The sequence below is a fragment of the Pogoniulus pusillus genome, chromosome 10, assembly GCF_015220805.1.
Source record: "Pogoniulus pusillus isolate bPogPus1 chromosome 10, bPogPus1.pri, whole genome shotgun sequence".
In the NCBI taxonomy this organism is placed as follows: domain Eukaryota; kingdom Metazoa; phylum Chordata; class Aves; order Piciformes; family Lybiidae; genus Pogoniulus; species Pogoniulus pusillus.
In genome coordinates, this window is record NC_087273.1 from 14,358,682 (window position 1) to 14,430,770 (window position 72,089).

The 72,089-nt window shown below is 43.3% G+C and overlaps 1 long non-coding RNA gene across 2 annotated transcripts; it reads right to left on the minus strand.

Moving 5' to 3' along the window:
• Positions 1 to 36,977: 36,977 nt before the first annotated feature.
• LOC135178759 (uncharacterized) lies at positions 36,978 to 51,760 on the minus strand. Of its 2 annotated transcripts, none has more exons than XR_010303737.1 (4): positions 51,731 to 51,760; positions 51,065 to 51,243; positions 40,442 to 40,554; positions 36,978 to 37,464 (listed from the first exon to the last, which is right to left on the minus strand). It is a non-coding gene; the product is annotated as an uncharacterized LOC135178759 (long non-coding RNA). The 2 variants fall into 2 exon arrangements; XR_010303736.1 differs by having other exon boundaries at positions 51,655 to 51,752.
• Between the last annotated feature and the right edge of the window lie 20,329 nt (positions 51,761 to 72,089).

Consider the following 72,089-nt stretch of genomic DNA (forward strand, 5'->3'; position numbering starts at 1 on the left):
CTACTCAATGTTTGCAAATATCTGAGGGCTGGGGGTCAAGAGGGAGAGGACAAACTCTTCTCACTTGCACCCTGTGATAGGACAAGGGGATGGCTATAAACTACAGCATAGGAAGTTCCACCTCCACACAAGGGAGAACTTCTTGACTGTAAGGGTCACAGAGCCTTGGCACAGGCTGCCCAGAGAGGCTGTGGAAACTCCTCTCTGGAGGCATTCAACCCCTATCTGTATATGTTCTTGTGTGACCTGAGCTAGATTGGATGGTCCTGCTCGGCAGGGCTGTTGGACTCAGGGATCTATGGCAGCCTCTTCCAATCCCTAACATCCTGTGATCTTGTGATCTTCAGATTTAACCAGAACAAGGAAGAATTAAAACATTTCTGAAATGCACCTGCACTTCATAGTTTCCTTTGAATAATCTCTATATCCTCTACCTGAGCTATCTCCTAGTGCTGCATCTTTAGGATCTTTCACGACACCACAGACAAGGGAACACTGCTAACAAACAATGAATGAGCAACAAACTTAAGGATATACTGAAAATATCTTGAAAGCATTTCCCGCCATCTTTCCTTCTTCGGGAGCTCTTCTTATTCATTAGTTGTTGCTGTATGAAAATCAAAGCAGCACTTCTCACTTAAGTGAGAGAGCTTTGTAAAAATACACCTCTTGAAATAAAACTCTGAACTTTAGCTCTCACATTTAGCACTGGGAGAACTCAGATAAAGTTGTGGCACAACAGGCTGCAAGCAGCCTACTCACAGGTACATTTCATTTTTCAGAGCATTTATCATCAGCCACACCACACTAGACAGATGTGTTTTGCCTACCAGTAGTCTTTCTCTTTAATTTAACGCAGTATGAATTACTTTGGCAAGTATTCAATCCATCAAGATAGCAGACATCCATCAGCTGGCCACTAGAGCAGAATTCACCTGACCTGGTGCTCATAGCTTAGAACCACAGAACTTCAGAGGTTAGAAGCGACCTCCAGAGATCCCAATCTCCCTGCCAAGGCAGGATCACCCAGGGTAGTTCACACAGGAACACATCCAGGTAGGTTTTGAAAGTCTCCAGAGGAGACTTCGCAGCCTCTCTGAGCAGCCTGTTCCAGGGCTCTCACCCTCACTGTAAAGAAGTTTCTCCTCATGTTGAGCTGAAACCTTCTCTGTTCCAGTTGGTATCTGTTGCTCCTTGTCTTATTGCTGCTGACCACCAAAAAGAGAGTAGCCTCATCCTCTCGACACCCACCTCTCAGATATTTGCACATATTGATCAGATCTCCTCTCAGTCGTCTCTTCTCCAGACTAAACAGCCTCAGGGCTCTCAATCTCTCTTCACAGGGGAGATGCTCACGTCCCCAAATCATCCTCATCACTCTCCACCAGACTCTTTCCCGTATGCCCGTCTCTCTTACTCTTAGATGAGCATTACATAGTAGAAATGACCATGTAACCCGGACTAACATTTATGCTGAGGGACTAGTGCAGGTTTTGCCAAATTTAAGATATGTAGGTTTGATCTATATAAGACATCCCTCTTCAGACTGATTCTTTATTGTTTCTGATTTAGGCTTTGCTTTTTTTTTCCCCTCCAAGACTTTAGAATTTAGGCAATGGAAAAGGCAACTGCATTTATGTACTCCATTGTACTGCAAACTTGTTAACCAAAGAGCAGCAGCAGAGCTGTTACTCATCACTGACAACTCATACAATCAGTTCAGCATGACTTGCTTCAAAGGCGTGGCAAGCTTGTTGTGTGTTCATCTGGAACAATTCTTAAGATAACAGAAATATTCTCACTTTTTTCATCAACAATACACCATGTTTTGCCCGAGGCAAACAGCTACTCAGTAGTCAGCCAGAGGAATGCCACACACCATAAACGTTTTAAGTGTTAAATCCTGAAAACTGCTGATGGCTCAAGAGTGTTGAAGATATACAGAGGAGGAAGTGAATAGTGCCATAAACACCACAACCTCGTTTAAACCGTCCCACTGCCCAAACATTATCAAACACCATCATTCTCATCTGTCAGCAGGTATTTTTCCATCTACTAAACCAGATGCTGCAATTGCTATATTTCAAAAACCCCTCTGTAATGTCAAAATAAATCTCGTTAAGGATTGTGTCTGTGTAAAGAAACCATACAGTGTCTCCATTTTCATTAGCTGCTCACCTTCCAGTGAGCTATCTGCATAGAACTGCAAAACCAAAATGACAATATAGCAATGTACTATTTAACTACACTGTAAAGCACCAGCAGAAGGTCGTTTGACGGTAATCACTGTAAAATTTGCATTTCTGATAGCCCTTCAGTCATTCCTACCAGCTCTTCAGCAGTCACATCACAAATCTGTGTTCCACTAAACCACAGTTACCACACAGCCAGGTAGGGAAAGTAATTTCTGAGTCTGGTCCACAATGATTTATGGGCCAACATCAAAATATCTCAATTGTGAGGAGGTAATGAAAGTTGAAACTTTTCAAGGGGAAAAAAAATATATGCTTAGCATTTGAGTGGACTAATGATATTGGCTATTCAGAATTTTTATGGTTCAATTGTTAAGTAAGCAGTGAGCAGATGCACTCTCTCACACATATCAGACTACATCACAACCTGTCTTATCCAAGCACTACAGAAGTAGAAGAGGAATTTTTCAGTGCTGCCAGGATAAAAGCTGTCAACAGTTGTTAAAGAGCGGTTTGAATCTGGATTAGAAGTGAATTGGGTTGAAGTAATCTGGGTCGAGGCAATCCCAAGCACAAATCCAGCCTGGGCAGTGACTGGCAGGAGTGCAGCCCTGAGGAGAGGGACTTGGGGGTGCTGGTGGACGAGAAGCTCAACATGAGCCAGCTGTGAGCACTTGCAGACCAGAAAGACAACAAGATCCTGGGCTGCATCAGGAGAAGTGTGACCAGCAGGTCGAGGGAAGTGATTCTCCCCCTCTACTCTACACTGGTGAGATCCCACCTGGAGTACTGCATCCATTTCTGGAGCCCCTATTACAAGAGGGATGTGGACATGCTGGAGCATGTCCAGAGAAGAGCCACTGGGATGATCAGCGGGCTGGAGCTCCTCTCCTACAAAAACAGACTGAAACAGTTGGGGCTGTTCAGTCTAGACAAGAGGAGACTCTGAGGTGACCTTCTTGTGGCCTTTCAGCATCTGAAGGGGGCATACCAAAAAGCTGGGGAAGGACTTTTTTAGGCTATCAGGTAGTGACAGGACCAGGGGGAATGGAACAAATCTGGAGGTAGGGAGATTCAGACTGGACATGATGAGGAAGTTCTTCACCATGAGGGTGGTGAGACCCTGGAATGAGTTGCCCAGGGAGATGGTTGAGGCCCCATCCCTGGAGGTGTTTAAGGCCAGGCTGGATGAGGCTGTGGCCAGCCTGATCTAGGGTAGGGTGTCCCTGCCCATGGCAGGGGGTTCGGAACTAGATGATCCTTGTGGTCCCTTCCTACCCTAACTGATTCTATGAATTGTAATAAGGCTGATAAATAAATTATTACATGGTTTATTAAATATATATAGAAAATTTCCCCAAACTTATTTACAATGAACACACACAGATTCCATTATGTGCTTGGTAAAACTAACATTGCAGAACGTATCCATACAGTCAGATTAAAGTTAAATGATTTAGGAAAGGTTCGTAGAAAATATTTCTAACTGGAGAGTCTTGCAGCACAAACTGCCCCTTAAAGGTCAGGCACAAACGTTCACAGACTTCAGAAAAGAGAGTTACTCACTGGTTAGAGTCTCAATATCTGAGATCCAAAAGCATAAACAGGGGAAAATATAGTCCCAGGCACGTGGTGGTCTCCCATGTAGTGATGGTGCGGCAGGGCATTGCTGCTTGTTTAGCTCACATTGAGCTCATTGTCAGAGGAAATCCACGGACGTGAAGCAAATCCTCTGTGGCTCTCAGGAAGTCATTGGAATGGCCAGCCATCTGGGCAAAGCAGGATCCAGGTCTGCAGGCTGGAGCAGGCTGATCGGGTGCTGTGTACAGCAAGGAGTCAGCCCTCGGCCTGGAGTGGCAGCTGGCAGGTCCTGATGTCCAGCTCATTGCTAGGCCATTCCCTAGACTTGGCCATAGTAAAATGGACTCGGATTCGGCGGAGCTCAAGTTATGAGCTGTATGCCAGTGTGGGGCAAGCCATTTCAGTCCCTTGGCTCAGTGTGGGAGACAGGCAGGGTCAGGGCTGCCAGTTGTAGAGGAGGCAAGTGCCCAGCTACACGCGGTGCAAAGTGTGGTGGCACACAAAGGCATGCAAGGCGAACGGGTAGCGAACAAAACAAAAGCAGCAGCAGCAAACAAACAACTCTGCCAGGTTTTTAAGCATTTTGACGAGGGTCTTTGACCAATAGCAACAGATAAAACACCCCTAGAACCAGTCCTGAGTAATTTCTCAAAGAAAGGGAGATCATAGAGACACTTCAGAAACTGTCCAGTCCAGCCTTTGATCCAGCACTGAAGAATCAGCACTAAACTATGTCATAGAATCATAGAATCAACCAGGTTGGAAGAGACCTCCAAGATCATCCAGTCCAACCTAGCACCCAGCCCTAGCCAGTCAACCAGACCATGGCACTAAGTGCCTCATCCAGTCTTTTCTTGAAGACCCCCAGGGACGGTGCCTCCACCACCTACCTGGGCAGCCCATTCCAATGGCAATCACTCTCTCTGTGAAGAACTTCTTCCTAATATCCAGCCTATACCTACCCTGGCACAACTTGAGACTGTGTCCCCTTGTTCTGTTGCTGGTTGTCTGGCAGAAGAGACCAACTCCTACCTGGCTACAATGCCCCTTCAGGTAGTTGTAGACAGTAATAAGATCACCCTGAGCCTCCTCTTCTCCAGGCTAAACAGGCCCAGCTCCCTCAACCTCTCCTCACAGGGTTTGTGCTCCAGGCCCCTCACCAGCTTTGTTGCCCTTCTCTGGACATGTTCCAGCACCTCAACATCCTTCTTGAATTGAGGAGCCCAGAACTGGACACAGTACTCAAGGTGTGGCCTTAATGCACATCCCTGACCTGTGTTTACCAAAAACCAAAGCAGGCTGCAAAACAAGGCCAAATACGGTGTCTGTGATAGACTGAGAGGCACCAAAGCTTTTGTCTACTCTCCCATGCTTCTTCCGCACGAGAAGAAGCCAGGGGGTGCACCAAGGTGGGTATTAGAGTAGATGTTCAGGACATGTCATGGATATGTATCCTAGGTATAATTTGGACCTTCCAGCACAACAGTATGGCTCTGTTTTCCCTGGACCTTTTGCCTACTTCTCCCTCACATTTCCACACAATGCACACAGTGAGTATACAGGAGGAAATCTGCAGCATAAACACAAGAGGACTCAGTGTTTATGTTGTTCGGTCATTTAAATGTCTCCTGCCACTGGGCTCTGCTGAACATTCCTCTCATTCTTGAATACCAACAAAACATTCCTGTTCATATTGCTTTACATAATGAGCTTACACAACCTTGTTGGGGACAGTCAGGAATCATTGCCAGAAAAGCAATGACAATAGATGATGATCTCCAAAAAGGTTTTAGGCATGCTGTGACATCCTCAGAGTGGTTTCCTCTACCCTGCTTAGCAGACAACGGAGCACACATTCTCCAAAAGGCACATAGCACACCAGGTTCAGAGACTCAGGTACTCCAAGAGTTCCTGGAATGACTTTTCTGAACAAAGCAGCAGACCATGGTCTGCATAAAAGAGAGCTTAAAATTCAATCAAACATAGTAAACCAAGAAATAATAATAAACTACCAGTACTATTCATTATAGTGGATTACCTAAGCTTGGTGAAAGAAAATCATAGAATTACAGAATGGTTTAAGTTGGAAGGGACTTCAAGGATCACCCAGTTCCAAACCCCACCATAGGCAGGGACACCTCCCACTAGAACAGGTTGCTCAAGGCCTCATCCAACCTGGCCTTGAACACCTCCAGGGAGGGAGCAGCCACAACCTCCCTGGGCAACCTGTTCCAGTGTTTCACCACCCTCACTGTAAAGAACTCCTTCCTAGCATCTAGTTTAAATCTCCCCTCTGCCAGGTTAAACTCATTACCCCTTGTTTTGTCGTTACAAGACTTTGTAAATAGTCCCTCCCTTGCCTTCTCATAGGTCCCCTTCACGTACTGGAAGGCCACTATAAGGTCTCCTCAAAGCCTTCTCTTTTCCAGGCTGAAGAGAACTCTTGTAGCCTCTCCTCATAACAGAGCTGCTGCAGACCTCTGGTCATCTTTGTGGCCCTCGTCTGGACTCCCTCCAACAGTTTCATGTCCTTCTTGTGTTGGGGGCTCCACAACTGCATGCAGTACTCCAGGTGGAGTCTGACAAGAGCAGAGTATACCAACAGCATAGTACTGTCCAAAATCAGTGCTGACCTACACCTTTAACTGGCTACCTGGGATTATGTGGGGATGGACCTAAAATCTGGCTGTATCTGCCCACATGATTTTCCATGTTAGGTTCTCATCTAGAACGCTTGGGATACAGTCTGGACAGCAAGGGCAGCCACATTTCACTTGTCAAAGCAGAAGCCATAAAGAGGAATGAATAGCAGTCAAGTACACAAAAGTGCTAGGTACAAAGTCCCTCACCACCTTTATTTTAGCCCAATCCACTGCACAGCTCTATCATCTGGACAAGAGCTGTGAGAAAACAGCAGTGAAAAATGAATATTTTTTATGTCTTTAACACATCAAAATATTTTTACTAATTTAACTCTCCCTATAGGAATCAACAAACAGGCTTCAGGAAGAGCTTGGAGACTGGAAATAACACATCCCTTTCCTGCCTGTGGATCTCACCATTCTATAAAGAGATTATATGGACCAACTGACATATTCAGCTCTTCATAAGACCCTGGTATTTAATCAATCAAGTTTGAACAGATGGTTTTCTGGTCTTCTCAGTTATTGTCTTCTCAGTTTTCTAGTATTCTATTCAGTCATAGTACCCATAATCTGTAAAATGATCCCCATATACCAATAAACTTGTTCCAATAGTAGAACAATGAAGTCAAATGGTTCGGGTATCTAAAATTACTTCAGTTGTCTAAAAGACTTCATGGTAAGAGTACTTCTTCCAAGTACATTCAAGGCCAGCCCCTTGCTTCCAAGTCTAATAGACTACTTTGCAATAATCATATGAGACTCATGTACAAACTCAGTGACCACCACATTTGATGAGGAAGCCATTTATGAATCTGAGAGTCAAAAAGTTATCTCTCCTTTATTGCAAAAGATGTGCTGATTAAGTCAATCTGGGAGTTAATCAGACAAAAAAGCAACATCTACCAAAACCCCAGATTCAAAGGGCATGCCCTTCATTTGCCCCTTTCCACTTGTCCAAGGACTGTATCATTGCAGAAATACCTCATGATCTGCATATTTTTTTAAGGAAGCTAATGTTTGGAGACAGGTAAGTTCTTTTCAAGGAAGATGTTGTGCTGGTTTGAGGCTAACTGGACTATTTTAATGACAGAAGTTAGATCACTGGCAGTGAAAAGAAAATGATACTGACTATATTATCCATTGGACTGCTGAGAGATATAAAAACAGCTAACAATAACAAAGCCTTTCAGTTTGTGTCTAGTTGCAGCTTGTTTCATTAACTCCTTTGCCTGGACCTGTATAACTCAACCTAATCATTCTCCTTCTAACCCCTTATCTGGCATCTCACCCCTGCATGTAAGCTTCCTGAGACATAGGATGGGTGGACATGGAGAGTTAGTTCAGAGCCCTCCTGGGCAGTTCCACTGTTTGGGAGGAGTTTTGAATTTCTATATTACTTCTAACACGTATATAATTGCACATCTCCATCTATATTGTGCATATATGCTTGTGAACATGTGCTGTGCTGTGAATATACAGCTTCACCTTAACTTCCAGCTGTCTGAGCTAGTCTAGTGTGTCTCCAAGTGTGTGGAGGGGAAACTCCCAAACCACCACAGATTCACTACAAGTTAAATCACATCTGGTAGTTTTGCCCCTTGTGTTTAGCTGTCATTTATTAAGGCAGGCAGTAGAGATTAGGTAAACAGGTAATAATAAGCACATGTGATAAAGCAAACAAACATCATGTCTGAGCTGTTCAGATCAGTGCACTGCAATAGCTTCTACAGCCAAATCAACACATTAATCTTCACACATTAACCTGCTTCATCCTATATTGCCACTAAGTACTGCATCTGTTTAAGAAAGACAGGTATATGCCAGCCAAAATGCAATCTTCTAAACACAGAGCACCAGCAGAGTTTGTTGAACAGTTGAAATGTTTCTGCTTTATGGATGTATCATTTGCAACACTGAAAACTGTTGATGAAGCAATAGAAAAAAGCCTCAGTAAATGCAGCTGGGCCTGCAGCAGAGCACTGTTTCACAGCTGCATGAGCTAGATCTTTTACGTTGTTAAGAACTGTGGTTTTGAGGGCAGCCATTCCACAGTGCAACTATTCAAAACAAATCATAAAGACATCTACTCTGACTTATTTTCCCTGTGCTTGTTGACATTTCACCTGCTGTCCCAACACTGACTTTTCAAATTAAGGGAGAGAACTTTATTTATTACACTCACAGGATCTATGTTTTACACTTGCTGCAACAACTCCCTCTAACAGTTCTTGTTGAACTAGACATCTGACAACAGCAAATAGCTTCCCTCAGTTCTTTGTGCTTTAATACTGACCGTGACACCACCTTCTACTCCCAAATCCACCCACTCAAGTTATTCTGTAAAATCAGAATGCATAGGATTTCATACTTGCAGCATCATTCATCCCAAATCTGTAAAGCAAGAAGGCAGGTGATCAATTCTCAAAATAAAAGAAACATAGACCTCTTGAAATTATTTTCTTCAAATTTATCCAAGTGATTTCAAAGTTTTTTTATGTTCTCTATTTTAGATACTTAAAGATATTTAAAATATCTTGAAATTGAAATATTTACAGATGTTTCTGAAGCCTAGCAGCAGAAAAAAAAGTATTCTGAAAACCCAGACTGTTAGTGCATGGAGAGGCATAGAGAAGGTTGAAATTTGCCAAAATAGAAGTTTTTAGAAAGAAAAAAAACCCAAACATTTCACTGTGAGGAAGTCACAGACAAACAGCAAGGTGCACTTCATGACTTATGGGACTGAAGATCCAAAATGAAAGAGGCAATTTATTCAGCATTGATCAAAAGGACTGGAAGGATTTATAGTGCACTTTTGTATTATGTATATTAGAGATGTACTTATTCTAATTATACTGAAAATGTATCTACCCTGTTGTTAAAAAAACAACATCAAAACAAAAAAAAAAAAAAAAAAAAAAAAAAAAAGAAACAGAAAAGGAGGGAGGATGAACGGGCCTATGATAATGGCATGAGCTTCAGTAAGGCCAAATGCCAGGTCCTGCACTAGGGCCACAACAATCCCTTCAGGCTTGGATCAGTGTGGCTGGAAAGCTGCCTAGCTGAAAGGACCCTGGGGGTTGTAATCAACAAACAACTGAATATGAGCCAGCAGTGTGCCCAGGTAGCAAAGAAAGCCAGTGATATCCTGTCTGGTATTAGAAATGCTGTGTCCAGAAGGAGCAGCGAGGTGATTGTCTCCTTGTACTCTGCTCTGGTCATAAGATCATAGGATGTTAGGGGTTGGAAGGGACCCAAAGAGATCATCAAGTCCAAACGCCCTGCCACAGCAGCACAATACTATCTAACACAGATCACAGAGGAACACATCCAGACAGGCACTGAAAGGCTCCAGAGAAGGAGACTCCACAACCTCTCTGGGGAGCCTGTTCCAGTGCTCTGTGACCCTTACAGTAAAGAAGTTCCCCCTTGTGTTGAGGCAGAACCTCTTTTGCTGCAACTTACACCCATCGCTCCTTGTTCTATCCCAGGGAGCAAGTGAGCAGAGCCTGTCCCCCCACTCCTGGCCAGCCTTCAGATACTTATAAACATTTATCAAATCCCCTCTAAGTCTTCTTTTCTCCAGACTAAAAAGTCCCAGGTCCTTCAGCCTCTCCTCATAAGCCATGCCCTCCAGTCCCCTAATCACACTCGTAGCCTCTCCAGCAGATCCCTGTCCCTCTTCAACTGGGGAGCCCAAAATTTAACACAGTATTCAAGATGAGGTTTCACCAGGGCAGAGTAGAGGGGGAGGAGAACCTCCCTTGATCTGCTGGACACAATCCGCCTAATACACCCCAGGTTCCCATTGGCCTTCTTGGCCACAAGGGCACATTGCTGTGCCATGGCTAACTTGTTATCCACCAGCATTCCCAGGTCCCTCTCCACAGGGCTGCTTTCCAGCAGATCACCTCCCAGCCTGTACTGGTGCAGTTTGTTATTCCTCCCCAGATGCAGGACTCTGCACTTGTCCTTGTTGATCTTCATCTGGTTCCTCTGTGCCCAGCTCTCCATTCTGTCCAGGTCTCTCTGGATGGCCACACAGCCTTCAGCTGTCTCAGCCAAGCCTTCCAGCTTGGTGTTGTCATCAAACTTGCTGAGCAGACACTCTGTGCCCTCATCAATGTCATTGATGAAGATGTTGAACAGGACTGGACCCAGCACTGATCCCTGGGGGACACCACTAGTCACAGCTCTCCAGCTGGACCTGGCACCATTGATCACCACCCTCTGAACTCTGTCTTGCAACCAGTTCCTAACCCACCTCACTGTCTGCTCTTCTATCCCACACTTCCTCAGCTTGCTCACTAAAATGCCCAGGGAGGTGTTGGAGTCACCAATCCTGGATGTGTTTAAAAGTCATTTGCATGTGGTACTTGAGGATATGATTTAAGGGTGAGCTTTGTAGAGTAAGGATATCAGTTGGACTAGATGATCCTGGGGGCCTTTTCCAAACAGAATGTTTCTGTGATTCTGTGAGGCAATATGCTTCAGCTCAGTCTACATACAGCAATTGACTACTGCCTGTACATAAAAAGTCCTTGTGTGAGGAAAACTTTCCAGATAGCCCCTGAATACTACCTTCCTCCTACTGTTCATTATCTTTCTACATGGAGTTACAGATCTCTTGACTCAAGTTGTCTGCAAAACAGATTTGTGTGACTCTCCAGTGTATGGTACAAAGCTCAAAGCACCTTCATTTTTCAACAGGGGGAAAAAAATTACTATTGCTTGCAAGTAGTTTAACACTTCATTTTAGCCTGTACATCTGAAACAGATCACACTTTTGTTTCAGAGACATAAAAACATTTGTGCTGATGCTCTTCTATTAGACAAGGCTGCACCTGGAATGTGTTTGAGGACCTCCTATGCTTGGAATATGCCTGCGATCATTAACAGGGGAATCAAAAAGGTCAGCATTAAATGATCATATACATATGCACACACCCATGTGTATGACCTCCATAAGGTATAAGACATAATTTCAGTACTACATTGTGTAAAAACTTCAATATGTGTCTCTACTAATAAAGACACTTAGCATGAAATCAAACTTTTGGAGGCTGAAGGGTTTATGGCTACCGGAATTTTCTTTTGATGTTATTTATAAGTTGTTAAATTTAACAGTTCCTTTTATCTGACTTTTCCAAAGGAGACAGAAAGCTGTAGTAACCCATAGAGTAAATCTAACAGGCCTCCTGATATGACTTATCATTTTATGTATGATAAATGGAAAATTTCACATTTACTGTTAATGGGTCTTCCATCTTCTCATCCTCCCTGTCTTTCTGAAGTTGATCTCTTTCCAAAACCAAAAATGTGCAGATCATTGTGAATACCAAGTCAGAAAAACTGGCAGTAAAAAAAGACATTTGTTTCCTCGTGTAATTCAAAAAATTACCCTATAAAATGGTTTCATTCTACCAAGTCACCCCAACACAGACTCTGAAGTAAACAGCACTAAACAATAGTCGGCATTTACTGTGTTGTGAATGAAGAGTCATTATATCTGTTCTGCTCATAGCTGCAGTAATTGTGCGTGTTAGGATACCCTAAGGAAGCCTGTCATTAGCATGCTGAGCCCCTTCAGTAGCTTGGCATTTCTTTTTGTTTTCAGTTTGTTATTTGGCATGTCATTTGCATCTCTATAAACCTCTAGGAACTAAAGCCTGCCAGGCTAGCAAGCTCCTGCTCTGCTTCTGGGGCAAACTTGAGGGTATACTGCAGCTCACACTGTCACCTCTCAGATTAGATACTACAAACCTCGCAAATGTGAAGAATTTAAATAAGTCATACAAGGAAAAAGTTTATCTCTGAACTTCACTAATTATGAAAAGAGCTTTTCAACACAATTTTAGTAGCCTCTGGGAGAATGTAACACTCAGTGACCAAAGACTTTCATTTTGGATTCCTACAGAACATTCACCTTTCTCTTAATTTACCCCAACTGAGCCTCACAAGAATGATTTTATATACTTCAAGTATAAACATCTCAGTGGTGATTGACTAGTGCTGCAAAGGGGAAAAAATGACAAAGACTCTTATTTCACATTAATTATAATATTCCACAGGCTATTGAAAAGTGCTTTGGGAAAATCAAAGCCTTGCTAGCCATTGTTTTCCTCTACACTGGTATTTCCACATATGACATATGCTACCTTCCACCCCACACACATACCCTTCCCCAAGACCTCAGCACACAGCAGCACCTCTGGACAAGTGAGCGCAATGAACACAACCTTTCCATTCAAACTGAATGCCAATGATCAAATCACTGCTGGAACTCATCTAAAGGAGTCACAGCTACATCTGATGGGCTGTGTGTGGGCAAGTTTGTCCTCTCCTGGGTAAACAAGGCATTGTGTTCCAGCTTTGGCTTTATTTTATGCCTAGGCATTACAGTGTGTCACATACATCAATATTAGTGTCATAGAATCATAGAATAAATCAGGGTTGGAAGGGACCACAAGGATCATCTAGGACCAACCCTCCTGCCATGGGCAGGGACACCTCACATTAGATCAGGCTGTCTAGAGCCTCTTTCAGCCTGGCTTTAAACATCTCCAGGGATGGGTCTTCCACCACCTCCCTGGGCAACCCATTCCAGGGTCTCGACACCATCATGGTGGAGAACTTCTTCCTAACATCCAGTCTAAATCTACCCATTTCCAGCTTTGTTCCATTGCCCCCAGTCCTATCACTACCTGACATTCTAAACAGTCCCTCCCCAGTTTTCTTGTAGGCCCCCTTCAGATACTGAAAGGCCATAATAAGGTCATCTCAGAGCCTTCTCCTCTCCCCTACTCCCTCAGTCTCTCCTCATAGCAGAGCAGCTCCACCCCTCTGATCATCCTCATGGCCCTTCTCTGGACACCTTCCAGAACATCCATATCCCTCTTGTAATAGGGGCTCCAGAACTGGACCCAGTACTTCAGGCGGGGTCTCAGCACTGCAGAGTAGAGGGAGAGGATGACTTCCCTTGATCTGCTGGCCACACTTCCCTTGACCTGCTGTAGCCACAATTCCCTTGATGCAGCACAGGATCTGGTATTCTCTCCAGCAAGATAGGAAAATCCAAATTATTTATTTTAAGTAGTACTTTCTACCTCTAGAACAACACAGATTCACAATTCAGATCTGTTTGTCATGTTGAAATTGAAAATTTTCCTGGGAATAGAATTAGGCAACCAATCAGCTCAGAAGAGATTTTAAAAAGACAATGCCTAATGCATGGGTTGCTGCAGAATACTACCTACAGCTGCTAGCATCTATTCAGCAGGGCTTTGAGAGAGAAGGAAATTTAAGGAACATCAAAACCAGACAATGACACTGGTACTTTGAGATGCAACTGCTTTTCCTCTGCAAGCATCTGAAGGACAGCTTTGAGTTCATGTGGATCTACATAATTACAAATGCATCTAAGATTTAGTCTTGTTAATCTAAGTAGAAAGAATGTCCAAACACATCCTGTGAACTGCCAGCTGGGCTTGTTTAACTTGCACTTTATTAAAAGATGCTGAGCACTCTCAAACAGCACTTGAAGGACACTGTGATCCTGATTCTGGATTTATAATCCAGGAAGAGCAAACTAAGACTATGTTAAAGCAAACATGTTTATGAACTAACTGAAAATAAAAGCTAAAGATGTGCCCATGAGACAGCATCTGAAATCCTGCACATGTTGACTATCTGAGGATCATCAGAGATGACAGATAGAAGATGGCATACGTGGAAATTAAAGCAACTTTGATTTAAAGCAGATGGCTGGAAGGGCTGCCCCTAACGCCTTTTTTAAATAAGAAAAGAAATATCAAGAGAACAACCAGAACACCACGATTAAAAATAATAGGGGCACTCAAACAGCAAGAGGAGATGGAATAGCGTATGAAAGGTTAATGGGTTTATGGGGAAACGCCTCTGCTTTCCAACAGACAGCACATGCATATCTATAGACACCTCACCCTATCTATAGACACCTCACCTACACACACAAACAAAACCTTGTGTATTATTGTGAAAGCTGTTCAAAACCACCACAGAAAAAGAGCAGCAACACTGCAGGTACCCAAAGGCTACCACACCACAGATAAAGCACAATTTAAAAAGCATTATCTTCAGCTCTTTCCATGTATTCCAAAATTGATTTTGAAATGTTAATGCTATTTGGAATCAAATTTTCTCAGTGCTCGCACAAACGACTAGAACAGACTCAGAAAGTGCTCAGTCGTAAAATGCAACTCAGTCTTTGGCCAAAATATTTTGGTTTTCATAATTCCTGTTAAAGTAATTAAGACATCTTACACTCAAAATGCTTTAAACACTGTGTTCCTGAGAACTATTTATCAAAATTGCTCTTCTCTCCTCTGTTGGAAAGATACCACACTGAAAAGCTAAGGACACACATGTGTCTGTACACAGAAAAACAAAACTTATCCATAAAATTCTTACAAGTACACATGGAAAACTGCAGAACTATGTAATAACATTAATTTTATTATGCACCTTTGACCAGCATTTTGTTTGCCCACTAATTCGGCTATTGGGATTACTTTTAACTTTCCAGCTCCTGAAGTAACACTGAACTGCAGCCATTTGGTTCTTACATCACATTCTGAAATGATTCTTCAGTCTCCCTTCACTTTTGGAGTTTCCATTAGGATAGCACCTGTCTGATCCAGAGAGGAAAAGTTGTCCCAGCCAGCATTTATTTCTTGTCGAGGTTGTTATGTTTTATGGTTCATTATTATTTGTATGACTGCGTCTCTAAAACCCAGGTAAATGTCTCGTTCTGCTGGATACTACATCAGTATCTTTAGAGTTATGAAGCAGAAACAGTTATGGGTGAAGGAACAATTCCAGAGGCATTGTAGGGAAGGCAGCCACTTCCAACAACAACCTATCCATACTCACATTAATCACATGAGCCTCATATCCTGCTGCCAATTGGATGTTCACAGGAATCACAGAACACTTTGTGTTGGAGTGAGCCTATAAAAGTAACTTAGTCCAACCCCCAAGCTACTAGAAGGCTATTTCTGAGGGACTTGCAGACACTGCCATACCATCTGCACTATTCTGTAACACATCAAGGGTTGATTCAAGTAGACAGAACATTTCCCCAAAACTATGAAACTGAAAAGATGTGGGTTTGTGTTTCTTGAGCTGCTGGGATGGGACTAAGATAGCTCAACTACCTTCAATAAACCCTTTGAGGGCCAATGGCATTCTGGGGTATATTAGAAGGAGTGTGGCTAGTAGGTCAAGAGAGGTTCTCCTGCCCTTCTGCTCTGCCCTGGTGAGGCCACGTCTGGAGTACTGTGTCCAACTCTGGGGCCCTCAGTTCAAGAGGGACATAGAACTGCTTGAGGGAGTCCAGCACAGAGCCACAAAGCTGACTAAGGGAATGGAACATCTCTCTTATGGGAAGACACTCAAGGAGCTGGGGCTCTGCTGCTTGGAGAAGAGGAGACTGAGAGGTGACCTCATCAATGTTTATCAATATGTAAAGGGTGAGTGCCAGGAGGATGGAGCCAGGCTCTGCTCGGTGAAGCCCAGTGAGAGGACAAGGGCCAATGGGTAGAAGCTGAGGCATAGGAAGTTTCATTTAGACATGAGGAGGAATTTTTCCTCTGTGAGGGTGACAGAACCCTGGAACAGGCTGCCCAGTGGGGTTATGGAGTCTCCCTCTCTGGAGATAGTCAAAACCTGCCTGGATGTGTTCCTGTGTAATCTGGTATAGGTGGTCCTGCTCTGCCAGGGAAGTTGGGTGGGTCAGCTTTCGAGGTCCCTTCCAGCCCCTGACATTTTGTGATTCTGTCATATGCCTGGTACTAGATATATAAGTGATAAAAGGAGCAGTGAAGAGCCTTTGTCTCTCAATGCTCTATGAGAACAAGATGCTGCTGCTGGACTGCTGTAGACCACACAATTCAGAGGAGCCACCCCAGGCAGTTTTCACTCTGCCTTGGTACTTCAGGTATAAGCAGAGTATTACTTTTATTACAAGGGAAAAAAACAAGTCAGTGTGTGAATAAAATTATTATACTTGATGCAAAGGGAAAATTACATACTTTTAAAACTTTCTGAGAACTCAGGTCTTTATTTTAAGTTAATAGCCAAACCATAGTAGAGGGAGCTCCAAATGTTCCTAGATGACAGAATATGTTTAGGAATGGCTACAACAGAAGGAACATGTAACGTATTTAAAACACTAACTTTTCATCAAATGTCAGTTCAGGAGTCTTAAACACCTGAAGAGTCTCCTCACAACTGCAGGTAGCTGTGGTGTCAAAACACTAAGAATAATCTTTTTAAACTGATAAAGTATAGGATGCAAAAAAAACCCCACTAATTACCTACTTTAAATCCAGAACATCCTAGAAGGACCCCTGATTTGCTATTTGGTCACTTTCAGACAAAAAAAAATGATTAACAGATAAAGAATGAAAAGCAACCTCATAGAAATGCAATGAGAAGTCCAAAACTGTATGACTTTATCTTTACAGGAACACGGGAAACAGTCGAGTCCAAATCCGTCCTATAGACTTCAGAGTCCAACTTTATTCTAATTGATATGTATCACATCTACAGCACCCAAAGGGCTTGGCAAAAACATAGGCAACTACACAGGCAGCTTTACCACCTCAATTAAATATGACCATGGTTACATTAAAATAAATCAAGGTCAAGAAAAGGACAGGAAAAGTTGACCATTAAAGCAGTGTGAGGGAAGTTTCCCATTCCGGAAAGCACAGACAACACAGACAGAGCTCTTTTGATCTTTAAACCACTGTTGCAAAGGAAATGCTGGATTACAAGTGTATTAAGTATCTGAGTCTCTAATTTCACATGGAAGCAGTCCACAAGGAAAATCAAGATATGAATCAAAGTCGCTCAGAAGTTTTGAGGGAAGGGCTACAGAGTGAAATGTAGCTATGCAATGCTATCACTTATTGAATTTACACATTAAAACCTTATTTGTTCTAACTGGGAATTGATTTGTACTGGGACTGTCATGCACGCCAAAATGCACCCTCTATATACTTTTATAATGAGCATAAAATGGGGATTACTGGTCAGAAGACAGCCAACATCTGGATGTCCAAGCTTAGCTTGCAAAGCTGATCTAGCAAAAACTTTTTTTTTTCTCAGAAATTAATTAGGGTTTGCCTAAAAATCAATAAATGCAACTCTGCAGTGGAAATTATCCACAGTCACTGCTAGCAGTGGAACAAGAAATGCATTTTGAGGCAGCACAAAGCGTTGAAGGTATTTTATTGGCTTATTTTTGGACTGGCAGAAACAGCTATTTTGGATCTTTCAAATGTTTAATAATGCTCAAAGGGGAGATCATAGCTTGCCATGAGACTGCCCAAAACCCCAAAAAGCACTGTGGACAAGAGCAGTTCATCTCCTCACCACCTCTTAAGACAAGCATCATATATATTTCAGGGAAGAATGAGAGAAAAGAACAGAAAAGGCAAAGAGAAGCAGGCACCACAGCACAGTAAAACTCTACTTTGACAGTCCAAGGCTTAGATGGATCCTTAATTTCATCCATTCTCAAAGACAATCAACATATGTCATTACATATTAAACCATAGAAGCTTAGCACTCAGCATGAGGGACAGAACCTGAGGTATTTTTTGTGACATCTGAAATTGTAGTCTCCCTCCTGAGAAGCGTGGAGACAATTCAAACTGTACTTGGCAAGCTGTAAACTGGTGATTAACTCCACAATAGAGCTGCTGAAAATGTCCATGAATTAATGGCTAAACCCTTCAAACCAGTTCACTACAACCTGAAGCGTTTCAGTCAAAATTAATGGTCACTACAGCAAGCTGGAGATTGCAGTTCACGTTTAAATAGCTTTTAACATTCAAACCAAGCAGAAGTCTAAGCAATTATGCTGAACTGCTCTGGATTACAGCCAGCATGGCCCAGAAGGCTGCACTGCAAGACACCCCCGTTACAGTGTGACATTAGCCAAGGCACCATCTGCCTCTCCAAGTACAAGAGAAGGCTCCATAAGTGCCAAAGGCTGCCAGCACATCTCACACCTTGTTTACCTGACAACCATCAGATGGAACTGAAACAAAACCAGGAGTGATTGGGTATGGCAGATATGCAGGCACACAACTTAACCACTTGGCAGAGATCTTCAGAACTAGCTGGAATAGAGGAAATACCAGTGCAAGTTTCAAACTTGAACTTTATCATCATTCAATAGTTAGGGGGAGCAGAAAACCTGAACACAAAGACACTTTGCTCTATTTCTGTAGCAGAGAGACATAAACAAAATGTCAAACAATAAGAGAGGAAACTGAATATTTGTGGCTTGGCTGCCAGGACAAAGCACAAAAGCTTAACTTTCAGCTCCATCTCCACAGAGGAAGTTCCCTGAAGGATAAAAGAATGGCTTAACAAAGTGAGATGCTGAACCCAGCAGCCCCACTTTGTAACTCTTGTCCCTTGCAGCCCACAGAAAAGTAGAGGCTTCCGCACCAGCCTTTGGCACAGCAACCATGAACCAAAAGCAAAGGAGTCGGACAGGATGAGGACAAAAGTGGGAGCCTTTCAAGGCAGCAGCCAACTTGCAGAAACAAAGCAGCTGGCAGGAGACAGCGACATGGAAGAAGCCTGTGTTTGTCTGCTGAGCTGAATGGCAACAGCCTCATCAGAAGCTGCAAAAGATAAGGAGAGGGATAGCTGTACACAAGGACGAAGAAAAGACTCCTATCACCACTTCTGACAGCCCTATTAATTCTCAGAAGCACTCCCGACAAGATGTCTATTCAGTTTTCACTCCATGTGTTCCATCTAATGGGAGCTGTATTACGTTTCACACTGAGGGTAATTACCTCTTGAAAATTTTTGTGTACAAGGGGAGCAAAGGCTTTAATTTTATACAGGTGTCTTGGACACATTCCTCACAAATGCTTTGGCCAAAAATGAGGTGCACATTCCTGTTTTACAGGGCTGCTCTCAAATTAGGATGGTTTATACTCGCAGGCCAAGCTGAAGCCATTTATCCTATCCATTAACAGAGACACATATAATCCATTCTACCATAACTACAAGATAAACAATAACTGCTCCAGTGAAACCAAATTAATACAAAACACTTCTATTGCTCGTTACCAGAATGCTGTAAATATGAGTGGCTCAGGACTCCACAGCATGAGAACAGAGGGCTGCTTCATCTCTCCATATGGGGCCTTCTTACACAATTCCCTTAGGATCTTTCAGCTCATCAGGATTATTGAAGTTGTTTAGAAAATCAAGTGTGTTGTGCTCTGCCCCATGTCTCGTTTTACTAATTATAGAGTGAAAAGCCTATCTGAATTAAAAATATACATTCAGTGTAGTCTACTGAAAGGCAGCAGTGTTTGTACACATGCAAATCAGTCAAGCTGAGGCTCCCTTCTTTCAGACACAGACAACACCCACAATGTGGCTCAGAGTGGCATCATCTTAGCCAGCAGAAAACTTCATCAGCTCCAGCTAAGAAGAGCTTCAGCTAAGCTATTCACTAAACCCACTGACATATTCATAGTTCTTGAAGGATATATTCCAATGGACTCCAGAAGGAATTTTTTTTCTTAGCATGAGAACAGTCAGACATTGGAATCATCTGCCAAGGCAAGCAGTGGATTCCCCTCCATTGATCAGTTTTCAGATTCATCTTGACAGAGTGCTGGGCCAGCTTATTTAAATTAAACTATTGCCTAGAAAGGTCAGACCAGATGATCCTTGAGGTTCCTTCCAGCCTGGTGTTCTGTGATTCTGTGAAAGTATCACACAAAAAAATCCCAAATGAAAGCACAAAATGCACCCCTCATTGTCAGCACTATTTCTGTGTATGAAGTGAGCAAAGCCTGGCCCCTACAAGTCTAAGCTGTACAAGTAGCAACTCACCATTTTTACCATGACTACCTCGAAGCCAGTTTCACGTACAGCCTTTCTTCAGATATCTCCAGAAAAACTGAGCAGACAAAACTACCTGGGACTATCATGACTTGTGCAGAAATTCCCTCCATTGGAATAAAGAAAGAGAACTTCAGCACAATTTACCAGAAATCAGAAGTTACTCCATAGACATGAATGATTTGCCCTTGAACATAAATGCTAAGGAGCATTTATATTCAACACAATGATGCATCAGTTCAATGTGATGCAGATGCTGCTGTATCATGTAATAGGCACAAATAGAAGTGAAAAAATGATGTTAAAATGGAGACACTCATAAAGGCTTGTCATTGTCACTCTTCAGGGACACAAATTTTCTCTCAATTACATATAGATTCTCAGAGAATATTTATAATTTTGGCAAGTAATGCTGAAATACAGGAAAGATCTTGTAAGCCTACAGGTTCAGGCTATGCACCTCATGTGGTCAGAAAAAACACTCTCCTCCTTGTGGGGTAATCATAGATGCTGTCACTCAGGATGCTAGAGTCCAAGCTGTGGCTAACAGAAAGTTGTAAAAGATTGTTGGATGATGCAAACCACCATTGTTATTGCACAAGGAAGTTGTTCAAACATTTCACTGTGTTGAAACTAAATTCCACAGAATCACAGAATTAACCAGGTTGGAGAAGACCTTCAAGATCATTGAGTCCAACCTATCACCTAACACCTTCTAATTAACTAACCCATGGCACTAAGTGCCTCATGCAGTCTCCTTTAAACACCTCCAGGGACAATGACTCAACCACCTCCCATTCCAATGCAAATCACTCTTTCTGCAAAGAACTTCTTCCTAACATTCAGCCTAAACCTGCCCTGTCCCAGCTTGAGGCTGTATCCTCTTGTTCTGTCACTGGTTGCCTGGGAGAAGAGACCAACCGCCACCTGATTACTACCCCTTTTCAGGTGGTTGTAGACAGCAATAAGGTCTCCCCTGAGCCTCCTCTTCTCCTTCTCTGTTGGAGCTCCTCCACTTACTAGAACAACAATGATGTATTCTTTAGAAAAAGGATTGGAACTGAATCTCTATATACCACAAACCCATGCCCAGATTGGGGCAGGAGGCTGAGGAATCTCATCTGGTTTCCTCCATATGTAATTATTCCTTTAACTGAAACATTTCCAATTGGAATATACATTGACTCCATAGCATTTGAAAAGCTTCTGCTTTGACAATGCTTCATGTTCTGACAAAAAAAAAAAAAAAAAAAAAAAAAAAAAACCACCCTATGTTTATTGTTCCCTGCACCTTTCTTAAGTAATGAATTACTTTGCTGAAGCATGTAACATGAGGAGTATCTCCTTCACCAAGTCGTAGCTTTATGAAAGATTAGGCAAATATCCAGAAAGACTTGGAGCAGTCCTGTTCACTCTCTCTCCACAGGTGCATTTTCCAGGTTTGCCTGGATTTGGCTTATAATTTAACCAGAAATAACCCCCTCTAAATCATACTCAAGCACCTCTTTTCAGGGGAAAATACTTCCTTGTAAAACTCGCTTCCCAACCTTAGTTCTTCTAAACATGGGACTTGGATTTTCCTCACTCTTCTACAAGTGATTGAACTGATTTTGCTCAAGCCTTCCAAAGAGAAAAAGAAGTTTAAAGAAAAAAAAAAAGTATATTCGGCCCCAATCCAAAACATAGAACAATTCATCTGCAAAGCTGAATGTTTCACAAGCCATCTGCAAATAAGGCTTTATAAGAGGAACCATTCTGTTGAGTTAACCATATAGCAAGAGCAACAGTTGTAACATTCAGAAGGAAGGATTACAGCTGTAAAAAAATGTTCACAATGAAGTCATAAACTACACAATGTGCCCCTTTTGACTTTCTTTACGAACACAAAACTTTTCATAAAAGGTTACCAAGATTCATGTGTCTTTAGAGAAATATGGCCCAGTTTATGGCACCAACATAAAACCCTGTGAAATGCTGCTTTTCCTTTTATTTTTTTCTTTCCCTGCTGAACCTGAAACTCAAAGTAAAAATCATGGGGCGCAGACCCACATGGACTGAAAACAAAGTTGTTGCGCACAAAGCCTTGAGAACAAAACACCCCATGTTTTGCACAGCTCATTAGATGACATTACTGGGGCTGGGACCACTTAGGAAAACTCATCTAGAAGCCAAGAACGTTCTTAAACAGGGGATGGGAATATATGCTCCAGTTTGCCTGCGAGCCTAAACCAAGCTTAATTAGAAGTTTCAGAAATGTTAACTAACGTTAATTTGTTGCTCTGGCAAACCGCCTGCTACATCTCCGCAGACTCTATAAATGAGAGTCTGCAGCAACACACTGAAACCCCTTCCTGAGCCAGTTAGAATATTGAAGCCTTCCGTGGCTGTGGAATTTTTTTAGGGTGACTTTTGAAATGCCTGTGAAGTAAAGCTGCAGACAGAGACAGAGCTATCTCAGGTCTGAAAGGAAGAAAGGCCCACAGACTCCTTCCTGACAGTGGTTCTGATACAGCACTTCGTAAAGAAACAAAGCATCCTGCCTCTTCACTGCACTATCAAATCCAGATGGCGTTTATAATAACTACACAAAATCCTGCATGATATGGATGTCTATTCAAGAATTATTTTCAGTTTAATACACATGACAAGAGGGCATACATGAATATTATAAGCAAAAACTCTGATTTGAAGCAGATGTCAGGAAGCCATCTTTGCATGCTAAAAAAACCCCTCATGAATATTTGCAAAAGTCAAGGAAGCAGATCTCTGCAGGTACAAACACTGGAGCCATTCACAATCGGATGGCATATGTAGGGTGGGGTATGGCCAAATAGTCAAGGACTCAAGTCAAGTAGTTTGACTATGTTCAGTGCAGCAGCAAAGGATATTTAAGAGCATGCTGCACTGGATCTCATACCTAGGACCAGCTGGGGATAATAGCACTTTCAAAGATTTCCTTTACCAATGGCTATGGACAGATTTCCAGATCTATATATACAGTTTGTATTAGAGGACAGCCTAGAACACTGCTTTGCTGCAACTGATGTGTATGCATCTTCACTCTCCCTTCCAGTTTATCACCTTCTTAACTGTGCACACAGCCGTATGCTGCAGAAGTACACTGGAGTAAGCACAAGTAGCCTAAAGTTTTTTTATTCAGAGACAAATAGTTTTCACTTAGGTCAGCTTCATTCTGTTTCAGAACAAAGGGATAAGAAAGGATTTGGAAAGTGTAAGGGATCTAATAAGGAACAAGCAATACAGGAAACTGTTTTCAAATCTACATCCAGTAGACCAGAACATATCAACAACTTTGACAGGCACAAATTGTAACTCTTAAGAATTTTTATTTTCCATACCCTGGCTCTGCTGCTTTTTTACATCATTTGGTAGCACACTGTCCCACATGGCACAGCTCCTTAGCAAACCCACAGAACTGGGGACCGTATTCCTCATTTAATTGCCTCAGTAATGTTTCTAGTGGGAACCAATGTGGCCAATCAGTCACTTCAAAGTGATGCTGTGAAGAGTGGCAACAGTTTTTCACAGAATTACCAGGAGTAACATTAGCTTCAAAGTTTCTGGGAAAGCTGCTTTTTGCACACAAAGCACAACATTAACAAGGAACTCTCAAGCTCTCCCTAAAAATGAAATTTTCATATGTTTATAATTGAATGAATTTCCAACAATTAAACTCTAACTGAAAGTCATCCAGAAGGACTTATTTCTCATCTTTTTTTCATTAATAATCTGCCATTCACAATAGAAACCATTCTCTGAGTGTCCTGGTTTGGGCTGAAATAAAGTTCATTTTCTTCCTAGTAGCTGGTGCAGAGCTGTGTTTTGGATTTAGGAGAACACTGACAACACATTGAAGGTTTTATTGCTGCTGAGCAGTGTTCATATTGAGAGACGGACTTAGCTTCTCATCCTGCCCTTTCACCAAAGTCTGGGTGTGCACAAGGAGTTAGAAGGGGACACAGCTAAGACAGCTGACCCAAAGGAGTATTCCAGACCATACAACATCATTCCCAGTATATAAACTGGAGGAAGCTGGCTGTGGTTTGGGAACTGTCAGAGTGATGAGCATCACTTGATTTGCACATTCTGGTACTATTATTAACATTATTGTTACTGTTATTACCAAGCCTTCCTTTTACATCCTATTAAGCTGTCTTTATCTCGACCCATCAGATTTACTTTTTCCCCTCCAATTCACTCCCATATCCCACCAGGGTGGAGGGATGTGCACAAGCTTCTGTGTGGTGCTCAGTTGCCAGGTGGGGTTAAACCACAACACAGTTTTTGGAATTTCAAAGGCTTCATCATTCCAAGAAATGAAGCAGGAATTTAGAGCTTATAATGATTAGCAATTGAATACTTAAATTATCTTGCAATTCTCGCAGCAGATCACTGACATTTAACCAGATTCACCTGCAGCTGTTCATTTATAGTTTGAAGGGAAATCAGAATGAAACCATAATTTGCTAAATGCTACTTGTTCACCCTAGAAAGGGGGAAACAGGCGTATCACAGAGGCAGACAGGCATCCAGAAATGCCTTTCAAAGAGACATTTAATTTCTCTGTGAAACAGAAGTTCTCAAACTACTGATTAGCAAAAAAAGGTTTGGCATCTGCTAGACTTGGATCTCTGCATTTGACATGCCCATGTATCTTTCAGAAACAAAATCCCACAGCATTTTATCTGCTAATAATTCACTTGCACTTTGACAGAATCACCCTGTTCTTTCAGATCTGTCCCATTCTATTTCATTTCTCCATTCTATTTCCTTTCTCCTGAGGCCATGGAGAATGACTAATACTTGTGAAGACCATCTCACAGTCATACAGGTCCAAGTTATTAATGCTTCCTTGATCTCTCTAGGTCACTGAATCTTACATAAGAGTATGAGGAAAGTCTCTGGCATTACATGACTGACTAACACAAAAGGTACACTATCTACATGTAATCAACACTATAGCAAAGTACTTAGGTGGTGTTAGGTTATAGGCTGGACTTGATGATCTCAGGGATCTTTTCCAGCCTCTATGATTCTGTGATTTCACAAGTGTAGTCTCCTGCATAGTGTATGACTAACAGAATGCTTATCACCTCCTGAAAGCAGATCAACTGTAATTGAACAAAACAGAAGCAGGAAAGTTCACAGATGTAGGGACTTAAAAAATATGTTAGTCAGCAGTTTAAGAATTATTCATCCCACTAATTTAAGAATGTGGAATGGCTCCTAAAGACTGAGCTTCCTGATCTATTACTCACATCTCAATAATCTCTCAAAATGATGAGTTCTAGTTCTGCCTTGGAGGTCTGGGTTGGGATGAGATTTAACAAGGCCAAGTGCAGGGTTCTGCACTTTGGCCACAACAACCCCAAGCAGCGCTACAGGCTGGGGACAGAGTGGCTGGAGAGCAACCAGGCAAAAAGGGACCTGGAGGTACTGGTAGATAGTAGGCTGAACATGAGCCAGCAGTGTGCCCAGGTGGCCAAGAGAGCCAATGGCATCCTGGCCTGGATCAGGAACAGTGTGGCCAGTAGGACGAGAGAACATTCTTCCTCTGTACTCAGCACTGGTCAGACCACACCTTGAGCGCTGTGTCCAGTTCTGGGCTACTCAATTCAAGAGAGATTTTGTGATACTGAACATGTTCAGAGAAGGGTGACAGAGCTGGTGAGGGGCCTGGAACACAACCCTGTGAGGATAGGTTGAGGGAGCTGGGGTTCTTTAGCCTGGGGAAGAGGAGGCTCAGGGGTGACCTCATTGCTGTCTATAACTACCTGAAGGGAGGCTGTAGCCAGGTGGGGGTTGGTCTCTTCTCCCAGACAACCAGCAACAGAATGAGAGGACACAGCCTCAAGTTGTGCTGGGGGAAGTATAGGCTGGATGTTAGGAGGAAGTTCTCCTCAGAGAGAGTGATTTGCATTGGAATGGGCTGCCCAGGGAGGTGGTGGAGTCACATTCCTGAAGGTGTTCAAGAAAAGCCTGGATGGGGCACTTAGTGCCATGGTCTAGTTGAGTGGATAGGGCTGGGTGCTAGGTTGGACTGGATAATCTTGGAGGTCTCTTCCAACCCGTCTGATTCTATGAATAGCCACTATACAATATTTAAGACTGCACATCAACCTACAGGACACAAAAAATAAGCATTTGGTTTATTATCTGCTTCCCTAATGAATAGCAACTAAAACACCAATTTCACCAAGTACCTTTGACATGACAAAAATCAGACTTCAGAGCACCCTGTCCCTGATTTCTAATTAGACTTTTTACACTATTAATGAACCACTGAATCCACAAGTCACATTTTTAATCAACCATTCACAAATATTTTGCCCCAGTAACCTACAACTACCTAAGCATAATTTAGTTTATTATTTAGTCACATCATCTTATGGGTTGTGCCTTGTATCAGATTCATTCAAGTACATACATAAAGAGGTGGAATAAAAATAACATCACCTGAGATTTCCTTATTTGTTACTGTTTTTCCACTGACCTGTACTTTCCACTGTGTCTGCAGTTTAAAACATAAGTATAACTTTGGTCAAGCAACCACATTAGGTTTTGTGCTATTTTAGGCCATAATCTTTATGTTCTGACTTTTGCTCATGTTACAAGCTAAATCCTGTGGGTAAGCTAAAGAAGGCCTATCCTGAGTTATGAGTGGTAAGAATCCTGTAACACCATGATGGACCTATCAGAAATACACCTGGCCTACTAACCTAATAAAACTGTTTCAAACCATCCTTTTGTCTGTCTTCATTTACCTGCTTGTCTAGATCAGTGCTTTCTCCTCAATGACCTGCTGCTGTATTTCTCACTCCCTAACACAGTGTGATTTTACTTTCATCCTGTATTTGCCTCTACTTCTTCTTCCATTATACTCTACTTCTCCATTATACTCTGCCTTCAGAAGCAAAACCATTTCTCAACAACAGTGTGGTGCTGTTGCATGGAGGGTTATTTCAGTGTGATGACATGAATAGAGAGTTTTCTGTTTGCCAGAGTTTTTTCCAGAGAAAAATGTGAACACTAAAATGCATTTTGTATGACAACAAGGAAACTCAGCCAAGAACTGAAGAGAGAAATTAGAGTACATTTGAGTAAGGAAGAGACTAGAATGAGGTGCTGTGGCATATAGAATCTTTGGATATGAATAACTTCAACCACAGCAATGTGGTTCCAGCTAACAAACTTCTTACTGGTATGGATCCAGCATTATGTGATCTCCTTCAGCACACTTACACACCTTTATCTTGTCCTAAGATAGGGAACCTGACCAAAAAGATTTTATTTTGTTTTGTTTTGCATGTGTAAGAAGCAGAAATACAGAATCACCAGCTAGGTAATTGTGTACTTCCAGGCTTTAAGTACCTTTTCTGAGGGAGCTTCACACACAATGTCCAGAAGCAAACAGAAACCTCACTGAGCTAATGCATTTCCAAGCTGGCTGGTACACAAGGCTGACCATTGATTCAGAATCTCCCCTATTTAGGAACATTTCTAAGATTCCACGAACTGCATATCCTGAATTTTGTTCATCCCCAGTGTCAGGTTCAAGTTCATTCACATCTGACCCGTGCATGCCCTTCTAACACAACCAGGCTTCTTCAGGAGCATCACCCAGACACCACACTGAAAACTATCTTGACTGCTCCCCATGGAAAAGGAAGATATCTAAGATGTCTTTAAGTCTATGAGACCATGTGTGTTTTCATGCCTTGTAAGCCACCTTCACCATAAAGACTCTCATGAGCTAATTTACATTCTCAATATCAAATCAGCTCATTTGCAAATTGCATTGTGCTATATCATGTGCATGAAATGTTATTGCTAGCCACATCTTTCTATCCTCATGTCCTGGCTGCTTTTCACATACATATCCGATTTGACAAGCATAAGAAGGCCTCAAATTCCTTTCTAGGTTCCAGTGTTGCAAATAAACTGCTAATTTGACCTGCTGATGAACAGTCTGAAAAGCAAGCTTGCCAACTCTAGTATGGCAAACAGAGACATCAGCACAGAGTTGCATTCAAGCTAGAATAATATGGCTGAACCAGGGTTTACACTTCGCAATGCAAATGAAGTACAGTTTGGTAAGGCTTTTTGTTAAAACCAAAAAATGTAAGTGTTTTCCCAAGGCTCTACTGCGACCTTGAACACCTGAAGATAACTGAAATGAAGTTTGAAAAAGAGGAGGCTGAGGGGAGACCTCATGGCTCTCTACAGCCATCTGAAAGGACCTTGTGGAGAGGCTGCTGCTGCTCTCTTCTCACAGGTAAATAGTGATAGAACGTGAGGGAATGGCCTCAAGCTGCCACTGGGTTGATTTAGACTGGACATTAGTAAACATTTTTCTCAGCAGGAGTGATCAGGCATTGAAATGGGCTGCCCAGGGAGGTGGAGTCACCAGTCCAGGATGTGTTTAAAAATAATTTGGATGTGGTGCTTAGGGCTATGATTTAGGACGCACCTTGTAGAGCAGGGATATTGGTTGGACTTGGTGATACTAAGGGGATTTGCCAACCTGAATGTTTCTGTGATTCTGTGAAAAGCAATGAAATACCACTTAGTTCCCACATTCACTAAAACAAGGTAGATGTCACAATGAGAAGTAAACAATATTTCTACCCTTCTTCATAAACGTAGCAATAAACACGTAGGCCCTCAGCACATTTAGAGAAGAAATTGCTACGAATTCATTTAATGACAAGTGTCAAAGCTACTCTGAATTTCCACAAATGCCAATCACACATTGAAAAGTGCAGCCACTGACCAATTACTTGCCTCCTATTGCAACAGACAATGCGTCTGCGGTTCCTGTACAACCGGCAGCCCATCCTGGCATCCCAGCGAGATTCCTACAGAAGGAGGAGTTGAAGGCATACAGCTGTTGTCCCAGGGGGAAAAGTCACTGATTAAGCTTTCAGTGCTCTTTTGTTTTACTCTGTGCTTCCGAAAGGAAATCACTCACGTTTAAAGTAGACCAAAGCATTCACTCCCAAACCACTATCACTGCCACTTCCAAAAGCCACATGTCTTGGGAAATCCAGAGAGCTAAAATAATACTGGATTGCACCTTTGTTCTAATCAAAAGCATCAAATCTTTCAGAGCCATAGCAGCTCATGAACGAGAGAAGTCTGAATTCTGTGCCAAGAGCAGTTATCAGAGATGAAAAAAATATTTGCTTGAATTTGGAAATATAGAGTGATGATTTTTTTTTTTTCCTCTCTGTATTATGTGCTGCAGCTGACTACTCCCATATAATGCTCAAGCATTTTGGTGAATGGAAAGAATAAGTAAACTGGAAAACAGATCAAAACTCCTATTCAGATGGTATTTGTATTTGGAATCCTAACAATTTAAAATATTTGATGAATAGAGAGGAAAAGCACACAAACAGGATAAGCCAGGGAAAATAATTATCTTACCCTTATAACTGTTCATTTGGAACAGAAATTTGGTAATGCAAGCTTTTCCATGGCTCAGTTTTCCCCAACAAATGGAAAAGTAATTCCCTTTTAATCAAAATTAGATCACCTTTTGCATTGCATTTGTATTTGTGATGGAATAATCAGACTTTCAAGTAGGGAAGCAGCAAGAGATAAACTAGTAAGTATAACTCTATGCATCACCTTGACAAAAGGTATTTGGGTCATTTGATTTCATTTCCATGCAAACTTCATGCTCTAAAATACAGTCTTTTCAGAAGTGAAGTTCTCCATCTATTCCTCTCATCAAGAGGGACCTACAGATACATATTTTAAACAGAAGTAGCAGCAACTAACCCTGTTAACAACCAAATTTGTCTCTAACATTCTTTGACCTGAAAAGCCAGAACTCATGTTCCCAGAAACAACAATCTTCAGAGCTTTTACAAGCCTATGGTGTGAAATGTATCTGGTGCAAAACATTCAAATCTTCTAACAAGGAGCCTGCTAAACTTTCCTGAACCGTCAGAGCACTTCTTATCATACACGAGTTCCAAGTAGCTTTGAGCTTTAAGATATGTACATTTCAGACCTAAAGCTCAGGTCAGACTTGTAATAGACAACGGTCATTGCACTGAGCAGCGCCAATCTGTTAGAAGAGGCATTCATGACTTGTTTAAACACATCACAATATTAGTAAGAAAAACAATACTAGTAAGAAAATCATGTTTAGAAGACAACAGCTTTAAGGTTCTAAAGAAGCTTTCCAGGAGATACAGATGTTTTAAAGAACTGTATTCTTCCTCTTTCAAAAAGACTTCCCAAGAAGAATTTGTTTTCTTTGTATTCATAAGATTTCATTTGTTGTGGCCATGAAGTGCCTTCATCTCTGACAGAAGTTGGGAAAGCCTGAAGCCTTAACTGCATTTCACGTAGAGAAACGATTATGAGCACAAACCATGACAAAGAGTAGAATGGATCACGTAGAGACAGACTGCACATTTTTGTGTGAAATGAGAGAAAGATTATGCAGTGTAAGATGGGATGTGCCACAAGCAAGAAATACAATATAGCTCAGCATGCACTGGCTTCAAAAGACACCGAAGGTGCTCAGACCAAATTTTGGAGCACTTTCTGAACTTAATACGTTTGGTGCCTGAGGACAAACATTCAGCTGATTACAAACTGACTTTATGGAATTTAAGCACTGTGATGAGGGCAAAGCCATTTGTAGTGACTTTCTGGAGTAATAAGTTGTTGGGAATCACGTTCGGTGGAGCGCTATGGGAAGATGACTCTTTGTTCACCAATATGGTTAGATGGTCAAATCCACTTTATTTCCGTGATACAGTGACTTATATGCATTCTAACAAGAGGCGTGCTCAGCTTAAGATTGGTTACAGGTGATAATTGAAAGGTTACATGTAATGTGCACATAGGTTAACTTATCACAACATTCCAAGGGTCAACCTCCCAGACCACCCACTCCAGCCCCCTTGGTTATCTAGTCTCTGCCCACTGCAGCTGTGTGTGGGGTGCTCAGTTGTTTACATCTCGATTTCCTAGCCTCGCTGGGAACCAAGGACGTTCTCAGCGCCAGTTACCCATGTTTATGACTTTATGTCCTCGACTGGCGAGAAATTCTTCCACAATTCCCTCTTTTTCTTTTTGAGCAACCCACACCTGGCTAACTACCTTAGTTAAGCTCTTCTTAATGCAAGCAAAGACAATACAAGCGCATAGCAAAATTATTATGAAAATGACAAATAGCTGTAAGCCTTCTCCTAATAAGCTGCTTAACCACCCCGGGATTGTCCCAAACAGGTTCTGCCACCAGTCATCAAAAATCGATGTTTCCTTCTTGATCTTATCAATACGGCCTTTCTACCAGGTTATACTCTTGTGAATGGACTCACCATGATCTGATAAATTCAAACAACACATCCCTTCGAAGTCCTGGCAGCCATGTCCTTGGGCTAGCAAAAGAAAATCAACGGTTCCTCGATTTTGCAATAGGGCATGATGAAGGCTATTTTGATCAACCAATAGTTGTCCTAAAACCTTTGTGGTGACGTTGGCTTGTTTTGCTGACCAACACGCGAGTCTCTCTAGCTGTACTAATGCTTTTCCAGCTGCTCCTCCTGGTAGAAATACAGCTAAGGCAACACGAGCAGCTGTGGATAACAATTGAACGTTGTCATTGCAACTAGGACTCAATTTTAAAGATCACTTAGATTGGTGTCGGGCTAGGTCCCTGAGCTGACTAAGATGAGGGGCAAACATTGTCAGTTTACCCAGATAACATGGACCTCCATAAACGTTCTTGGTATGCCTTGCCAGGCTCTATCACCACAAATAAGGAACACACCAGTGGGAAGTGCCTTAGCGGTTCTGTTGTTCCACAACAGATGACCTTGGCCCCTTCTTGATGCTTTGACACCATAACACCAATTGTTTGCTCCAAAAGCACCTAAGGGTCTAACATGGGCCTTGTCACTGTCGTTTGAACCGCAGTGTCTGCCCTCATTGCTAAGGAAGTTATCATAGGCTGTTTAACACAGGGGTGAATGGTGCAGCTACAAATCAACAGTGCTGCAATCAAAAGGAATAAACCTGTTAGAGCTTCCATCAGTAGCATTAGTCTGGCAAGCTAACAACCCAAGCTTAGCTAACAATCCCAAAAGCTATTTCTGCAAGCGACAGTAAGCCATTCGTTCAGAAACCCAAAAGTGCAGACGAACATCACAGTCACAGGAGAGTGCAGGTGTGCCACGTCTGCGCTGGCTCTGTGTGGCAGTCGACGCTGCAGTCTCGCAGATCACTCAGCTGTTGAGTATTCTTCTCAGACTCCCATAGTTCTGGATTCACTCGATGTTCTCATTACACTCCTTAGCTATGAGCTGTGTCTGACTATTGTGCTTAAGAACTACAGACCTCTAAATACAATACAAAGATATGCCCTAGATGTTACTATCAGTCTATTCTACTTAGGCCTTTTCCCACAGTTCTTCATCTGCTTTCAGAATTTAGGGCAGTGTTTTTTTTTTTTTTTAATCTCTTTCAGGGCCCTTGCAAGAGAAAAAGTCACATTGCCATCTTATGCCAATTTGAGTGGGCTTTGGCCTTTACAAAGCTGTTAAACTGAACCTATTCCGTTAAACCACAATCACTGAAAACTCGTAAAAATACCCAAATTCATTAGCCATGGTCCAAACCTTAAAGATCCATACAAATACAATCATCATGTCAGTGCTTCTTTCTAGTCCTTTCACAGTTCTGCCATCTGAGCAAGACTTCTGCTCACTTTAGGAAAAAACAGGTTGGTCATAATCAGGTTGGTCTTCATCAAGGCCTGTGAAAATAAATGGTCAAACACAAGCAGATACAAGAACAAATGCAGACACATCCATTGCCTAGGCTAGCAGATCCACTGGCCTAGTCTGTATGCTGTGATTAGAAAAATCCCGAAAAGGAAAAGATTTCTTCTGCTATCCTACTGTTCTCTAACCCATTTTCCCCTTTTCAATAATGCCTAGATGTACCCAAGAAAAACATCCCATAACATCCTTATGTCCTAAGTTCCCAAAACTACAAACCCTTAGTCTTAACTTATCTTACCCTAAATATCTATCAGCTATAGGAATTTCAAGAAAAGCAAAGAAAATCCAAGAAGATAACAATACCATGGTATTCTCAGAAAAGGGGAAAGTCAGAATTGTCACAAGGCTCAGTTCATGCAATTAGCAGCTGTTCCAGTAAACTTCTATGCTAGTCCTGTCTTTATCTGTTATTGGGGGAAGGAGCTGACTGGCATTAGCCTACAAGCTCTATCATTCCCTGTTCCTAGTCCAGAATCTGGTTAGTGACTTGCAATGTGGATCTCAGTGCCTACACCCTCGCTGTGAGAGGCAATGCATCTGAGTTCTAGTCTGTCCTGCTTGGTGCCTTCTGTGTCTGTATAAGTTTCCACCCATGGTCAGTGGCACTGGCATCTCTGCTATGTCCTAGCAATCTCCCTCTTTTTCTTTTTGCCACTGAGCAGGGAGTGCAAAAGTCATTGCTGCCTAATCTGTAGAAGGAATTAACCAGTAAGGTGACGATAAATACCCCAGCCAGGAACTATCAGCTATCATTTCGAATGCAAACTGTTATCATCAGGTGACTAAAAAATACACCTGTGCGTGTCCATGCCTGTAACAGGGGCAAAAATGGTCCTAAGTCATCCTCGTCATTCTTGCTATCATTTCCATAAACTGTCTGACATCTGTTTTCAGTAGCACAGTATCACAGTACCATCAGGGTTAGAAGAGACCTCATAGGTCATCAAGTCCAGCCCTTCACCACGGGGCTCAAGGTCAGACCATGGCACCAAGCGCCACGTCCAACCTTGCCTTGAACAGCGCCAGGGCACCAGGGACGGCGACTTTACCACCTCCCCGGGGAGCCCATTCCAGTATCCAATCAGTCCCTCAGTGAAGAGCTCTCTCCTCACATCTGGCAGTGTCTAAACAGCTTCGAGGCTTCGCTGCCTCCTAGCAGGGAAAAAAAAAATCCGTAAGAGGAGATAACTCCGGCAGAAAAAAAAAATCCGTAAAAGAAACAACGGGCGGGGGGGGAATGGGGCCCCGCGGGCCCTCCACAGGTGGCTAGAGGGGGGGGAGGAGGAGGGGGAGGAGGCCAGCAGCCGCAGCGCCGCTTTTGTCCTTGGCCCTCCAGCTCGCCCAACCCCCAGCTGTTTCAGGTCAGCCACCACTTGCTGTTTTCGTCCTTCTTTCCCCCTATTACCTATCCTTAGTACATAATACGAAATCTACTCTGAAAACTTCCAAACTGCCGTCCTCCCTCTCAGGCTCTTCAAGACAGACAGAGAAAAAAGGCAGAGATGAAGCTGTGAGCTATCGAACTGCTAATCTCCCTGTAGCCATACAAACGCAAATTGACTAAACTCCGAAACGACCCAAGGAAACCCACAAATCCTTCCCACCCCACCGACCCCTCAGCACCCCCCTCAGTCCCCCAGCTGTTGAAGACTCGCGGGAGACCCCTCGGCTTTGGGATGCGGTCCGTCGGAGATGGGCGGGCGTGCGGCGGTGAAGGGGGCGGATCTGAAGACTGTTCCGCCGAGCCGCGGGAAAGGGAGGGTCCCGAGCCGTCCGGTGCGGTCGCGTCTGCCGTCGGTCCGTTCTCTCTTTACCGTCCGTTCCTCTGTACCTTCAGTAACGTCTTTTACCGGCTGAAAACTAAAAGTCCGTGTCCCGTATCGCACGCAGTCATCCGCGGGGACGCGCGGGCTACAACGGCAGATTCGACACAGTACACACAGCGGCAGGCAGCCGCCCTCCGCGCGGCAGGTCCGAAAACTTTTCCAAGCTGAGAAGCGATTGTAACTGGCTGCCGGCGGGTCGCTGCGGGCAGCCGCCATCACGGGTGTGTCAGTGAGTCGCTACGGGCAGCCGCCATCATGGGTGTGTCAGTGAGTCGCTACGGGCAGCCGCCATCACGGGTGTGGTCTGCATGCCTCGCGGCAAAGTTGTGTGCTCAGAGCGGCTCGCAGGCTCTGCTTCAGTCACAGATGGTACCATAAAGGCAAATCGCCGGCAACCTTGTTGCGAACCGCGTATTGCTCCTGCGGTCAACGTGGCTACAATCGGGCTACCGGGCGCGGCTCCAGTAGGGAAGGAGGGCGGAGGCGGGCGCGCGGCGGGCGACACGGGTGCCCGCCGGGATCGTACGGCACGCTCATTTTCAACTCCGCCACAGAGCTGGCAACCTTCCCAGCCACGCCTTTAACGGAAGCAGCTCTGCCGAGACCGAAAAACCGAACCACGGAGCCTTCTCTCTTGGGGACGCTCGGGGCGGGGGCGGGGGAGAAACCTGGCGCTGCGCACGCGTCAGAGCTGTTCGGAACGGCCGGCAGAGCTAGGAGAAGTACCAGGAAAGCCACTGCCGCCGTGTGTCTTTCGGCTTCCATCTTTAGTAACGCGCGGAGCACCTCCCGCCGGGCGGGACTTAGCTGGCGGGGCGACTCAAAGTCTGTTCCGTTGCTAAGAACCGCGTCCCACAGTGCGTCTCCGACCTCCCGCTGCACTTTCGATCTTAAAATCATGGGAGGCTCATTACTCGCATGACCCTGCGCATACGCCCGGGCCAGCAGCTCTCAGAGCTCAATGTCCGTCGAACTTCTCTCACGAGATAAATACGCCAGCAAACGCAGTGCCCCAGCAAATCCACCGTGGGCCTTACCTGCCTTACACACGGGCTGTTCACTCCGGAAATGAACGTCCAGACTACTGCCACCTCGGGGCAGCGCTACCCGGCCCAGCGGCACCGAATGACGCTTACTCTCTCCGATACGGAGAACGTCCCACAAGTTGATCGGACCCCTCTGTCTTCGGGCCAACCCTCCGGCCCCCAACGCAGTCTCACCTGCGGCCGGCTTGTGTCCTGACTCCTCTGTTCGAGCGCCAGATGTTGGGAATCACGTTCGGTGGAGCGCTATGGGAAGATGACTCTTTGTTCACCAATATGGTTAGATGGTCAAATCCACTTTATTTCCGTGATACAGTGACTTATATGCATTCTAACAAGAGGCGTGCTCAGCTTAAGATTGGTTACAGGTGATAATTGAAAGGTTACATGTAATGTGCACATAGGTTAACTTATCACAACATTCCAAGGGTCAACCTCCCAGACCACCCACTCCAGCCCCCTTGGTTATCTAGTCTCTGCCCACTGCAGCTGTGTGTGGGGTGCTCAGTTGTTTACATCTCGATTTCCTAGCCTCGCTGGGAACCAAGGACGTTCTCAGCGCCAGTTACCCATGTTTATGACTTTATGTCCTCGACTGGCGAGAAATTCTTCCACAATAAGTCTTTTCAAATCATGTACATGCACGAATGACACATTCATTACCTTTAAAAACTTGTCTGTTCAGTGTTAAGGGGTTTTAGACCAATGACCTGGAGTATAACAAAACACAATGCTATGATTTCTTAATGCAAGTATTAAAAATTAGCCTAGCCACCAGAGATTACATAACAGACTTCACATCACAATAGTAGAATCCTCAAGATCACAGTATTTTGGCTCCAGGCACCATCCGAATCTGCAACAGATTAATCTCTGAACCATATTTCTTGCTGTAACACCCAAATGTTGAGCTATGTATAACATTCTTCTTAACCAACAAATTACCAACAAACTCAAACAACACAATCAGTTCCAGAATCAGCTCAGCTTGTCCATTGCATAAAATCATAAGGCCCAAAGTTACTTGACTGGAATTCAGAAAGATCAGTCTGTTTGCTTAAAGTGGATCTTAACAGGTAGCAGAGCTCAATCTGGTTGACGACCTAGATTGTCTCCTATACACTACACAGTTCTGCTAATAATGCTGCTTCCTTGCCTTCAGAGGACTTGTGAAATCCACAGCTAACATCCTCTGAAGTTATGAACTATTTTTCATATTCATCAGTTCCTCTGAAACAAAATATTAGGCATAAATATATTTGACAACATACTCACCGGGGTAGCGAGCACCAGCCTCAGCATATCGGCAGCTCTCTGACTGAATCAAGGCAATGATCCAAACTTCTGCGAAGATGTAGACTCAGAGGCAGACATCCATGATAGAGCCAGAAATCCAGAACTCTCTGTCTGTATGATGGAGAATCCTTGCAATGCATGGAAAACAAAAAAAAAGGCATGAACATCCACTGTGACCAACAAACAGAAAGGACTCTTAACTTTGTGGCAAGAGGTTTCAAGTGTACAGAAAATAGACACAAAGAACCATATCAGAGCTTACTGCCCACTTTCAGAGGACCCTGAATGTGCTCTCTCTCTGTTTTAGAGCAGAATCAGCTAACTGAGGACTATCTACATTATATTTATTCTGCAATGCAGCAGACTAGAAATTCCATGATTTCAAATTGCTGCCTCAGTAGGGATCTTACTGCTGTTTTCAAGTTACCTAACCAATTTCTATAAAGGAGATGATGCAGGATTCTTTTTGGAGCAAAAGGACAAGTGGCAACAGACACAACCACAGAACGGTTTTGGTTGGAAGCAACCTCAAAGATCATCTAGTTCCAACCCCCCATCATAGGCAGAGACACCTCCCACTAGAACAGGTTGCTCAAGACCTCATCTAACCTAGCCTTGAACATCTCCAGGGAGCAAGCATCCACAACATCCCTGGACAACCTGTTTCAGTGTTTTATCACTCTCATTGTAAAGAACTTCTTCCTAACAAGTGGCAGAAGGAAGAAGTTCTTCACAGCAAACATAATCCAACACTGGAGCAAGATGCCTAGAAAAGTTGCATTTAACCTTTGGAGATTTTCAGATCTCAGTTGGACAAGGCCCTGAACTGAAGCTGGCTTCTCTCTCAGCAGGTAGTTGGACCACAGGGCTTCCAGGCATCATTTCAGATCCAAGGAGTTCAATGACTCACATATAAGCAATACAACTAATTTGACAGGTAAAAACTTCACAACTCATATTAACTCTGCCACATAAACTGAGGATACAATCTGACCACTGAAGTGAAGCACTTCTTGCAGTTATTTAAATAAAGCAGCTATCATGGATCATTGCATTTAAAATAAAACTGCTTGAGCTCTAGAAACCACAACAAATATTCCAATATTGTTTCCACTACTGAACTTCAGTACATGCCTCACCTCCCAGCTAAGTCTTCATATGTGACTCTGATTTAATTAAATAAAAGGAATTCTCATAACATCCCCTCCTAACATAACAAAAAGAATGAGAAAGCCAAAAACCAGGCTCTTCTTTCATTACTTTCCTGAATGGAATAGCATCACTTTGTATAATGTGAGTGAAGAATGTGCAAGGGACATACATTCCACTGCTTCCCTAACTTCATCTAGAAAGTGGAACAAGTTGACTGCCATTAAACAAGGCTTCCTTGCCAAGAACATCTCGACAACTATCCCAGGCTCCACTAATCTCACTGCCACTTTACAGGTAACCTTAGCATGTTTTGGAGAGAGAGGCTGTGGCACATATACTGCAGGAAAAACAAAGCCGATGCAGGAAGGAGGGATGCTAGGAGTGGGGCTCTGGGGACTGTGCGTTCTGCTCTGGAATACAGCTTTGTAGCCACTGCCTTGTTTTCAGCACTGCTTTGAGGAAAGGGAAGTTAAGCTATAAAAGTTCTTAAAAAGAACCAAACCAAATCTTTACTCTGAAGAAAATGCCTGTCTGCCAAACTTGGATGTCAGTTCTCAAAGTTCAGAGGTTCAAATGAATGATTTTAAAATCCTGTGAAAAGCTACACTGTACCTAGAGATTTTTCCTTAAGAGGCTTCAAGATCTGAAAAGGCTTGGGAAGTCTGCATAACAGTGATTGAAAATTCAGAAACATGCTTAACACTAATTTTATTACTTCTTCCTCAGCATCATCCATTTTGTCTAGAAAAAGGATTACACAGTGAATCAGAAGGAACATCACAGGTCACTGGCTGCAGTACATCTCTGTCTCACTCAGGCTAAATGCTTAATGCAATCAGATATGATGAATAACCTGCCCTTCCCAAGTCAATGACACAAATAATAAATTGATTTCATTCCAGAGATAAAAATAATTACATTAATGTGTGTTAATTTTGTGTTTTGCTTACCATGCCCAGGAACAAAAGAAAACTCCAAATGGCAGCAAGGAAGAGCATGTGCTACCCCTCAAGCCCAGGCCAGGGGCTGGGGTGGAACAGAGGCTCCTAGATTTTGGTCCTCTGCTGCAAGAGGCCTCAGCCTAGCTGCTCCCTGCCCTCAGCTCCATGTCCCACTTGCTGCTTGCAGCTGCTTTTATCATGCTGCAGTCTTGCAAACACTGGCCTGCAGCTCTCTGGCTGTGGTCTGAGGCTTCCCAGCTGCTCATCACAAAGGCCACAGTCAGGGCAGTTACAATGGCAGAGATTTAATCTAGAGTATTTTCAGTCTCCCAGATATCAAGCTCCTAACGGGTTGTGAGGGTGACCATCCTGTCACTGTTTTTAAGCCTATCCTGCCATTTGGCTTACAAAAGGAAAAGCTCAGTCACAAAACCAAGCTTTTGCAGGAGAGTATTAGCCAATGTTGACTACAGTTTGGATTCAGTTTATGTCATCCTGAGGAGATGTGGTCTTAATACAGTGCCACAAAAAAAGGAAAAGGGAAAAAAAAGAAAATCTCCTTTTGCACTCTCCACACTGAACTGCAACCTGAAATAAAAATCGAATATGGGACTTCCCACTGGAGACACCAGGCACTTGTAACTGCATTCCAGAATACAGAGCAAAGAGATGATTGCTGAAGAGGTTGGTTAATGTAAACAGCAGATGCTTGCAACAAGGACATTACTACAAAGGCATCATGTTCAAGGCAGGTCTTTGAGTGGGAGCAAGAAGCTAACTTCTTCAGGAAGGGTATAGAAGTCCCTGGGTACAGGCTGTTCCACAGCTCCCTGGAAAACCACATCCAGGCCCCACTGTCTGTAAGCTGAGGGGCTCAGCACTGGATGGGCTGTGGACCATAGCAAACAAGGTCCAAAGGCATACAGGTGAACTGCAAACAACACTGGGCTCCCTTGCAGCATTGGGAAGCTCCTGGGCAACAGTGTTAAGGAGACATGTTTGTCACTAATACCTGGGAAGGATGCTCCTCTGGAGATTGCTACTTCACTCCTTGGATATCAGCCTGCTCAGGGTGAAGCAAACCACAGGGTCCAAGAACAGCATGGTCAGGAGGCACCAGCCAGACTGAAATACAATAAAACAGACAGTCATTTTGCAGATTATTTTCCCCCCTTCAATATAAATAGAACCTAAAGAGGAAACCAGGAAATTTTACTGAAATCAAATAAAAAATCAAGTGGAATTTAGTCACATTTAGATTTGAAACCGGACTCATATCTTGACTATATGTAGATGGCATCTCTTAGGAGTGGATCAATCAAAGTAACCTGTTTAAAGCTGCTTGCACCTTTGCACTGTTTGAAGTATGAATGCTGTACACTTTCATAGTACAATTATGAGCCAAGCTTGACCACTACAGTAATTGAAACAACATTTCACAGAAAAAAAAAAAAAAAAAAAAAAAACATTCATTTAAAAAGAAGTTCTGTTTTCTGTGGGGAAATAAATGGAGAAAATACTTTACTAGAAACAATAAAGTTAATTATAACTATCAGTACAGTAGTTGTAACTGTCAAAGGCTTTGGTCTAGTCCACACAGAGTCCTTAGCCTCTCACGTCTGACTGCCAGATGTATGGCAGCAAGAAAATGGAAGAGATCATAAAAATAATTCTACCACAACTTCTAAAACCAAAGCACTGAAAGCTGTTTTCTTTCTATGAAATTAAGAAGAAAAATGCAAGCTGGCTGCTGCAGAAGCAAGAAAACATAACAGAATTATCATCTATACTCAGTTTTATAGTTCATCCGGTTGTGGCAGCAAATTAATTCTCTTTTCCAAGAGTCATTCACAGCTATAACATCTCCTGGGAGGGGAAAAGCTTTGTATATGTCTATAATGTACAAGCTACTAGTTTAGTTGAGAACACAGAGATCTGGTTGAAATTAGCATATTTTTTTCTTTGTGGCCACAAAGGCCTCTAAACAGAAATATTTGAGTATTTCCCAACTCTGTTGCTGACTGTTGAAAAGTCTCCTTGACTGTTCTCAAAACAACAAACTACATTAGCAGCGTCTGAAATGCGACATTTAGGCTGAAGCTTGCTCAGATTCAACTGTTGTCTAGTTGTTATTAAAAATTAGCTTTGAGAGACAAGACTACCTGCAGACAGGGCAAAGCACACTACAGCCGTGGCATCACTTGATACTCAGCAGCATTTAACAAATGCTTCAGCCCTTCTACAATGTCAGAACATTTTCTGATTCACAAGGCACTTCATGGTGTCATCTCTGAGCACACAGGTTCTGCATTGCACAGGATCATTATCTGACTAACTTAAAATTATGCTTCAACTCTTAAAAGCTACTCCAACAGACTGGGGAAGGCATGAAAAGAGGAAGCTCATGAGAAATTCAGAATCCTTGTACCAGTGAGGAACTAAGCACTCCTTGTATTCCTTTCAGAGGATGAAAAGAGTCATAACTGTTATCTTAGTTTCTATTTATGACTATCTTTCATAGTCATAAATGTTATCTTGTTTCTGATAAAATGCCTTTATTGAAGAGAAAGCCACCAAAAAAAGGACAAAAAAATGGTATCAAATAGAGCATAGAGCAGAAAATAGGCAGTTCTCTTTCTGTGTAGTAGTTCTGAAGAATCTTGAGAATATTTTTTACCCAAACTCATACATTAACCTCACTCCTCCTCTCAATCTTCTCCCTCCCCATCTTCTTATTTAAGGAAAGCAACTCTTACTCAAGGATTAAACCTTTAACTACTTGTCAAAAGACTGCAGAAGAAATTTTTCTGTTAGGATTTGTGTGTGTGTGTGCAGTTAAAAGGAAAGATTCAGCAGCATTTGCACCTCCATGAGATAATAACATAACAAGTTTTGAATTAGGAAAAAAACAAACCACTAACCAATTTTCTTGGGCTTTTTGGTGTGTGGGTTTTTGGGGTTTTTTTGTGTTGGCTTGGGTTTTTTATTTGGTTGGTTGGGTTTTGGTTTGTTTTTTTTTTTCTTTTAAAATCATAGAATCAACCAGGTTGCAAGAGACCTCCAAGATCATCCAGTTCAAATCCATCTATCCATTTGTCTAAAATGCAGCTGTGGAATAATTCCTTCTGCAAAGACATTCCGGACAGATTACAGAGTCTGAGAAGCAGAAGTCTCTGGCTTAGCTGCAAAGTACAAGTAGTCTCATGAGCGTTTGGGTGAATAAAACAAGGCACTGTTACCACTGATTGATGAGTTTTAACTAAGACTAAATTGATGCTGATAATATTTACATTGCATATTTTAAGGAAACTAAAATGTACAATTGAAAGTACTCTGTACTGTGAGAGGTTTCTTTAAAGACCTGCTACTTATTTTTCTGATGCTTATATTTGTGTTTATCTGAAGGATATTATCAGGAGTCTGGAGGAAAGACATGGACAACAGCCATAATGCTCACATGCATGTTTTTAACAAGAGAATACAGTAGAAATTACAGCTACAGAGGAGAGTGTGAACTAAAAGCAGCACAACAAAATGCAATGATAGCAACATAGCACCATGTGCAACCTGTAGAACGTGCCCTGAGGCTAGACAGGTTTGCATAGAAACAGCTAACGTGACTCAATAGCCAAGTACTATTTTCATGAGTCCAGTAAAGTCTCAGTCAAAGCTCCAAGGTGAGGGCAGAGACTTGATGAAGTACCCTAAATCTCCATCCTTTTCCATAGCAATTATGGTACAGAGGAGTAGAAACAAAATGGAGAACATGCAGCCTCAACTTGTGCCCCGGGAAGCTAAGGCATGATCAGCATAACTCCAGGTCCCAGAGGGACTGCCATGCCAGTAGATTCAGCCAAGCATAGATAGCAAAGAAAAAGAAAGTCATAAGGATTTCATTTTCAGTCTAATATAATTTAGTATTCTTGTATCTCTTTTGTTTATTTGGTGTCTGAATGCATTTATCCTTCTATACCACAGCCATGTTCTTCAGGCACTACAGGAAGCAACGGTTACCAGCAGCATCTATTCTCTCCTTCTGTCAGTAGTGCCACAGCAAGAAATGAGGCCAGTGCCAGAAGCCCCTCTGCATTGTAAAACACATTGAAACTAATTAAGTTCATGCAGGTCACCACAGCAGACAGACTTCATGAAGTTGTATCTATGCAAATGACCTACATCATGCCACCAATCTATGTGTGGAATACAGTATCAGTATCACAGTATCACAGTATCATCATCAGGGTTGGAAGAGACCTCACAGATCATCAAGTCCAACCCTTTACCAAAGAGCTCAAGCCTAGACCATGGCACCAAGTGCCACGTCCAATCTTGCCTTGAACAGCCCCAGGGACGGCGACTCCACCACCTCCCCGGGCAGCCCATTCCAGTGTCCAATGACTCTCTCAGTGAAGAACTTTCTCCTCACCTCAAGCCTAAATTTCCCCTGGTGCAGCCTGAGGCTGTGTCCTCTTGTTCTGGTGCTGGCCACCTGAGAGAAGAGAGCAACCTCCTCCTGGCCACAACCTCCCTTCAGGTAGTTGTAGACAGCAATAAGGTCACCCCTGAGCCTCCTCTTCTCCAGGCTAAACAATCCCAGCTCCCTCAGCCTCTCCTCGTAGGGCTGTGCTCAAGGCCTCTCACCAGCCTCGTCGCTCTTCTCTGGACATGCTCAAGCATCTCAATGTCCCTCCTAAACTGGGGGGCCCAGAACAGAACACAGTACTCAAGGTGTGGTCTAACCAGTGCAGAGTACAGGGGCAGAATGACCTCCCTGCTCCTGCTGGCCACACCATTCCTGATTCAGGCCAGGATGCCACTGGCTCTCTTGGCCACCTGGGCACACTGCTGGCTCATGTTCAGGCAGGTATCAATCAGCACCCCCAGATGCCTCTCTGTTTGGCTGCTTTCCAGCCACTCCGACCCCAGCCTGTATCTCTGCATGGGGTTGTTGTGGCCAAGTGCAGCACCTTGCACTTGGAGCTATTGAATGCCATCCCCTTGGACTCTGCCCATCTGTCCAGGTGGTCAAAGTCCCGCTGCAGAGCCCTTCTGCCCTCCAACCCAGTCACATCTGCCCCTCCATTAACTGATGTTCTACATTTCTTGGATCAGCATCTTGTTATGATTTTTTGCTATGGTTTCAAAGATGTAAAGATGTAAATTATTCTTGGGGCACATCATTTAGTTATAGTTCGAGACCATTAACTGTTGTGACATGGAGTGATATGGAGAAGTCTGAGGTACTCATGATCAGAGGGCTGGAGCACCTCTCCTGAGAGGAGAGACTGAGGGAGTTGGGGCTGTTCAGATTGGAGAGGAGAAGGCTCCAAGGTGACCTTATTGTGGCCTTTCAGTATCTGAAGAGGGCCTACAAGAAAACTGGAGAGGGACTTTTTAGGATGTCAGGTAGTGATAGGACTAGGGGGAATGGAACAAAGCTGGAGGTGGGGACATTCAGACTGGACATGAGGAGGAAGTTCTTCACCATGAGGGTGGTGAGACCCTGGAATGGGTTGCCCAGGGAGGTGGTGGAAGCCCCATCCCTGGAGATGTTTAAGGTCAGGCTGGATGAGGCTCTGGCCAGCCTGATCTAGGGTAGGGTGTCCCTGCCCACAGCAGGGGTTTGGAACCAGATGATCCTTGTGGTCCCTTCCAACCCTGACTGATTCTATCATTCTATGACAAAATGGCCACCAACTTTGTTTCCAGCCAAGTGACCTGTACCGTGATTTATCAACATACGGAGGGGATAAACCCAATGAAATGCAGTTGTTCTTCTCTACCACCCATATTCCTTAATCCTCACCCATTCCTTGACACTTGCACAGGACATGGGGAGTTATGTGGAAATACAGTTCAGAACATAGTCAAGAAAGCAGCCCACTGAAGCAATCTAAAGAGTGCAGATGTCATGCTTTCTACAGCCATTCACATCAAAACTTACCTGAAATGAAATCCTGGAAACAAGGAGTTACAGCTACTGCATTCACACTTCACTTACTGTGACCATATACACAAGCAATATCCTTCTGCAGCTTTAACATCACCTACATCACAGAGAGAGTGATTTCCCATTGGAATGGGCTGCCCTGGGAGGTGGTGGAGGCACCATCCCTGGAGGTGTTCAAGAAAAGACTGGATGAGGCACTTAGTGCCATGGTCTAGTTGATTGGATAGGGCTGGGTGCTAGGTTGGACTGGATGATCTCGGAGGTCTCTTCCAACCTGGTTGATTCTATGATGATTCTACTTGCTTCTGAATGAAACAAACTTTTAAAAAAACCCTGCACATGGAAAGTCTTAGAAAAGCAGATACTCAATATACTTGTTGAAGAGAATCTCAAGATATTCAGGTTTGGACATCTTTGAAGTTGCCCTTCCTTCCTGCTACATGCAATGCACTCAGTTCTCCTTCACCTTATTTCTCATAAGGATCCTTAGCTCTCTCTTACTTTGAACTGAGATTTTAAGGCAGAGAACTGTAGCTCTGTAGCATCTCTGCAGGCTCAGAGGCTTTGCCAATTACCTCACATCTTCACCCATTTTGCATTTTCAATGGTAAAAAGTATGCCTAGAATGGAAGATGTTACTGAGGGAAAGGAATGAAAGCACTGAATATTTGCAATGCTCACTGATAATGGGGAAAGATAAAATCAAGAATCATTGTCCTTATGCAGAGGTATAAAAGTAGATGGAGATGTCCCACATAGCCCAAAAGGAACCAAAAAACTACAAACTGTACATGGATAATGAAGATAGAGAAGACAAAAGAAGTATCTTCCAGAAAAGTTGCAGGTTAACTAGCTTAGTACATTTTGTTCTTAACTCCTAGAAGGAGAAGGCTGCAGGTGAAGAAGCAGATGAGAAGTTCACTCACACACATCATATATTCCACAGCAGGCAGCACTGAATATTGAGGCAGAAGTTTGTTCCGCTGCAGATGTGTACTGCACTCCCTAACGAAATCACAACCAAAACCAAACTCCATTGTTGATCTACACTTGGGAATGAGCCTGCCTTGAAAGGCAGATTGATTCAATGATTTCAATAATAGCCATTTGTAATTTTTATGACTCTGATCTCCAAAATGTCTGGTTTATGTTCAAAAGGGTGGAGTAGAAAGCAAGCCTATGGTGTATTGCATCATGTACTTAGAAGGGTAAACACTCTCTGAAGTGGAGGAACTGAATTTGTAAGACCTAAATCACAGTCAGTTTCAGAAGTCTGTTTCTTTCTCCTAAGCAGTCTGTTTATCCAGAATATGTTTCCATCCAAAGTCATTACATTGCTTCTAGGGAAGTTTACAACTGAAGGGTAACTGAGAAAACACAATAAATCTGTATACTATTTGTGTTTTTGGATTGGGAGAGGAGATGGTTATGTTGTTATGGGAAACATGCAAAAATATACAGAAGGTAAAACTGTCACAGTCCTTGCAATCCCCATCAGCCTGGTCCTCTCCAGTCTGCCTGCATGGCTGTTGACCAAATCAACATTACAGAAGCTGGGAGTTGCACCTCAAAGCTAAAAATGGGAAAGAGAGAGAGTCACTACCTACAGCTCCTGCTCTTTACACCAGTAAGACAGCAAAGTCACTTTCTATTAGGTAATTAGCCGCATGAAATGCATAACCATGTGGGTCAGGACTAACCTTACTATAACATCCTCCACTGCTAAAAGTTATCTGCTCAAATTTCTTCTACTCATTCCAAAAGTCTAACATTTTTTTACTCCTTGTTGTCAGTAAATGAGAGGTGCCCCTTCTCGTCATCAGCTGTCCAAAAATATTTGGCCTAATCTTAATGGAAATCACTTTTGCTTCTACTGGCCTGATACTAGATCCAGAACACAACAATACAATTTCAACCAACTGAACAAGCTTCATGTCTACAAGAGACAAGGCTTTACACAGCTGTTTTGGAAAACTGAAAGCAAACAGAGAGAAAAAGCAAATCATTCCATGTAAGTGAACAGGATGTATTTACATCCACAAAACTCAGTGAAATTGCCACTTCAGTACAAAAAAATCACATTAATATTAAGCCTGATATATTCATTCTGAGCCCTGCTGTTTACATTCAAATATACGGTCAAAAACCTATGCAGTGCTCCAAAGAGTCCACTAAAGTAAGCAAAATGTAATACAGAAGTCACTGTACAAGAGATCAGCTGCAGTGCAGTAAAGACTGGCAATATCCTACCCAGCATTCTGAATGACCACTGTGCAGTTCTCAGAAGTGTAAAGAGAAGTTGTAGAGAAACCTAGAGAGATGCACACACAGGGGTCAATGAGTGACTGCCTTGGAGACAGGATGTGCTTTTTATTAATCCATCACCATCTTGCTCATTTCCACTGATAGCTCCATGCCTTCCTAGCCTGAAGGGAATGCATCTGCATGCTAGAGAGATACAAGTAACTTTCAGCAAAAGTAATAGCCACATTTAGCTGCTTAAGTCTACTCAAATAACTTTGTCATGACTCATCTGGTACACTCTCAGTCTTCTACTGCATCTGTATTTCTAATCTCTCCTTATATTCAACTCGATAGGCAGTAATAGTTTCACAGTTACTATTGGCTTGACCATATTTACAAACTAAGCCAGCCAGTGCTTTCAGGGCAGACACCAGGAGCATTTTGAGCATGTGAGCATGTGAGCATTGCAGGGTGCCAGGCACCTTGTCTCAGCCTCACAGAAGCTGAAGATACATGAGACACACACACAGACACTGACTCTGAATCATTTCATTCTCGCATCTTCTATTTGTGCAACACAGGCCTTTAGCAGAGACCAGAACATTATGGAGAGCAGCACAAACTGACTTATTCAGATGCTTTTAAAAGTCTTCACAAGGGTGTGACCAGACTCAGACACAGAACTTAGTCTTCTTATGAGACCTTTAAATGCTGTGCCTTTATAATTTAACTCACAGAAAAGCAGAAAGAGTACTGGGGAAGTATTTATAGTCACAGCAAGAAAAACACACTCTAATGTACAATCACTGATGATGAAAGCCCTTGATTACCCCAGTGAACACATTAAGAGTTACTGTACCTTACCCTACCCAAGACATCACCTAATTATCTCTCCCAAACGGGAATTATTTTGATCCAAATACAGTTTAAGATTGATCTAAACTAAATTAAGAGATCTAGTAAAGCTTAAGCATGTTCTAATAGGATCATGCATTAATTCCACAGCAGATTCGTCTGAGCCCTCTGCTCATTTTATTTTCATAAAACCAAATGGATTGAGCAGAACCTTGTGAGGAGGGATACAGCAGAATAAGCTCTCTCCTGAGCCAGCTCAACATGGCAGTTAAAGCCACTCAGGCTGAGGCTGTGGATCCTCCAAGACTGTCTAAGGGGTTAGTGGTGCAGCTACACTTTCAGTGCATCTGCCAGCTCAATAAAAAGGAATGGCTGGGGGATAGGCTTGAGGGTCTGAGACGGCATTTCGTTGGGAGGTTGTTTTATTTTCCCTAAATCTTTGCAAGTCCTCACAAATCTTTAAGCACAGGTAAGTGGGAAATCAAGTAGTTACTAGAGATAAATCCTATCTTATTTGTATAATCCTGGTTTAGGTCAGTAAAAAAAGAGCAGTTGGTCAATTTCTTTCCCTTAAGCATCTGTCACAACACCACAACAGACTTACAGGTTTATACCTTTCTAACCAAACTAATTCCAGGACGAGTTGTATCTATTTGACATTTTTTCCTTTCTTAGTTTTGGAGGTTATTGGGGTTTTTTTAATTATTTTTAAACTATACATTCACATAACAAGTAGTGGATGGAAGAGTATTCATTTGAATGAGGTCATGTGGTCTGAGCGATTACAGTCAGTCAAAGAAGTAAACTGTCCCAGAGCCCCACACGCAGCAATGCAAAGATTCCACATGCACCTTGTGGGCTACGTTGCATGATATCCAGGGTAAGTACTGCAACATCTTAGAAACAAACTCTCCAGCAGAAATGTAGTTTTACTAGAATTCCTTTATCCTCATCCTGTGACTACATATTTCACTCACATGTTGACCAGTACCTTCAGATAGTTGTTTCATGCTTTTTTAAGGCATGATCTTTTATGCAAACTGCTCTTATTTATATGGTAGGGGAATGCAATTAGAACAGTTTGACTGGAATCCCACCAGAATTTCTCAGAAGGGAATCAGACTGTTTGCTGTTAATGAGGTATTCTATACAGAAATACCAAAACCTGAGACAAGACCTGTATTTTCAAAATGCTTTCCTAAATCATAACTTTGTTTCATTAATTTATTCATTTCTTACATACTAGATAACATGACGTGCCTGAATGCAATGAATACAGACCCAAATAAATTAGTTCAAGCCAAGCTTTCTTTTCCCCCCACTTATTTCCTTAAGCAACCCTATAGGTCTCAAGATTTACTGTAAACCAAGCCAAGAACAAAATGAAACAAAAGAAAAACAATGCACACACCCCAAAACCTAAACGAAGGGGAGGGAAAAAGGCCCTGTAGTGATCTTTGAAGTGTAACCTCTGCACCATCTAGTGCTAGTGGTAACAAGTAGTATTAATACCAAAACAAAAATTACCCCTAAACACATAAATTCTATTTAATATGCAACATGTGGACAGGCAGCACAGCCTTCCAAAACATCTCACTGAGCATGGACAAAAACTTAACTCTTTTTTGAGGTAATAAATGTTTTCCCCTACTTGGAAAAAAAGAAAAGTTGTCTTCAATAGAAGTAAAATTATTTGTTAATTGAATGAAACAAATAAGACAATGTCTGTTTAAACTGTTCTCAGATCTTCTGAATGGAAAGCAAGAAGCATTTTTGAAGGTAACTGAAACAGGAGGTGTTACCTTTGATAGATTTGTGCTGCTTATCAAACTGCAACAGGAACTTCAAGAATGGGTTTTCTAACTTACTGAAATAGTCTATATTTTGGTTAATAGTCAGTTTCCCGAAAAATCAATGTGCAGCCTCTCCCTGCTTTGTTTAACTTTCCCAAAATAAAACAAAGTTTAAAAAAAATTGAGAGTATTTCAGCTTTTAAGTCTGAGTTCTGCAAAGCATATCCAAACTGTTAACAGATACCTAACTGCAGGCGTCAATATAAATGGAAGGAGGGGACAAAAGTAGATTTGTAATTAATATAGTATTAGCCACATTCTTTCAAACTGTAAGATATAAGAATTTGCAATGATTAATAACTACAAAATTTGTTTTCTTCATCATGGAAGATGATGTCTTCTGTTTTCTAAAATGGTTCTTTAAGGAGGGAGAGAAGGGTATGTTCCATTGGACTTCAAGAAAACAGCACTTTCATATCAGGTTTAAGAGCCAATAAAGGAACACAGCTTATTCCATTTAAAAATCTAATGAAAAAGTGCAATTGATTCCGAGTTATCACTTTGAAAAAAAACTCGGACTTCAATTTGCAGCTCAAAACAGAGGCATTCCTGTGGCACGCAAGTCAGCAGCAATAGGACTTGATAGCAAAAGCAGACAAGTGGCTTTGCTTTTACACAGCTAAATATCCTCAGTCACAGTATGGAACAAAAAACAAGGGTATTTTTTTTTAATTAGCCTTTAAGAATACATAATACTTTCAAAATACCCTCTTTTAGACTTTACAAGACTTACCTAAATGACTTGTAAATGTAAGCCACAATTCTGTGGTGCCAGTAAGTGCTTCACACCACATGCATTCCTCTTCATTCGTTTTCAGATATTTATCATAACAACAGAATGCCCTAGTAACAGTTCCAGGAGAAACCCTGGAAAGAAGGAAGAATCTTCTCAAGTTACTGTAGAGAAGGGTCCTAGTAAAAACAAACACATGATCCTCATGAAAGCATGCCATGTATTTTCCACTATACTTTCAGAGAGCACCAATGAGTACAGACCCATACAAATCAATTTAATCTGAAGGCAAGCTCAGACAAGTTTTGTGCATCTACAGTGTCAGGAAAAGCTCTTTCTAGTCTTAGATGATAGAACTGATACATCAGCATAAAGCCAGCCACAGTTACGTGATGATGGACCTCGCTAATTAGGAGCATATTAGGCCACCAGTTGGCCAACAGTTCAGTTACAACTCTCATCTGAGTTTATTAACACCACATTTTAATACTGTATCAAGTGAACTTTCAGTGAAAGCCAAACATCTGCATGTACACATTCCTTCTGAGGAGCACTCTCTCCCTGTGCTGGCAGCAATTCCTCCCTCTAACCTTTTATACAGATATTTCTCAGAGCATTTTGAGAGCTGCAGGCCTCATCAGCATCAGTCCCAACCCAGCAAAGCACCTGACATCATGAATGGCATCAATAGCCTTACCCAGTAGGATTGCTCACGCCCACCTTCACCTTTTACAGAGAGACTGAGGAGGATGAAATGCTCTCCAGGTGGCTGCAATCCTTCTATCAAGGCCTGGCTCTCAAGCAGTAGCAATTTCCAGGCAACTTCTCAAAGTTACTAATTTTTTTAAGTCCATAAGCAGAAATTAATTTCTAATGGGAACTCCCTGCCTCATCTCTGTGCAAGTGTTTCTTACATTAAAAGCCTGGCAAACATTTTGTAGTGGAACAGGGTAAAAAAATAGAACTATGCATGAAATTTGAGTATTCAGTTCCATTGCCCCACTGATTAAATCCTCTGATACTCTTTACATAGATTAGAGGAATATGGTATGAGAATCATGCACAAATGAGAAGTCCTTACTCCTGACTGGCCCCACTAATACCCACACTGTACACCAGGAAGGCAGTTCACAGAAGCAGCCTCATGCCAGCTGCCAGGCACTGCCTGTTTACAAGCCAGGCAAGCTCTAGAGGTGGTGCCACTGCTTGAGACAGGTTCCTGGGGCAAAGGAACTTCCTCTATGATTCTGTATGAGCCAAAGAAGTTGGGGTGGGGGGTGCTAGGTTGGACTGGATGATCTTGGAGGTCTCTTCCAACCTGGTTGATTCTATGATTCTATGTTGTCTCTCCAGATATCCCAGTGAATTTACAAACTGTGAAGCAGCAACATCAAAAATTTCTGTAAAATCCAGCAGGAAAATTCACAAGCTACTCAGGCATTTAAACACATCATTCCCATTGAGTTAGGTCAGAGGAGGAGCCACATCTACCTGCAACCTCTGGAAGAAGGTACTAGGTGAAGTAAAAGAAATACGACCAAAGCAGCAGTACGGCTCAGTGGCCACATCCACTCTGAAGGAAGGCTGCATTTTTACACACACACATGCATTCACTCAGGAAAATGTTTCATGAGTAGGTCACTTGTATTATCCTCACATCCTCATCAGTCAGAGCTTCACTTCTGTGAATGGAAATCTCTCTGGGCAATCTGTTCCAGTGCTCCCATTCCTTTGTTTTTTCTTTTTAAACCCCATACATATTCCTTCTGTCTTATTATCATCTGGCCTAGTTAGTTATAATTGATTGTGGGTTTTTTTAATGCTACAGGTAAGCTGAGGTAAGTTGCATGATGTAGAGATGGGAAAAAGGCAGATTTTGAGCATGTCATCCTTTTGCTCTGTAGTGAGTAAGTGAAGGAAAGGTTTTCCTCTTCAAGCAGAAGCTTTCTGCTCTTCTGGTGCTAAGAACCTGCAATGGTAACTCTGTGGACTGTAAACCTAGATCACAGTATCACAGTATCATCATCAGGGTTGGAAGAGACCTCACAGATCATCAAGTCCAACCCTTTACCACAGAGCTCAAGGCTAGACCATGGCACCAAGTGCCACGTCCAACCTTGCCTTGAACTGCCCCAGGGACGGCGACTCCACCACCTCCCCGGGCAGCCCATTCCAGTGTCCAATGACTCTCTCAGTGAAGAAGAGTGAAAGAGGGGAGATGCTTCCACTCCATGTTTTCTCATCTGCTAGTAAGTCAGTTGTGTCTGCTGGAGTAGTCGTTTTGTGTGAGTGAAAACTTCCTCACTTCGCTGTACTTGGAGGGCGATGAGCAGGGCTTCCTGTTTATGTACTTTGTTATTCACATCACAGTGTACTTCCAGATCCCACTCCTCTGTGCTATCCATTACAACAACTCTTTCGACCTTTCTGTCGGGAGGACCCTAATGAGTCACTGCTTCTGTCTCTCCGTGGCTCTGCAGCATGGGAAACTGAAATTTGCCTGTGCGGAGCTAGAGTTTTTCTTCCTCATGTGGTGGACGGTCCAAATCATGCCTAGAACACACATCCATCACATGCCCTACATGCCTGCCCAAATACCCATTTTGCCCCCCCCTCCCGCTTCTGCTTCCCGGGTGGAAGAAGCAGGAAAGCAGACAAAGCTTTGGCGCCTCTCAGTCTGTCACAGACCCCACGTTTGGCCTTGTTCTGCCGCTTGCTTTGTTTCGTGACCAGCACAGCTCAGGATCCTAGGCCTGTGCCTCTGCTGGAGAAATAACTCAGGATTGGCTCTAGGTGTGTTTTCACCTGTTGCTACTGCTCAAAGACGCTGGCCAAAATGCTCCAAACCCTAGCAACTGCTTGTTTGCTGCTGCTGCTTTTGCTCTGTTCGCTGCCTGTGTGCCTTGCGTGCCTCTGTGTGCCGCCACACTGCGCCGCGCCTAAGCGGGGACTTGCCTACGACCGGCAGCCGGACCCTGCCTGACCGAGCCCCAGTGCCGCTAACGACCCAGCAACGAGTCTCGACACTGGGACTTGCCGCCCGCCGCTCCAGCCCGCCGTGCCCGCCCGGGGGCCGGCTCCTTGCTGTACGCAGCGCTCAGTCGGACTGCTCCAGCCCGCAAACCTGGAGCCTGCTGTGCCCGGGTGGCTGCTGACCGCCCGATGGCTCCCCGAGAGCCACGGCAGAGCTCTCTCGTGTCCGTGGGCCTGCTCAGGCGGCGTGCTCAGGTTGGACTGAACCAGCAGCACAGCCCCACCGCATCATTACCGCCTGAAGTCCACCGCCTGGCTTTCACTACGGATATTTTCCTGTCTATGCTTTTGGAGCGCAAATACTGAGACTTTCGAGCAGTGAGTGCCCTAACTCTCTTTACTCAAGCTTGTAAAGGTTTATGCTTAACCTTTCAGCGGCAGCTTGTGCTGCAAGGCTCTCCAGTTACAAACCCTCCTAAAGATTTTTCCTAAATCATTTGACTGTATATAGACATCCTGCAAAACTGCATCACAGAATCTGCCTGTGTTCAGTGTAAATAAGTATGGGGAGGTTTTCTCTGTATAATTAATAAACTGTTTAATAAGTTTTTACAGCAGCTTCATTACAATTCGCTCCTAACCCAGATTCAACCCCCTCCTTAACATAGAATCAACCAGGTTGGAAGAGACCTCCAAGATCACCCAGTCCAACCTAGCACCCAGCCCTAGCCAGTCAACTAGATCATAGCACTAAGTGCCTCAGCCAGGCTCTTCTTGAACACCTCCAGGGACGGTGACTCCACCACCTCCCTGGGCAGCCCATTCCAATGCCAATCACTCTCTCTGGCAAGAACTTCCTCCTAACATCCAGCCTATGCTTCCCCTGGCACAACTTGAGACTGTGTCCCCTTGTTCTGTTGCTGGTTGCCTGGGAGAAGAGACTGACCCCCACCTGGCTACAATGTCCCTTCAGGTAATTGTAGACAGCAATGAGGTCCCCCCTGAGCCTCCTCTTCTCCAGGCTAAACAACCCCAGCTCCCTCAGCCTCTCCTCATAGGGTTTGTGTTCCAGGCCTTTCACCAGCTTCGTTACCCGTTACGGGAAAAAGGGAATGATATAAGCAAAATCAAGGAATGCTGGTAAAAAGGTCTCATAGACCAGATGCTCATTCTGAGGGTGTCTCTGACAAACCATAAAATACCAAACTCTGTAGAGATGTTTGTTTATAGTTATCAGTTGATAATCTGCAAACCTAAACAAGGGCTACTGTAGGAGAGTGTCTGCAGCTACTCGTTGGAGATCTGTGATAAGCAATCTCCTAAGGACCCAGGCCTGCAGTGACTAAGGAAAGCAGGAAGGAGATAAAGGAGAAGCAGAGATATCCTGACATCAGGAACAAAGATAGGTCTGCTTAACCAGAGATGAGAAAGACCCTGGAAGGAAGACTGTGTGGGATGTTCATCGCAGATAACCATTCCGGACCACCAGGGTTGGAGTTGTGGGAATTGGGGTGGAGAATGGGGAAATACTTATGTTAATGAACTCCAAGAAATAATTGTAATAACCCTACCTCCTATTATGAATGTGCATGAACTGTGGCTTGTGCCAGCATGGGGTATGCAAGATGGAGCGATCCTGCCTGCACCCAGCGCTGTAATAAAACAAACTTCATAACTCTGCATGAGTTTTGGGGTTCATTTCACAGGTCAGGAGGCCATAAACAGTCTTCTTATTGTTTGGAAGGCCTCCTGCTTTGCTGTGTTGTTTAAAAGAAAAGAAATTGTCTTCCTTCTGCTTATATTTGTTCCAAGCACTTATGTAGTAGCCTTTTAATTTTGTATTAAAGTTCATGCTAGATTCTAGAAGACTCTTGCACTTAAAACCTCAATGCACTGAGACATTTATAGTTTGTTTTTTTCTTCTGGAGATTAGTTAGCTAAAACATGTTTAGTCTAATTAGATTCAAGTTTTAAAGTACAAAGATATGTCTAAACATTCTTCTGAAATGTATCAGATGAGTGCAGAAGGGCTGCAGTATGCTTGGCACCTCTAAGCATGACTGAAATATAATGGACAATGCTGCCAAAGATACCAGAGTGGGTGCTAAGACTGCAATTGAACAGTGAGGCATGGCCATTCCACATTTCTTCCTTTAACCTCTCAGGCTCTTAAACCTGTCTAAACACTCAGTCTTCCCTGGTAGCTCTGACCAGACTGTGCTCATGACTCTCTTTTTTAGGTGTGCTAGTTTGAAGCAAGCTAGAATGTTTTGGTAACAGAACTAGATAATGGGCAGTGAAATGAAAACAATTGATGTCAACTTCTCTCAAAGTCACGCTGAGAACTCTGGGAAGAAGAAAGACTTTTTCTCCATTTTGTCTCTCTCTTGCTTTTGCCTTAGACCTGGTCACATCTCATTAACCCTGCTCCTACTAACCCTGCTCCCTAACCTCTTGGCTGCACCTCTATTCTTCCTGAGAACTGGGGTAAGGTTGAGAGGGGCCGGGGGAAGTGTTGGGGTGGTTTGAGAGCCCCTCCTGGGGACTCAGGTTTCTGGGAGGGGAGTTGTGCTTTTGTATTGTTTATCCTTTGTATATTTCTGTATATAATTGTATATAACTGTATATATTGTAAATAGCTGCTTGTAAATTCTGCTAGCTGTAAATAAATTGCTTCATCTATATTCCCAGGGTCCGTCTGAGTTAGCTGGGGCAAATTCAAAAGTGTGGGGGGGCGGGGTAACCCCCAAACCATCACATTTTTAATTGGCTTTCCCAACGTGGGGCTAGATATTTTTGAGTGACTGGAAATTAGCTCTGGGAATTAAGATGAAGCTAATCAAGCAGCTGTTGTATTTGGTTGGTGCATTGCTCTGGTCTGGTTTTGTTTTCTTGGTATTTAGTTGGTTAAAAGGTCAAATTGTTGCTTATTTCATTGATCTGGCTTATAACAAGGCTAAAGCTAAGGTTTCAGATATGTTCTGGAGTTGGGGTGATTTTATTCTTGGTTATGCTGGTTTTAATATCTCTGAGAATATTACCAAGGACATTACAGGAGCTCTGGTCAATAATGTGACAATCAATGGAAATTCTGCTTTAAATATGGTTCTAATGAGAGTTATTCAGCCTAAGACAGGAATTCCAACTGTTTGTATAGGTACATGCTCGTGTAAAACTGTTTTTCTTCTCACAGTTTTTAATATTTGCCTCATGGTTTTGATATTCATATTAATTTTGGCATTATTGGTGAAAAATTCAAAACCAGCTTCTGTAAGAGCTAGGAAAAATTCTGTGTCTCAGAAGCAGTCTCTTTCACAGCAAAACAAGGGAACACAGCTATCGGCTTCCCCCTTGCCAGCCTCTGCCCCTCCTTCTCCAAGTGCTGGGAGCACAGCCAGTGTTCCGGCCACTAACATAAACAATGATAAGGATAACCAAAACAAGCCACAGAGTTTAGCAGGAGCCCCAGGAGCACAGGCAGGTACCCAAAATCAGAATGTTCCTAGCAACAATCAAAACAAGTCAGGGTTGGCAGGCATCCCAGGAGGACAGGCAAATAATAACACTGCTAATGCTGGTAATGCTAGCCCAGTCAGTCCAAATCCTAATGACACCAGCTGAGCCAATTCGAACCCCCAGCCAGCAGACCAGAACCAAAATCCTCCTGTTAAAAGCAAGGCAGATCTGAACTCACAAGCTCCAAGTCAGACCTCCAATAATTCAAATGCTCCAGGTCAGACTCCTAATGATTCAAATGCTCCAAGTCAGACCCCTAATGATTCAAATCCTCCAGTAGACACATCCAAGTCTGTTGCTGCTCAGGCCCTTCTGGCACCTGCTAAGGCAAAAGCTAAGACAAAGAGTGGTTCACAGGAGGATGTAAGACAGGGGACCTCTGGTGATCAGCAGCAAGAGGAGGAGGATGAGATAGTTAGTCTGCGAGACCTTGTAGATGTGCTGAGACAACAATACTCAAGTGAGAGGAGTGCTGTGAGGTCAGCTGCCAGGAGAGAGGATGGTTCCAATGAGTTTAGGAATGCTATGAGGAAGGTTCTGTTAGGCCCAGTACCACCAGATCAACAACAGGAAGAGGAGGTGGAAGATGACATCCAAGGCTCAAAGGATCCACTCAGAGAGGTCAGGGAAGTGAGGAAGGAATACACAAGGGAATCAGGTGAGCCAATCCTAAGCTGGCTAGTGAGATGCCGTGGCATTGGTGCTAATGCCCTGCAGGTAGGAGACAAGTCTGCCAAGCAGCTGGGACCACTCACTAAGGAGAGTGGAGTGGACAAACACCTGGCAAGTCCTCTTGGTAGGGTTAGCTTGTGGACACGCCTTTTGTTGGCTGTGGCTATGAGATATCCTTCCCGAGATGATTTGCCATGGGCTGCCAAGAAGTGGAACACCGTTGAGCAGGGAATTAAGCTTCTGAAGGAGTTTGCTGTGAAGGAAGTGCTTTATGGAGATCATGGCACTCATGAGCCTGACGATATTCCTTTGGGAACAGGTCTCATGAAGAAGCTGATTAAGCTTGCTCCTTCATCCTATGCTAACATCTTGGCCAGTAAATTTCTAGCAAGGAGTGATAATGGAAGATCTTTCACTGTTGGTGAATTCACTGACCAGCTCAGGCAGATAGAGGACAGTTTGTCACACTCTGGTCTAGTCTGTGCCATACAAACTATAACTTCTGAAATAAAGGGCATGAAAGATGGTTTTGAGGATACCATGAAAGAACTGAAGGAGAATCTCAAAAACATTACCAATCTGGTAAAGGATACTGTTCCTGCATCATCTGAATGGGTGAATGTTTCTGCAGTCAGGAACAGACGCCCACCTCCTGCAAGGCAATTCCAGCCCAGGAGGAGACAAATTCCACCCAGACAGCAGCAATCACGTGCGTCACTGTGGATACTTCTGCGTGACACATACGGTGAGAACATGAACAAATGGGATGGTAAACCTACTTCAGCTCTTTCAAAGAGAGTCAGGGAACTGCAGAGTGGCAGAAACAGAGGCAATAATGCCAGGAAAGTAGCTATCACTTCTTCAGCTCCTGAGAGCAACTGCAATTGTTCCAACAGTTGCAGTTCCTCTCACAACAACACCAATCACTGTGTACACCCTACATGCCATGTTCAGCATTAGGGGTGCCCTGCCTCCATCCAGGAGGAGGAAAGGGATAGTGGAGAGAATCGAATCTATTGGAATGTATTCATTAGGTGGCCTGGCAGTTCAAGAGTTCGGAAATACAGGGCTTTAGTTGACACAGGTGCTCAGTGTACTTTATTGCCATCTAATTGTAAAGGGACAGAGTCCATATCTATCTTTGGAATCACTGGTGGATCTCAAGAGTTAACTAAGATACAGGCTGAGATCAGTTTAACTGGTAAAGAGTGGAAGACACATACTATTGTAACTGGTCCTGATGCGCCTTGCATTTTGGGAATTGACTTTTTGAGACAAGGTTGTTTCAAAGATCCTAAGGGTCATAAATGGGCTTTTGGAATAGCATCTGTAGAGATTGAGGATGATAAATTGAAATTGTCTATTAGACCTGAACTTTCTGATGAATCTGCAGTTGTGGGACATCATGACATAGAGGACCTGGAAGTGCCAATTGCAACTCAAACTGTTCATCATAGGCAGTACAGAACTAACCGTGACTCTTTGTTGCCCATTCATCAGCTGATTCGTCAACTGGAGGATCAGGCTGCCATCGAGAAAGCTCATTCACCTTTCAACAGTCCCATCTGGCCTGTGCGCAAACCTACTGGCGACTGGAGACTCACAGTTGACTTTCGTGCCCTCAACGAGGTGACGCCACCCATGAGTGCAGCTGTGCCAGACATGCTGGAGCTCCAGTATGAGCTGGAATCGAAGGAGGCTAAATGGTATGCAACAATAGACATTGCTAATGCTTTCTTCTCTATTCCCATAGCAAAGGAGTGCAGGCCTCAGTTTGCATTCACCTGGAGAGGAATCCAGTACCAGTTCAACCGTTTGCCTCAAGGGTGGAAACACAGCTCAACCATCTGTCACTCAGTCATCCACAATGCACTGGAGAAAGGTAAAGCTCCAGAGCACATCCAGTACATCGACGACATCATTGTGTGGGGCCAAACTGCTGAGGAAGTCTTCGAGAAAGGTAACAAAATCATTGACATTCTGTTGCAAGCAGGTTTTGCCATTAAGAGAGACAAGGTCAAAGGACCTGCCAAAGAAATTCAGTTTCTGGGAGTGCGGTGGCAGGATGGTCGCCGTTACATTCCTCAGGATGTGATCAACAAAGTCTCCACCATGGCAGTTCCCACCAGTAAGAAGGACACACTTTCTTTCCTTGGTGTGGTGGGATTTTGGAGACTACACATTCCTGGTTTCAGTCAGATTGTCAAACCTCTGCATGATGTGACTCGTAAGAGAAACAATTTCGAGTGGGGACCTGAACAACAAGCAGCCTTTGATCAAATTAAGCGAGAAGTAGTCCATGCAGTGGGCTTGGGACCTGTGAGATCTGGTCCGGACATTAAAAACATTCTGTACACGGCTGCCAGTGACAATGGTCCAACTTGGAGTCTCTGGCAGAGAGCTCCAAATGAGACTCGTGGTCGTCCACTTGGTTTCTGGGGACGTTGTTACAGAGGTTCAGAGACAAATTACACTGCAACTGAGAAAGAGATTCTAGCAGCCTATGAGGGAGTGAAAGCAGCTTCTGAAGTGATTGGAACTGAGTCACAATTGCTTTTAGCTCCTAGACTGCCAGTTCTTAACTGGATGTTCAAGGGCAAAGGTTCATCACCACATCATGCCACAGATGCAACCTGGTCTAAATGGATGGCTTTGATAACCCAACGAGCACGAATGGGTAATCTTGACCGACCTGGTCTGGTGGAGGTGATCACCAACTGGCCGGAAGGCACAGACTGTTCCAAACCTCCAGAGGAGAAAATAACTCGTGCTGAGGAAGCTCCTCCCTATGGTGATCTCTCTGATCAGGAAAAGAACTATGCTTTGTTCACAGACGGTTCCTGTCGTCTTGTTGGGAACAAGCGAATATGGAAGTCAGCAGTTTGGAGTCCAACCAGGAGAGTTACCGAAACGAAAGATGGCGAAGGAGAATCCAGTCAGTTTGCTGAGGTAAAAGCTGTTCAACTTGCTCTTGATGTGGCTGAACGTGAGAATTGGCCTATCCTTTACCTCTACACCGACTCGTGGATGGTAGCCAATGCTCTATGGGGTTGGCTAAAGGACTGGAAGAAGAATGGTTGGCAGAGGAAAGGAAAGCCTATTTGGTGTGCTGATCTATGGCAGGACATTGATGCACGGCTGGAGAAAACTCCAGTGAAGGTGCGGCACGTAGATGCACACATGCCTAAGAGCAGAGCCACTGAGGAACATCAACACAACCAGCAGGCAGACCAAGCTGCTAAGATTGCTCAAGTTGATACCAACTCTGAACTTGACATTGACCTTGATTGGAAACACCGAGGTGAGCTGTTCTTAGCTCGGTGGGCCCATGACTCATCTGGACATCAAGGCAGAGATGGAACATACCGATGGGCTCGTGATAGGTCAATTGACTTGTCCATGGACGCTATCACCCAAGTCATCTATGACTGTGACATTTGTGCTGCTATTAAGCAGGCTAAGCGAATCAAGCCCTTATGGTATGGTGAGAGATGGTCAAAGTACAAGTATGGTGAAGCCTGGCAGATTGACTACATCACTTTACCTCGATCTCGTTCTGGCAAGCAGTATGTGCTAACATTGGTAGAAGCCAGCACTGGATGGTTGGAAACCTATCCAGTTCCACATGCTACTGCACGTAACACCATTGTTGGTTTGGAGAGACAAATCTTATGGAGACATGGAACTCCAGAGAGAATTGAGTCAGACAATGGTACTCATTTCAAGAATAATCTTGTAAAAAATTGGGCCAAAGAGCATGGTATTGAATGGATTTATCATATACCCTACTATGCACCAGCTTCAGGGAAGATTGAGCGCTACAATGGTTTGCTGAAAACCACCCTAAAGGCCATGGGGGGTGGAACTCTGAAAAACTGGGACAAACATCTAGCACAAGCTACCTGGTTGGTAAATAGTAGAGGTTCAGTAAACAGAGCAGGACCTGCACAATCAGATTTGGTCCAAACAGTAGACGGTGATAAAGTTCCTGTTGTACGTGAAAGGAATCTGTTAGGGAAAACTGTTTGGGTATTTTCTCCTTCGGGCGAAGGGAAACCTGTCCGAGGGGTGGTTTCTGCTGAAGGTCCTGGTCATACATACTGGGTAATGCAGGAGAATGGTGAAATCCAGTGTATTCCACAGAGAAATTTAACCTTAGCTGAGAGAGTTTAAATATAAGTTGTTAGGAGTTTTCTGTTCTAGGTAACATCGGCGCCCAACACTGAGAGAATCTACGATAGAATCTACAGTACATGAGCACGAACCCAACATCACCTGGGAGTCCCTGTTCTGAGCTTTTGAATCACCTACATCTGATTGAAGTGTGAACTGAACTTGTATATATTGCTTTAGATGTAAATATTGGTTTAGATTAGATTGGATAATTCTCAGCGATACTCTGAGCGAAGTAGACAGGGGTGGATTGTGCTAGTTTGAAGCAAGCTGGAATGTTTTGGTAACAGAACTAGATAATGGGCAGTGAAATGAAAACAATTGATGTCAACTTCTCTCAAAGTCACGCTGAGAACTCTGGGAAGAAGAAAGACTTTTTCTCCATTTTGTCTCTCTCTTGCTTTTGCCTTAGACCTGGTCACATCTCATTAACCCTGCTCCTACTAACCCTGCTCCCTAACCTCTTGGCTGCACCTCTATTCTTCCTGAGAACTGGGGTAAGGTTGAGAGGGGCCGGGGGAGGTGTTGGGGTGGTTTGAGAGCCCCTCCTGGGGACCTAGGTTTCTGGGAGGGGAGTTGTGCTTTTGTATTGTTTATCCTTTGTATATTTCTGTATATAACTGTATATAACTGTATATATTGTAAATAGCTGCTTGTAAATTCTGCTAGCTGTAAATAAATTGCTTCATCTATATTCCCAGGGTCCGTCTGAGTTAGCTGGGGCAAATTCAAAAGTGTGGGGGGGGCGGGGTAACCCCCAAACCATCACATTAGGAAACCCATTCTGTCAGACCATCATTTCTTTTTCTGCGTGGAGGGCTTTATTACTTTCCTCATGGTGCTTTCTTTTGATCTTGTGGGGTTTTTTTAAATGCTTTTACTTCATCCCTCAGTATTACACATTTCTGGGAGGATTTCCCCCACCAATTATCAACTAAACCAAGCTTCTTCCTACTCATAGAATCATAGAATCAGTCAGGGTTGGAAGGGACCACAAGGATCATCTAGTTCCAACCCCCCTGCCATGGCCAGGGACACCCTACCCTAGGCCTCGCCAGAGCCCCAGCCAGCCTGGCTTTAAACACCTCCAGGGACAGGACCTCAACTGCCTCCCTGGGCAACCCATTCCAGGCTCTCACCACTCTCATGCTCAACAACTTCCTCCTCATGTCCAGCCTGAACCTACCCACCTCCAGCTTCACTTCATTCCCCCTAGTCTTTCCCCAGCTTTTTTGCAGCCCTCCTTCAGATACTGGAAGGCCACAAGAAGGTCACCTCAGAGCCTCCTCTTCTTCAGACTGAACAGCCCCAACTCTTTCAGTCTGTCCTTATAGCAGAGCTGCTCCAGCCCTCTGGTCATCATCATGGCCCTTCTCTGGACACACTCCAGTATGTCTACATCCCACTTGTAATGTGAGATCCAGAATTGGATGCAGTACTCCAGGTGGGATCTCACCAGAGAGCAGTAGAGGAGGAGAATCACCTCCCTCAACCTGCTGGCCACACTTCTCCTGATGCAGCCCAGGCTCCGGTTGGCTTTCTGGGGTGCAAGTGCACACAGCTGGCTGATGTTGAGCTTCTCATCCACCAGCACCCCCAAGTCCCTCTCCTTAGGGCTGCTCTCCAGCCAGTCACTGCCCAGCCTGGATTTGTGCTTGGGATTGCCCCGACCCAGATGCAGGACCCTGCACTTGGTCTTGTTGAACCTCCTGAGGTTGGCTTGTGCCCACCTCTCCAGCCTGTCCAGGTCCCTCTGGATGGCATCCCTGCCCTCCAGCCTGTCTGGTGCACCACACAGCTTGGTGTCATCAGCAAACTTGCTGAGGGTGCACTCAATGCTTCTATCCATGTCACCAACAAAGGTGTTGAACAAGACTGGTCCCTGAGGGACTCTGCTTGTCACTGGCCTCCACTTCAACATGGATCCATCGACAGCCACTCTTTGAGTGGCTCACTCATCTCTTATGTGTACGTCCCACTGTCATGGTAGGCCTAAACAGGACAAAATAGGCATATAGATGTCCTGGTTTGCCCATGCATGTTTTTCTGCTCTCCCTTCCTCTGCTGTGGGGAGAAGCAACTACAGGAAAGAGGGCAAAGAGCTTGGAGCCACTGAATCTAAGGATCATGGCTTGCCCAGACATGTTTTGCTCCTGTTTACATCCTGTGATGAACAGGGTACATACACTTGGCTCGTGCCTGCCTCGTGCAAGGCCTATGTTTTTCACCTAGTGTGGTCAGGCTTGGATAAGTGCCATTCTTATTGGCTACTCTGTGTCCCAAGCCCCATTAGTCTCAGGCTGTACTGATAAAAGAGATGAGCAGGTAACACAACGTGCTCTGCCACTGTATTTGTGCTTCCTTGCTGCTGCTGCCTGCTGCCATTGCTCTCTGCGTCTGGCAGTGTTATGCCTCTCTGCCTTATTGCATCCTGCCTGCACATGCCAAGAGGAGAAGATCTGAAAGACACACACATATTGTCCAGAGGGGCCAGGATAAGGTCAGAGATCATCTGCCTTCTTTCCCCAGCATCCCGTGAAGCCCAGGAAGAATAAAAAAACTCAGTGGCTGACAAGGCATTGACAGAACTCCCTGAGTGTTGGGGGCTAATTTAGTGAGTAAATATTCAAAGCCTCTCTCTAAGAAATTCTGTAACTAGATTCTATTGTGTCTTTCTGCCTTAGTAGCAGAAAGGAGCCTCACAAGTCCTCTGTTGGGCAAGAGGCATAATTGAGACTAAGAACCTCTTTCCAGTTTAAATGTTTGCATTTGCTAGTTATTTCTTAAAGTGTTCTAGTTTTGCCTGTTCCCTGTGTGTATAAGTATCCAAACTGTACATTTTGAACATTGTAAGTAAGTTCTCTGGCAAGATCTAATGTTAATAAACAATTTTCATAGATATTAACAGTCCTTGCTTGGATATCAAAATTAATATCGATTATTAATTTTGCATAATTAGTATCACCCACCTCCCCAGGCTTTATTCTGCTATATACATGAAGACAAAATCCAGCCCTACATTTCACTTCTCATATTGGAAGCCACTGCACAATCTAGCAATTAGACCTCAGACCTAAGAGCACAGACAAAGACCAGGATTCTGAGTGCCTCTTCTCACTAGATTTCTCCCTGAGACAAACTGTGCCATTCAGAAGGAGATACTTGAGCAACTGGAAATGACTGTTTAGTAGCAAGGCCTCTGTTGCATAAAATTAGTTAATGAAATTTTTGTCAGGTACATTGCCTCTGATTCCCAAATGATAAAAACTTCTACATGTAAAATGAGAGAGGAGTCTTAATTTACATCATGGACTCCTGAAAACACTCCCACAGCTGAAATTCACAGCAGCTGTGGGAGACAGCAGAGAGCAAGCTGGGTTTATTTACAGAGCAACCATCAAGTCTGCACTTGAAATGCAGATTCCTCCAGTCCTGGGATGCATTCTCCTAGGCAAATGCTGCTCAGTTTAAACAGGGGATAAAATGCAAGTAGGAAAAATCCAGGTCTCTGGGCCTTGCCATACCTAGAAGCAGCAGCAGCGTGGATAGACCACTAGTCCCTGCAGAAGACAGAACCCTTCATTTATGTATAGCACCAATATAATTGAATAACTAAAAATTGAATACTTTTCCACTGCCTACAAGGGGATAAACTCTGGGCCTAGGGGCTGGTGCCAAATACTTTCCTGCACTTGATGCATCAGCAGGGATCTGGCTGGTGCCCTTACAAAAACAGAGCAGATGTTTGCACACATTCAACATCCCCTCTGAGACGGTTTCCTCAAACTGCCGTTGAGGTTGTGTTTGGCACCTAAGGTGTTTCAGAGGAAAACACAACACATTCCTGATGACGTACCAGGGGAGAAAGTATTGAGGTCTGCATGGGTGAGGTTTTGATCCTGGAAAATACAGTAGGTAAAATCATGAACAGAGCTCTACCTTAACTGAGAGCCTACACCTCACAGAGTGACCAATGCAAGGTGTGCGGTACCCATGAAAACTGTGTCCTGTGGGGGTGCCTAAAGATTATTTTAAGAGTCTGCAGCAGAACACCTAAGGCATTTATCAAGTGACTTCAGACTGCTTTGCCATCTTCAAATACAAACCACTTAAGTTTTTCAAGTCACTTTAGGCAGAAACTGTTGTTAAACTCTCACAAGCTGAGTACATTTTGCCAAGCCTGTTTATCTGCATGCCAGCATCGTCCTGAGGCTACTAGTTGGTGCAAGGAGGGTCCTTTCTTAATGCTTTCTCTGTTTCCTATCAGTTCAATGGGAAAGACCTTTCCTGTTCCAGACAGAGCTTTGTAATATTTAACACTTCTCTGAACCCAGTATTGGGCAACAGTTGTGTTCCTCTAACTAATGGCTTGGAAACATGATCTGGTCTGGGAATTGCTCCAGCCCTTGCCATGTTTGCTGCCATACCACAGAAGCATGGAAATAAGCAAGCCACCCTGGTGTAAGTCTTCTTTCACTTTGAAAGACGGTTCCTTTTGTTTGCAGCTAGTTTATATGCACAACCTGTGGTACCTGTACTGTATTTGGAAACTCCTTTAAGTGGATGTTTCCTTGGCTTAATCTACATCTGCAGAAGACTTTTACTATCCTATTCAAGACCATTTCAGCTTGGTAACCAAATTGCACCTTTAGCTTATCTATTACCCCTCACTACATTGCTTCATAGCAGCTTCTTACTCATTAAAAATGCCTCATAAACTTGTAAGAATGTGAGGGAGCACCAAGGTGACAATCTCCTTACGAGAGAAGTATGTAAATATAATGGTGTCATTAGGAGAGGTCAATAATGCTGCAGAAGAGGCAGGCAGCTGAAAGGATACATGGGTAGTATTGATTATTAAAGACATATTAGAAAGTGTTTACTTAAAAATATTAATACTGCAATTGTCTCCCTTTCTCTTTTTTTTTTTTTTTGTTTTTTGTTTTTTGTTTTTCATTTTTAAAGAGGCTTTGGCTTCTGATGAGTTACCCTAATATTGTTCTTTTCTGAAGCTGGCATTTCAGGGAATGAAGTATGATAAGCCACACTGTTGGGTGGAATCTAATGCTTCTACATGTATTTGGGGTGACTGAGTGCAAGCCATTAGAAATGCCAGGGTGCTTGGAAGCTATTCATTTCTAGGGTTTACTAAAGCTCCTTACCACACTGTGCTTTAAATAGTAAAGTTGTTGAAGCTGTTCCCCTTAGACTGGCATTTCTCCATATTCTGCCTACTGCAAAGGTCTGTGCCAGGGCACTGGATCCCTGAAATCTTCTGCTGCATTGTGGACAATAAGCACATTTTGATTGTCTCTTTGTTTTGATGTGATCACATCGGTGCTGATACTACCAAGCTTTAGTGTTGTACTGTCCCATGTTGATAGCTGAGTGAGCTAGAGAGCATGAATGTACATTGCTGTCTACAACCACCTGAAGGGAGGCTGTAGCCAGGTGGGGGTCAGTCTCTTTTCCCAGGCAACCAGCAACAGAACAAGGGGACACAGTCTCAAGTTGTGCCAGAGGAAGTATAGGCTGGATGTTAGGAGGAAGCTCTTCCCAGAGAACGTGATTGGCATTGGAATGGGCTGCCCAGGGAGGTGGTGGAATCACCGTCCCTGGAGGTGTTCAAGAAAAGAGTGGATGAGGCACTTAGTGCCATGGTCTAGTTGACTGGATAGGGCTGGGGATAGGTTGGACTGGATGATCTTGGAGGTCTCTTCCAACCTGGTTGATTCTATGATTCTATGATTTGTTGTAGCCACCTCTATTTGTAGTTAACTTGAGTTATGCTGTTGAGGTACAGTTCTCCTCGTGATGTGTGTCTTGGGCCCCCACAACAAAAGAGTATTTCATATCAGCACTGAAATGAAGCACATTTGAATGCACATGTAAGTGAGAAACATCTTTTGTGGTTTGATCTGGGGATTTTTTTTTGTTAGGTTTTCTTTTTTCTCTTGAAATGGACAGAATGTGCATTGGTTAGACATAACTTAGAAAACACCATTAAATGATTTGTATCTTTGCAAATTGTTTGGAAGTGTTTGTGGATTTTCATGGTAAAAGCTGAGTCTGAAAGTTGGAACTCAAGGTAAAGGGAGTCTCTGTTGTTATTTGAAATTAATGAGAATCCATCCCCTGTATTTCTATTCTTTTTGACTATTTATTCAAAGCATTATTATGTGATTATTTGTCTGCATCTCTATTTTGGGTCAAAATATGGGTCATTTAATGGCAGGGATTGGTTTGGTTTCTATATTTTGGCTACTAAACATAATGGTAACTATTTGGGATCATTTGCAGTTACTGAATTTGCCGCCAGTGACAGGCTGCTCAGCACTCTTTGCCTTACAATGTCTGATGGGATTAGACTCAATATCTATGCACTGTTGTGGCTCCTCAGCTGCTCTGCAGGTTACTGTGTAGAAGGGCGAGTGAAGGACCTTGTGCCTTTTTCCTGAGACAAATCTAACAGCTGGACATTGAATCACCTCATCCTACAAAGGTAGAACAACAAACTTCAGGATGGAAAACTTTGAGTCTACAAAGTAGGGCAAGACAGAGACAAAAAAATACTCAATCCTCCTTTCAGGAGGATTGTTCTTTTCTTGCTCTCATCCCAGCAACTTTTCATAGCTGTCTAAATCACAATGAACTCTAATTGGACTCCTCTAAAATGATAGGAAAATGTTTGAATTTCTCTCTTCCCCAAGCCCTGGATTTCAGCTTCCTGATCTTCACAGAAGTGCCCCACTCACTACCCCTGTGATACTGCCTCATCTTGCCCTCCAGAAGCATCCTTCACCTGAAGATCCTCCTTTGGCTCTGAGGGAATTCCAGCCCTCCACAGGTGATCTTTTCCCTCGATGTATCTGATTACCAAGTGGATAAAACAATGGCAAATAATGTACAAACAAGCAGATTTGGCACATTGTTAGTTGCAGTTTCACAGTCTGTGCCTATATGGCAGTGATGGGGATTGCAGAAAAGAGCAGGTGATTGGCTCGGGCTTTGGTGAGCTGTGGTAGGTAGGCACAAGATCTTCCCAAAGAAACTTCCACTACAACAGAGAAGTGTTAAAGTTTGTGTCCAAAATATCTACTTCTGTATGAGTGGTCACATGTCAAGGGCATTGTCAAGGACATCATTCATGATCCTGGCCGTGGCGCTCCCCTTGCCAAGATTGCCTTCCGTGACCCGTACAGGTTTAAGAAGAGGACCGAGCTGTTCATTGCAGCTGAGGATATTCACACTGGTCAGTTTGTTTACTGTGGCAAGAAAGGTGAGTGAAGATGGAGACCGTACTGTCTGGGTAATTTTGGAAGGCTACAGCAGATTCCATTTGAACACAAGTTCAGGATGTTTTAAGTGCAGTTGTGAGCCATCACAAAGCAGTAGTTTCCACTAACTTCAAGCAAACTTAAATTTCCTTCTAAGACATTTGTGTTGGAACATAAACCCTATGAGGAGAGGCTGAGGGAGCTGGGATTGTTTAGCCTGGAGAAGAGGAGGCTCAGGGGTAACCTCATTGCTGTCTACAATCACCTGAAGGGAGGTTGTAGCCAGGTGGGAGTTGGTCTCTTCTCCCAGGCAACCAGCAACAGAACAAGGGGACACAGTCTCAAGTTGTGCCAGGGGAAGTATATCATGGATGTTAGGAGGAAGTTCTTCACAGAGAGAGTGATTTGCCATTGGAATGGGCTGCCCAGGAGGTGGTGGAGTCACCGTCCCTGGAGGTGTTCAAGAAAAGCCTGGATGAGGCACTTAGTGCCATGGTCTAGATGACTGGCTAGGGCTGGGGAATGGGTTGGACTGAATGATCTTGGAGGTCTCTTCCAACCTGGTTGATTCTATGTTCCTCACCACACTCACTCTTCTCTTTTCCTCTTAGCACCATTTCTATCTGAGTGAGATCTTTCAGTTACTGAATGTAATGTCAAGCCACAGAGCAGACAATTTCAGAGCGTCCTTTTGTGGCCAGTGTTTCTTATCTGTGCTCTTTCCCTTCCTCATCCCAGTCAGTTTGATCCTGCTGAAGGAAGCTCAAACAATGCCACGCTAACACGGAAAAGCTTCAGCTCATGAAGTCATTTTGTTCTAAAGCAAAATGTGTTTGAATACTTTTCTTTGAGTAGATTTTACCAAAGAAAATCTATGAAGCTCAATTCCTTTTATTACAATATAGGGAGGGAGGAAATGGAAGGAAAGGAAGATGTATTTACTGAGTGCAGTGCAGTGAGTTTTAGGGAGACCTTCACTATTTCTCAGGGACCAGATACAAGTACAGCAACACAAGAGCTCAGCTCAAACTAAGTAGCCTCACTGACAAACCTTGTGTGCTACACGATTTAGTGTCTAGTTTACAAACAGAGTTTGTTTATTCCTAGTGAAGGCATGCCTGTCTGGCTCTTCACTGATGAATGAAATGACCGTAAGGATGATGCATCGCATAAGGTAAACCCCAAATTTTAATGCTTGACTTTACACTTTGATTTTTTGAAATTATTTGGACCATAAATAATATTTTTGTTATTGTTGTTATTGCTGTTGTTATTATTATTGCTGTTGTTATTGTTGCTATCATTATTATACCGTATTATGTTTTAATGTTATTTATTATTTACAAATCCATCACGTTTTTAACCTCTCTTTTCTTTTGGTTTCGTTTTTACTTTTTTCCATGCAAACCAAACCACATTATCTTACCAAATTAATTCTGAGAATTAAATGAGTGATTTGTGGAAAGAAGATCAAGAATCATAGAATGTCAGGGTCTGGAAGGGACCTCAAAAGATCTGGAACACATCCAGATGGTTCTTGAACATCTCCAGCGGGAGAATTCCACAACCCCCCAGGCAGCCTGTTCCAGTGCCCTGTCATCCTCACAGTGAAAAACTTCTCCCTCAGGATCACATGGAACCTCCTATGCCTCATGTTCCCCCCATTGCCCCTTGTCCTGTGACTGAGCACCACCAAGAAGAGCCTGCCTCCATCCTCCTGGCACTCACCTCTTACATATTTACAAACATCAACGAGGGCACTCCTTAGTCTCCTCCTCTCCAAGCTAAAAAGCCCCAGCTCCCCTCAGTCTCTCTTCATAAGGAATATGTTCAACTTCCTTAATAACTTTTTTAATTTTAAAATTATTTTTAATAATTTTGTTTTGTTTGTGCAAAATTACTCCCAGCCATGACATCTTTAATTCCTGATGCAATTTGTTTCTTGTCTTAAAAGGGAATGGATGCTTTTGAGGTGTCTTAGAGCAGTCAAAAGAGGACGACTTTCTTCGTATGCTATGGGGCTTATGAAAGCTGACACTTGTGGCATATTGTAGATTATAAATTAAATTTTATCATGTGTTACTATATACATTATAAAATGGACATGTCATGACCAGAGGCAATACTATGATTTTATTCACACTTCATCAGGCTGTTTCCTCTATTTCTGCCTCTATTTGAAAGATCATCTCAAAATACGAGGCAAGAAAAAGCTTTTGGCCATGTCCACTGAAGCATTATTTGAGGAGCATTCTTGCCTGCTGGGAATGAAACTGATTTTATCCAGGTTATCTGAATGTCTGTTAGACTTGATCTCTATTTTTCTGGTACTCACACTTATGTAAAAGAAATGGCTTGGACTGTAGGAGCACAAGATCTTATTTCAGACTGGAGTCAAGGAGTGAGAGGAAAAG